Genomic DNA, 69,562 nt, shown 5'->3' with positions numbered 1-69,562 from the left:
AAGACCACAACACCATAGTATTGTCACAAATACCACAAACACAAAATCGGATGAAATCATGCGTTTTTTCCAGAAACTACGTTAACTGAGACTACAGCAAAGTATTTCGGATTAACATTTTGGGGGGCAAGAGGACGGACGGCTGCAGGGAGCATGCTCCCTGTGAGACCTGGGCGTCCCCCCAATATAAGCAATATAAGCTCAGCGCCTGGCAGCAGCGTCTCTTCCTCCTCCTTAATGCAGGCAGTTTTTCTGTTCCTAGGAAAGGAAGGCACGGGAGAACCTACACCCAAGACTCAACGGGGCAAACTTTCACATTCTAAATGAAGGGAAAGTTTCTCTAAATGGAGCCTGGTGCTTAGCACTACCATTATTGTCCACAAGGATTAAGAAGAACACACCCCATGACCAATATTAGCTATAAAAGAAGCAATGTGTTAAATTATTACTATCACTTCCTTACTTAATCCTCAACATGCCATTTTACTTGCCCCAAGTGAGCATTCCTTATTGATGAGCCTTGTATGCAGGCCCCACTCACCCATATGTGTCTACCTTTCAGGAAGTTCTACGTGAAGTATGGGACGGGTCCTCGGCCTTTGGACTTGTCCAAGTCCAACTTTGTTTCAACATGTCAGAGGTATATTTACCCGTCTGGTTAAAATAATGGCATCATTATGCTTTTGCAGTGATTTATGTGAAAATAAAATATGCAAGCACGACAGAATGGGTCAAATGTCAGATGTGATCTGAACATTTTGGCTGTGTATTATTTTTTATTTGTATGACAGAATCTGTAGTATTTGCCAATGAGTGCATAAGATGCAAATAAGATGAAGTGAAATAAAACATTGACATTATCATTAACTGTTTCACTGCTCCCACAGGTTTGTAGACCAGTTCACAGAGTTGAAGAGCCACAGTGAGCTGCAGGACTCTGCTCTCTTTGAAGAGGCAGGGAAGGCATTGCTCAAAGAGGGCATCGTGCTGAGGCGCAAAGGAGCTCGACCTGTAAGCGTCTTCGTGTCCATCCGCACTAATAAGTCCTCGTTTCAAACTGCTTTTCTAGAACATACTGTCTCCGTTCACACAGGCTTGTAAATGAATATCACGTGATTATCATGTACACTGGGTTGAGTTGCTGGTTTAAAAAAGGAGTTGGATGGTTGCTTAGTTACAGTAAAATGTATAAGAGTATTGTAATATTCAGTGATAAATGGTAGTGCTTCATACTTGAGATCTTCTAATTTTCCTATTATCTCAAACATTTTGTGGGTTAGGGTTAAGATTCAGGTTCTACTTTTTCAAAAGTTGTTTCAACACAGCATGTTTTTCTTTCTCTCTGACACATCCAATGTATTTCACAATGACCAATTACAAAGTTAACTTGATTATGGATCAGTAAATGTGGTTATTACACGTGTCATTTGCTCTGTTTTTATTGTCTCTTTGTACACTGGAGGCTCTGCTGGTAGCTGAAGTCCATGCTGCAGTGAAGAGCATTTATGTTTTTATTCCTTTGAACTAGAATAAAGAATCACTTAGCAAATTTCAATTAAGGTGCAAACACAGGTACAAGGGTTAGCACGATGTTTTTTTCCACTTCAAAGGCACTATTAGGAGCTAGAGTCTTGTCCTGCTAGCACACACATTGAAGAATAATATTAAACATTCAGAGGAAATGTAATCGTGTTATTATTTGGCAATAGTCTGCAACGTTGTGTGACGTTGCAGCACATGATCACAGTACTGTCTTTGTCCTGCAGGTGGCAGCAGAATCCAGGGATCCAGTGCTTGAACTAAAGCTAACCGACATGTTGGCGGAGCAGCAGTCGGTCAGTGCTGACAGCGAGGAGAGCACAGACACAAACACACCATAGACCTCATCTGCGCAAGCCCCATTTGGTAGCCTGCCAATACTCCACACCAGATACACTCTTCAACTAAAACAGACAATTTTTTCCTGCTGCTCCTCTGGAAATGATGGTCTCTGCAGGAATACCTTAATTTTAACAACCAACTCAAGGCATGGCTGTCTGCAATCACACCGTCGGGTGTGTGTGTGTGTGTGTGTGTGTGCACGCGCGCGCGTGCACACACAGTCAGTACGAAAAGTATTCAGACCCCTTTACATTTTTCTTTGTTTCATTGCAGCCATTTGCTAAAATCAAAAAAGTTCATTTTTCAATGTACACTCAGCACCCCATCTTGACAGAAAAAAACTAATGTAGAAATTTTTGCAAATTAAAGAAAAACTGAAATATCACATGGTCACACACAGACGACAATGCATTCATGTTACTGGTTGCAATTCCAACAAAGCCAGACTACTATGTGAGGTTCCATAAGAGTCCATTCTTGGGTCATTGTTATTTCTCATTCATATATATGATGTGTGCCAACCCTAGGTCTTTCTCACTCATATTTCAATCAACTGATTATGGAAACGAATGCTTGTTTGTCTATGCTACAATACACTTTGAATATAGATGTCAATAGATATCAACAATAATTCCCAGGAATTTTATCATGAGAGTTCAGCAGTGATGCGAGGTTGTCCGACATTGTAGACAGAAAAAAAGGGTTCTTAAACGGTTCTTTAAAAGGGTGTGTGGTTCTACAAAGAACCATTTTATGTTTTTCATATGGGATATTAAATGGTTCTTTGAGATATTAAAGAGTTCTTGATTCACGTTTGAGTTGTTGAATGGTGGGGGATGGGGAAAAAAAACACATCTGTAGCCATTGACTGTGAGATATGTGTCCGCCCCACCTACTTCCAAGTGACAGTCGTCCCGCTCGACTGACCAATTTCCTTTCAAACCAGTAGCCCCCAACTAACAGCGGTCGGTTTAAGGTAGAAGCTGTTGGAAGCTATTGGTTATTACAAAGTATTGCTCTTTTTTGTCACAATCCTCTTATCTGAGTGTCTGAATATGCTAACTTAGTATAACGCTACATTCAATATCAAGCGCCATATTTCCCTTGTTTTGTGGATGCCACATATAACGTTGACGTTAACGGGGACTACATTTTTTGGGTATCTGGCATGTCTAACGACCCAAAACAAACTCCCACGATTTATTATGGTTCTTGTACAGTTGTGGTCAAAAGTTTACATACCGTACACTTAAACGTAAAGAACAATGTCATGGCTCTCTAGAGTTTCCCGTTATTTCTACAAGTCAGATTTTTCTCTGGTAGAGTGATTGGAACAGATACTTCGGTAACACTTTACTTGAATGGGTGTTCATAAGACTGACATAACATTGTCATAACCATGACATGACAGCTGTCATAAATATCAATGAATACTTATGACAGTTGTCGTTAAGTGTCATTCGGTAAGTTATGTCACTTTTGATGCAAAGGTGACATTGTTTGAGATGTCCTTGTTATGACAACTTGACATAAGCCAAGACAACAAAACCTGTCATAAACATGTCATAGCAGACCTAACTGTCAAACTTAAGAAAAACGTTTGGTTTCATATCTTAGAGCGACATTAAACCGTCCTATATGGATGATTTTGACACTCGCTGTCATAAAACCATTACAATTGTGTCATAAATGTTATCCCTTTCTTTAAGATGTCGTTAAGTGTAACTACACTGCCAAATGACTTTATAACAGTGTCACGACTGTTTTCTTTCAAGTAAACAACAAAAGTATTCAAGTGAAGTGAAACAATTAGATTCTTCAATTAAGATGTCATTATGTTATTACATAGTCAGACCAGTTTATAATAGTGTCATAACTGTTTTCTTTGAATTCAAGTAAAGTGGAACAATTCGATTCTTCAATTAATATGTCATTATATGTTATTACATAGTCAAACCAGTTTATAATTGTGTCATAACTGTTTTCTTTGAATTCAAGTAAAGTGGAACAATTTGAATGTTTCGTTAAAATGTCATTAAGTGTTATTACACTGTCAGATGATATAAATACCTTAACAAAAGCAACAAACAAGTCAAGAGGTAGTGTTTCCTTTATGTATTCCAACACAAAACATTTTGTTGTGATGTTTATTGTAAGTGACAGTTTGTAAAACACAAGCAAGTATCTGCTAAGGAGAGAACATATGAGTCTGACACAACATAGATGCATAAATACCAGCAGACATTGTAGAGTCAGATTTTATTTTTTACTTGTTTTTTCACATCATGGAAAAGTCTGCCCAACACACCATTGTAATGGCGTACACCCAACCAGTGGTGCCACTCTATCATCTTAAGATGAAGCTTGAGTGATTCAGGAGTACGATTCCCTCTGTGGCGCCATACTTCCAGCTTGTAGCTTTGCCATGCACGCTCAATATGCTGAGTATGAGCACCAGTCTCTCGGTCCACAAAGTTGTTTTTATGGCAGACGGAATAATGATCATACCCATACTGGGAAAGTTGCCCTTTGTAGGCACGCCATTCGTCACTGAGGATGGATGTTCTGGGTCTGACATGGCGTCTAATATGACCTATAAGTGTCTTCCTTCTGCGATCCCTGACGAGTCTCAGAATGGGTCTTCTGGAATTCCTGTCGACCTCCAACATCCCAAAGACCCACTGCCGTTCACGGCGCCAAGTGTTGCCACATCGACCACGATGGTACTAAAAGTAAATGAGAAAACACAATATTTAATAAGGTTTGGACTGTATTACATCTTAACGTGTGTCCTTCCCACGTGCACTGACGGATAAAGTATAAAATATTACACCTTATAATATCTTAATCTAAAATGTGTACAGATGCATAGAAATATATAGCCCACCTTTCGTTTGTGGGCAAATTTGCTCTCATCAATAACAACAAATCGATGACGACCACCAATCCTCATCGATCTTTTCCTCAGTCGCTTGACAGCAGCAATGCACACCTTCAAATGTGAAAATAAAATATCAGCATCTTGAGCTATAACTATGCCTTAGTATGGAATTTGATAAATATGTATGCACACGTTTAGGAATTAAGTTGCATTGCATGTGTCACTGAGTGTACCAAATAATTCTCCAGCAATGTAGAATCCAATTGACTAGAGTGGTGACTTATGTATCTGTTATATACCTAATTATAGTTAGAGACTAGTCTGGTATGTAATGTGACAACCTTTCGGAGTACTTTTGCCATTCTTGTCAAAGTCCTGGAGCTTGCTGCTATCCTGTCAGTGATCATGGCAAGTTGCTTCAACTGCAAACCTTGGGCAAATCTGAAGAAAGGAAAAAGTAAGAAACATAATTGATAAATTGGGCTAAGATGAAACTAAGATTTATTATTTAAGACATAAATAGCTTGAATAAAAGTAGAGGGCCTGGTGGAACGGAATTCCTAATAAAATGATTCTACATGAATTACACATAAATAAATCACTGCTAAATATGTTATTTAGATATATAATGAAAAAAAGCTACATTTGATATATTAATATTGTACCTGTTCATGAACTCAAGCCATTTTGTCAGAGGGATGTGAGACTTGGCGAATATTGAGCCATTACGTACAGACTTTGGGAAACTTTTATGATGCTTACACACCCTGAGGAAAAAGAAGGAAAAAAGTCAAAAAGGCTGACACGTAGACAAGGTTGTCCATGCTTTTATCTCTTCAAGACTAGCCTACTGCAATGCTCTGTACTCTGGGATTAGTAAGGGAAACATCCGTAGACTGCAACTTATCTAAGATACTGCCATATATTTTCCTACTGTGTAACAAATATGAATCTAAAAATTCAATAATTAATTCAAATTAATAATAAGTGCAGCCACAGAGGGTGTTTGGTGTATATAGTGATGCATGGTCAGCATGTTTGTTTTCACTCTGGTCCACACACAGCACAACTGGCAGAGCTAAAGCGTGAAGTTTCCATGAGGACTGACCGGAAGAAAGCGCGCATGACGTCATGTTTACGTGACCCCCCGATTGTAAAAATTAGTTTCTAAAGCAGGGCTCTCAAGTCTTACGCTGAAAAAATGTATAATATCAATTTCTCTGACGCGCCACTATCGCTATAAAAACGGCAGGAATCTAGCAGAGCATTTATTAATAACAACAATTAATGATAATATTATTACCCAGTAATATTATTAAGTCCCCAAGACCCCGTCCAACCGTGCGCGGTGATCTCAGGCACGCACGCTCAGCTCAGTGCCTTCTTTTACATAGTTCCCGTTTAAATTAACAAAGTAGAATTAACGTTGGCTTCTGCTTACCACCACAGCCCATCCTTGACATGGCATTTCACCAGATGCATGCTACGGTTGCATTTTGCGCACTTCATCGTCCTCATCATGATACCACGTTTCTGCATCCATTTCACAATTTTCCTTCTACTCTTAACTGTATTTGAACGCCTAATATGTTTTAAAAGTTCTTCCACCATTGCCATTGCATCAACAACTGGTCACCCGTCTCCGAGCTAATCCGCGGCCGCGCCTTTTTTTGAAGTCGGTACGTCAGACTTCTTCTCGTCGCTCAATGCTCGATTAACTAGACAGAACAGCGCCCCCACGTGTGTCTACAGGGGAATTGCGTAACGTTTACTTTACGTGACTACAAATAAGTAGATCCCAACGTGACAGAGACGGACATCCCAGGAGTGCAACACACACTAATCAAGAGTCTGGAAGTATCCTCAAAGTTTACTAGTTCAGGTAAGCAAAAGCGTATGTAATTTGGATTTTAAAAGAACATTTTTTTTGAAGAGGACATTATAACTGTGACGGTAGTCTTTTGTTTACAGTTTATGGTCTTTGCCGTTTTAGGTGAAGTTAGTCAGCAACTAATGCTAGTTAGCCTTTAGGTACTTATAAGCAAAGGCCTTACGTCTCTGTTACAAGGCAGCCAACAGGCTATAACGGTAGTAGCATAGAGGTTAGTAGTATTTCCTCCAGTTTTCTTGTCGCTATTTCTAAACAACTAAGATGTCACGGTTGGCTATTTTATCTTAACCAATGTAACCTTATGTGACCGGATGAGGGTTTTCCCCTCCCTCTTTCCTGCACACAGGGGTGGACCAGCACACCTGGGGCTAATTGTGATTGATTGGGAGAGGCAGGGATATTACTTAAGCCTCTGGTGTGTGTGGACTCGTCCTGTGGTCTTCTCCTGCTGGGTGTCTGTGGAGACTGTCCGGGAGGCGCGCTTTATGTTTTGGCCGCTGCCCTAGGTCAACATTCTGCTGTGGTGTGGTAAGGGAAATTTTTCCATCTTTTGTGCCTTTTTAGTCTCCTGTGTCGCCGTGTATGCGGCACTAATGTGCATCCTTCCATATAGTGACCCTGTCTGGGTCATGGATGTCCCCACGTGGGTGGATGAATGCCTGGACTGCTGGTGTTCGGTGTCTCGGTACGATGCACGCCTCCCTTTTTTTCAACACATTTGGGCGTCATTATAAAAATCTAAATGGTCTTAATTGTTATAGTGTGGGCCGCCGTCTGTGAGTGTGTGCGAGGTGGGTGCTGCCGCCGGGGTCTGTGGGCAGCGTGACCTGTAATTTGCATAGCTGGACCGGGCTGCAGCCTTGGACATGCTGTTGTGGTGCTATCCTGGTGCCGCGACCAATTAATGGGCCAATCCTCCCCGGCGCGCTCTCTCCCCCCCCCTCACTGAGACTGTTCTTGATACCGGTTAAAAACCTTTCGGAAGAACAGTACAAATGTGGCTCTCTATTGGGTGAACTGTTGGACATATTATATGTTGGTTTTTTTTTCTTTTTTTTGTTTGCATTTTCTTTATTATGCATGCTGGTTTATGGATTTGAATTGTTTGATTTGAATTTGTTTTCTTTATTATGCATGCTGGTTTATGGGTTTGAATTGTTTGATTTGAATTTGTTTACATCTTTATCATGCATGCTGGTTTATTGATTTGAATTGTTTATTGTTTTCTTTATAGTCCTCAAACGCCCTATCGCAGAACATATTGCCATTTTAGAAAAAGAGTATTAAACAAATAAAACTATATTTTTATAATTATCTTATGGTCTCTGACCCCTGATTTGGTGAACGGCTCTGCGTGCCTTAATGAGAGTGGTCTTGGGCTTATCCCAAGTGGCGTTGCTGGAGATTATTCTTCCTGGAGTGTCATAGGGCGCTCGTATTGCCACATGTGGCGTTGCTGGCAGGATCAATCAAAACATTAAAGGGGCAGAGACCATAGATGTATGTATATATAAATTTGTTTTGTTGTTCAAGCGGTTTAATTATTGTGTTGTGTTTGTGATCAAGAACAGTTTCAGTGGTGTTGGGACCTTACATTCCATAATTCTCATCTCTGTGGGGCTTTTGGTTCAACTTCCTCCGCTGTCATGGAAGAGGAGGTACAGCAGCTAAAAGAACTTGTGTTGCAGCTTCAGGCGGACAACGGGCGACTCCGTCGGGAGTGCGCTGCTTCTTCAGACCCCGGTGGCAGTGCATCCGGTTCGACGGCTTCCGGCAGCGGGACCCCACCCCTTGCCCCCACTGTAACGGAGCGGTTAGTGGTCATTCCGAGGGACCGCAGGTGTCCAATGTTTAATGGTAGGACAGGTTTGGGAATAACTGAATGGGTCGAGGAAGTGGAGGCGTGCATGCGTGCTCGACACTTAGCTGCTGCTGAACAGGCTCTTTTCATCTTCGATCACTTGGAAGGAGAGGCAAAGGAAGAAATTAAGTTCTGCTCGAGTGCTGATCGAAGGGACCCTGCTAAAATCTTGGCCATCTTGAATAAGCTTTATGAGTGTGATCAGTCCTACATCGCCCTACAACAGGTTTTCTTCTCCCGGCGACAGCTCGAGGGTGAAACGTTACAAGAGTTTTCTTTAGCGCTCATGTCTTTAATGGGCCGTGTTAGACAACAAGCCCCAGATGGTATGCCCAATGCTGATGTGCTGCTCCGGGACCAATTTATCGAACATGTCCTTGACTGCTCTCTTCGCCGTGAGCTTAAACAACTTGTTCGTCGTGATCCGACCATGGTTATGATGGAACTTCGCGCTGAAGCCATGCGCTGGGAACGTGAAGGTTTGCCAGGTGGTGTGCGAGGTCGTAGCTATTCACTGCCTTCAGCTCTTGGTCTTCAGTGTGGTGTGCAGGGTCGTGTTCAATCTAGCCCTCGGGTCTCTCCAACAGAACCCACTTTAGGTGAACTGATGGATCTGATGAAGCGCCAGCAAGAGCAGTTGAACCAACTTACCCAGACTGTAGCTTCACTCCGGGCTCTGCCCCCACCGGGATTAAGGTCCCATGCTGGCCCTGTCATTTGTCGGCGGTGTCAGCTGCCTGGCCACTTTGCGAGAGACTGCACTGGGGAAAGGGTTTACCGCCAGGGTCCAGATAGGTCCAGTGGTCAGCAGTCAGACAGTATTAGGCAGGTTCCGCCCAATTGGCAGCCGGAAAACTAGCACCCACTGAGCTATTGAGCCACAGCTCAGGTGGGGAGCCCTCAGGCTCACAGGAAGTTGCGACATGTGAATTGGTTGCCTCCTGCCCGAATATGGATGTTTCTATTGGGGGGGTGAGTGTTTCCTGCTTGGTGGACACTGGGTCCATGGTGTCCACCATCACAGAGTCTCTCTTCATGGCACAGTTCGCACCTTGGGGCCAGGATTGCCTTCGGTCTTGCAATTGGCTTCAGCTTCGAGCGGCAAATGGCCTGACGATCCCCTACATCGGCTATTTAGAATTGGATGTAGAGTTGTGCGGAAAGGTCATGCCCCGATGTGGAATCCTTGTAGTGAGGGATCCCCCTGGCGCTGAGTCTTCTTCCCCGGGAATCTTGGGGATGAATGTTATTCGTAGTTGCTATAGAGAACTTTTCGGTGCGCTGGGACCTTCTCTTTTTGAGTCACCTGTAGTTTCACAGGCACCGCGTCCGGTTGTTGTGGCACTACAGCAGTGCCATAAATCAGTTGGTCAAGAATCCGTCTCCGCTACTGGCACAGTCAGAGTTCGAGGTAGGGGAGCTGTGCGGGTACCAGGAGGCCACATGAAGTTGGTTGCCAGTACTTGTTCGGAGCAGCTGGCAGGTGAGACGGTTCTGCTGGAGCCTCCTGAGACTGGGCTACCCGCTGGGCTGCTTGTTTCATCTTGCCTGGTGAGGGTCGTCCGGGGCACGGTGTACGTCCCCGTGGTCAATGTGGGGACAACGGCTGTTCTGCTCTACCCACGGACTGGTCTGGGCAATCTAAGTACAGCACAGGTTGTCAGTCTGCCAGCTGGCGTGACTGAGGATAGGACCACTTGGGTGGCCGTTAACACTCAAACTGTTCCTTCCTCTGTGCCTGATAGGTTGGAGTCTGTGGCTCTGCCTGCGCTTGTTGATCCAGATAGGGAAAAAATACGGTCCTTGCTGAAAAAGTATGACTCGGTCTTTGCCACTCATGAAGGTGACTTGGGCTGTACCAATCTCCTTTCCCATGACATACCCTTGCTTGATGATATCCCAGTCAGGCAGAGATACCGCCGCTTACCGCCTTCTGAGTATGAGGCAGTGAAGACTCATATCAATCAGCTGCTTGAGTCCCAGGTCATACGAGAGAGCTGTAGTCCGTACGCTTCACCAATTGTGTTGGTGCGGAAAAAGGACGGAAGTCTGCGCTTATGCGTGGACTATCGGTTGCTAAACAGCAAGACTCGGAAGGATGCATTTCCTTTGCCGCGAATAGAGGAAAGTCTCGATGCGCTGTCAGGGGCCCGCTGGTTTTCAACTCTCGATCTTGCCAGCGGTTACAATCAGGTCCCTGTTGCAGAACAAGACAAGCCTAAAACAGCCTTTTGTACCCCCTTCGGTCTCTTTGAGTTCAATCGTATGCCATTCGGCTTGTGCAACGCGCCGGGCACCTTCCAGCGATTGATGCAGAGGATGTTTGGCGATCAGCAGGGTCAGTCTCTCTTGCTCTATCTCGATGACATCATTGTGTTTTCATCCTCAGTAGATCAACATCTGCAGCGTCTTGAGATGGTGCTCAGGCGCCTTCAGACTGAGGGCTTGAAGGCTAGGCTTGAGAAATGTTCCTTTTTCCAACAAGAAGTGTGAGGCTGTGGCTGAGTGGAGGCGACCACAGAACACATCTGAGCTGCGCTCATTTCTGGGGTTTGCCAGCTATTATCGTCGATTCGTCGAGGGGTTTGCCCAGCTGGCGGCACCATTGCATCGCTTGGTGGCTGAGACGTCAGGCAAGAGGTCCAAGAAGGGTGCCAGTAAGACTCTGGATGCTGTATGGACTCCGCAATGTGAGCAGAGTTTTGAGGGACTGAAAGATCGGCTTGTCTCCGCTCCTGTGTTGGCATTCGCAGACTTTTCGCGTCCTTTCATTTTAGAGGTAGACGCTAGCTATAGTGGCCTGGGCGCTGTTCTCTCCCAGGAGACTGACAGTGGGGTGAGACCAGTGGCTTACGCCAGCAGAGGACTTCGGCAGACTGAGCGTAATACGGCGACTTACAGCTCCATGAAGTTGGAGTTCTTGGCTCTTAAGTGGGCTATGACAGAAAAGTTTCGAGACTACCTGTTGGGTCACAAGTGCACGGTGTACACCGATAATAATCCGTTAAGCCATCTCCAGTCTGCTAAACTGGGGGCTACGGAACATCGGTGGGCGGCTCAGCTTGCAGTTTTTGATTTTGAGATAAAGTACAGATCCGGTCGTAGTAACCGGAATGCTGATGCCCTTTCAAGACAGTATTCTTCGGGTTTAGATTCTGCTGTCCCGTTGTTGCCGGGAGGCCAAGTCTTGCCTGACCTTCAGCCTGGCCAACCGTTGGAGCAGCCTGTAGTAGCCACTTTAGCCCTGGTCTCTGCGCTCCCAGCCCATTCAGCTTCTGATCTCCAGTTATTACAACAGAATGATCCCTTGTTGAAGGAGATTATGGTGTTCTGGCGACAAAAATCTCCACCTACCGCAGTTGAACGGCGGCATCTTTCTAAACCAGCTTTGAAGATGTTAACACAGTGGGGGCGCCTGGTGGAGCGGGATGGGGTCTTGTTCCGCCAGGTCCTTCGCTCAGATGGGGGGGAGGGATTCCTCCAACTGTTGCTGCCTGCAGTTCTCCAGCGGGAAACCCTGAATCTGCTTCATCAGCAACATGGCCATCAAGGTATTGAAAGGACCACAGAGTTGGTCCGGCAGCGTTGTTACTGGCCCGGGATGTCTACTGACATCCGCAATTGGGTGCGTGAGTGTGAGCGGTGTCAGGTCGCTAAGGACTCTGGACCGGTGCCACATAGTTTTATGGGCCATCTGCTTGCCTCCCGACCAAATGAAATACTGGCCATTGATTTTACACTGTTGGAGCCTTCTCGAAATGGGTTTGAAAATGTGTTGGTCATGACAGATGTTTTTAGTAAGTTCACGGTGGCTGTGCCTACACGTGACCAGACTGCCTCTACTGTGGCCCAGGTTCTTGTGGCAGAGTGGTTCTATAAGTTTGGTGTGCCAACTATGACACAGTGCTGTTTTCTTTGCTTACACAAGTGTAGCTGGATGGATACCCGTTTCAGCAAACGTGGCGGGAAGGCTGAGGAAAATAATGAAGCTAACCCTAAGCTGCTACAAGCTGTGGAGGAGGACCTGGCACAAGAATTTGAAGAGGTCCCTATTCAGCCAAAGAAAAGAAAGCCAATCAAATATTCCCCAAGGAAAACAAGTAAGTCTAGTTTATTCATGTTTTTTTTTTTACCAGTATGGCTAGAAATATACTTTTTTATTTTTAGTAGTTGGCTGATTGAGGCACATATGTCCATTTTTGCCTAACTTCTCAATAAACAATATGCACAAAAGTACTGGGAATTTGGTTGGTGTACTGCAGTGCAATGAATTAATGTATGTTAATGAATTAGACACAGATCAAAATATTGCACTGGAGTACACCACCACCATCCACTAACCTCAATCATCCACTTAAAGTACTTCCTCTGTTCCAGTGGCTCCAACAGGGGCATTGGAGTTGGCCAAACTGAAGGAACAAACCAAGATGGATCGACAGAAGATTGAACACCTTGAGGAGCGCATTAATTACCTGGAGGAGGCCAACAAGGACCTGAAAGCCGACAAGGACTTCCTACTCGCCCAAATTAAGGAAGCCCCCAGCACACTCGCATCTTCTGGGAAAGGTACAAATGCACTACAATTAACATTCATGCAGTACTAGTTGTTCAAGGAACCAGAAATATAAATAGGCTGGGCACAGAGTGTAAGGATATAGTATTATATACAATTGCATTGTTGTTACAACTGAGATGTCCATTTGAGTGGAAATACTATTTTCCCAAGCCCTTCCAAAACATTTCCTATATGACCTGATAAGTCTCTGGTGATTGCATTGCTACACAGAACATTATTTAAACTTTTGCCCAAGCTAGTAATGTTAGCCACTGAGATAGAGTAGAGCCATCACTGTATGCTACAGCTAATGCTCTACTAACATGTTAACAGACACACACACACACACACACACACACACACAAACTGTTTCACTCACTGTTACTGCTGCTGCTAAAAAAATAACTGAGCTTTCCTGCCAGTAAATTGCTCTGAGAGTATAACCAGAGTGCAATCGCTTTTTGCTCCAAACAAACTCTGTGTGTTAATTAATCAACTACAGTGCAATAGAAAAAATGAGAGAGAAAAAAATTTATAAGAAAATAATAATTAATAATAATGTAATTATAACCCTCTTCTTGTACATGTGCAGTTGTCTGCTCTCAAAAAAGTGACTCTGCATACAAAAGTATATTCTTAGTTTTTTGGTGTGTTTACTTATAAACATCTTTGCTTCTCCACCTACCCCCACTTTGCTTCCCCCAGGCAGAAAGACTGCTCCAGAACCTTCTTCATCTTCGACTTCAACATCGACATCTCCCTCCTCAGACTCAAGCTTCTTATCATCCTCAGAAGAAGAGGAGAAGAAAAAGTCCAAGAAGAAGAAGTCCAAGAAAAAGACCAAGAAGTCAAAAAAACACCCTGAATCATACAGTCGTTCAAGAAGTAAGCAGAGATATTATATAGATATGATAATATAACAGACTTTATAATCACCTTTATAACAAAGTTAAAGTTGACCGCTGCTTAACCTTTTATGGATTACATTTGTATGAAAAGCAACTACTTCCATGGGCTTTGTTAATAATAATTAGATGGAACTAAAGATGATATATTGATGTCTCGCTAATGGTATATTTTAGTAATCATTCTGAAAATCAGTGATTGAGATCTCTACAGCCTTGTATAGCTCTCTTGATCTCCTCAAGTTATTCTATGATCTTTTTTTTGTTAGATATTTAACGTCTGAAACAGAAAAATGTAAGAAAAAAATCTACTTACTGTACCATCCTAGTTCACTGTGCATCCTCTATCCATTATAGGGTTATGTTTGGTACAGGCAGGTAAAAAAGGACATTACTTCCTGGGCATCCTCTTTCTAGGCTGGTGAAGGCAGATATTGCTAGCCACAGAGTCGGGTAGGAAAGTAATCTAACCAGCCTAGAAGAAGGATGCAAAAGTAAGAAGGATCCTTTCTCATCTGCTAGTACTACAAAACCTATAGGGTGCCAAATCAACAATGCCAGTATAAGTCTTAAAAAGTGACCTATTTTGTTTGTTTTTCTGTTGTGTTCTTAAGTAACCACAACAGATGGAGTGATCCGTCGCTATAAGGATGTCCTTCGGATCTTCAAAAAGTGTGGATCCATGAAGAAAGCCTTCGCGAAAATGAATGTTGATCGAAACACGATTGCACGCACAGCTATAATTGCTGAGCTCGCAATTACTTTTCGGGACGCATTCCAAGGTCTGCTGACAGGTGACGAAGATCAAATGAAGATTTGTGTGCTTGCAGAGCGTTGCCGCGGGGCCATAAACGAGGAGATGGCCGAAACCATCACAGCATGCAAAAAAAATGGAAAGCTCCTCCCAATAACGTATAAGTATACTTAATAATTTTCATTTTGTTCACAAATGTTTAAATTTTGTTAAACAGTTTAAACCTGCTATTGAACTTTAAAAAAAGTTAATGTGTTTATACATACACAATATATGTAGAAATTGAAATTGTGTTTTGTGTTATGTTTTGTGTTGGAATACATAAAGGAAACACTACCTCTTGACTTGTTTGTTGCTTTTGTTAAGGTATTTATATCATCTGACAGTGTAATAACACTTAATGACATTTTAACGAAACATTCAAATTGTTCCACTTTACTTGAATTCAAAGAAAACAGGTATGACACAATTATAAACTGGTTTGACTATGTAATAACATATAATGACATATTAATTGAAGAATCTAATTGTTCCACTTTACTTGAATTCAAAGAAAACAGTTATGACACTATTATAAACTGGTCTGACTATGTAATGACATCTTAATTGAAGAATCTAATTGTTTCACTTTACTTGAATTCAAAGAAAACAGTCGTGACACTGTTATAAAGTCATTTGGCAGTGTAGTTACACTTAACGACATCTTAAAGAAAGGGACAACATTTATGACACAATTGTAATGGTTTTATGACAGCGAGTGTCAAAATCATCCATATAGGACGGTTTAATGTCGCTCTAAGATATGAAACCAAACGTTTTTCTTAAGTTTGACAGTTAGGTCTGCTATGACATGTTTATGACAGGTTTTGTTGTCTTGGCTTATGTCAAGTTGTCATAACAAGGACATCTCAAACAATGTCACCTTGGCATCAAAAGTGACATAACTTACCGAATGACACTTAACGACAACTGTCATAAGTATTCATTGATATTTATGACAGCTGTCATGTCATGGTTATGACAATGTTATGTCAGTCTTATGAACACCCATTCAAGTAAAGTGTTACCCAAACCTATTTTTGACTTTGTTCCTGTAAGATTAAGTCTACGCATAAGAGCTTCAGAGCAGAATGTGGATGTCAAGCCATTGTCCAGAGAAGCATAAGTCTGAATGACCTTGTTGCCCTTTTGTGCTTTTACCTGAACTGGCAGGATGGAGAGCATTCCACTACCACCGGCCTCGGTCTGGCTCCCAAATGTCTGAGCTCACACAAGCGTATGGTTTACAGCTGGTTTAGGTTCCTTGGAATAGATGCCACTGCTGTTAATCGATTTGTCCACTTGTTTGACGTGAATGTGTAAAGCTGTTGGATGGCTCTGTTTGCATTTTTCACAGATTTTCCACTTATCGCAATTTTTGCTCAAATGCCCAGTGTTGAGACACCCAAAACATACTCCTTTTTCCTTTAAGAAGTTGATCTTTTCACGTTGTTTGCTTTTCGCAAGTTGTTGACATTCATCCAGACTGTGATCTTGCAAACAGAATAAACAATTGATGCCGATGTTGCTGTCCCTGTGTTGCACTTTGCTAACAGCACAGACATTTGTAGCAAAGTTACCTTGCTTCAAACTAGACTTGGCTGTATACACATCCCTTTTAACCTGCCTTTCTCTTTCAGTAGTTTGAATATCACCAAAAATTGGATCAGACAAGATTTTTACTTCATATTCCACAAAGTGTACAACGTCTTTAAAGTTAGGTTTGCGGAGTTGTCTCTCCCGAATACTGCACGCAGAACTTCTAAATTTTTCCCTCAATTTAAAAGGAAGTTTTGAAACAATAATTTTGAGGTTAGCCGGCAAGTCGAGCTGTTTCATGTCCTCCAAATCTGACATTGCATTATAGCATCCACGTAGAAATAATGCATAGTCCTGTCCTAACTACAGACCCATCTCTAACTACAGACCCATCTCTAATCTTCCCTTCCTCACTAAGATCCTGGAGAAATCTGTCGCGAATCAATTATGTGACTTTCTACAAAACAATGCTTTGTTCGAGGATTTCCAGTCAGGATTTCGAATGCATCACAGCACAGAAACGGCACTGGTGAAAATTACAAATGATCTTCTACTTGCATCGGACCAAGGACTTGTATCTTTTCTTGTATTGCTGGACCTCAGTGCTGCATTTGACACCATCGATCACCGTATCCTGGTGCAGAGACTGGAACACTTGATTGGCATCAAAGGAACTGCACTCAGCTGGTTTAAATCTTATTTATCGGATCGATCCCAGTTTGTGTTTGTGAACGGTGAATCATCGAGGACCACGAATGTTGGTCACGGAGTCTCACAAGGTTCTGTGCTTGGACCAATTCTATTTACCCTGTACATGCTTCCTTTGGGCGACGTTATCAGAAAACACCGCATAAACTTCCATTGTTATGCAGACGATACTCAACTGTATCTATCGATCAAGCCAGAAGACACCAACCAACTTGTTAGACTTCAGGACTGTCTTGGAGACATCAAAACTTGGATGACCTGCAACTTCCTGATGTTAAACTCGGAAAAAACGGAAGTTATCATGATAGGCCCAGAGCGCCTTCGAAGTCAGCTGTCACGTGATACAGTCTCTATGGATGGAATTGCTCTGGTATCCAACAGCACCGTCAGAAATCTTGGAGTTCTCTTCGACCAGGATATGTCCTTCAACTCTCATATAAAGAAGACTTCAAGGACTGCCTTTTTTCATCTACGGAATATATCGAAAATTAGGAACTTCCTGTCTCAAAGTGATTCAGAAAAACTAGTTCATGCATTTGTTACTTCTAGACTGGATTACTGTAATTCTTTGTTATCAGGCTGCTCTTGTAAATCGCTTAAACCTCTCCAACTGATTCAGAATGCTGCAGCACGTGTATTAACAAGAACTAAGAAATGGGATCATATAACTCCTGTATTAACTTCTCTGCACTGGCTTCCTGTTAAATCAAGAATAGAATTTAAGGTACTTCTCCTCACCTACAAGGCACTTTCTGTTGAGGCACCGTCTTATCTTAAAGAGCTTGTTACACCGTATTGCCCTACAAGGCATCTACGCTCCGTAGATGCTGGGCTACTTGTGGTTCCTAGAGTTTTAAAAAGTAGGATGGGGGCCAGAGCCTTCAGTTATCAAGCTCCTCTTTTGTGGAACCAGCTTCCACTTTCAGTCCGAGGGGCAGACTCGGTCAGTTCATTTAAGATAAAGCTTAAAACGTTCCTCTTTGATATTGCTTATAGTTAGGGCTGGCTCAGGTTAGCCTGGACCAGCCCTTAGTTAAGCTGCTCTAGGCTTAGACTGCCGGGGGACTTCTTAGGACACACCGAGCCCCTCTCTCACGCTCACACTCTCACTCTCTCCTCCCACAATCATCCATGTTTTATTAATGTACATCACTAATTAAGCTTCTTTCCGGGAGTTTTTTGTGCTTTCTCGCCTAGCAGGTCTCCGTGGATTATAGTTTCGTGCGGACCCCGGTTCTGACTCCTGGCTCATGGCTCTGCTGACACCTGCTGCTGCCATCATCATTACTTTAAATATGATTCATATTACTGTCATCAAAAACCAACATCTTTCTGCTCTCCCTCCCCACAGAAGCCTCTGTGGATGGTGGTTCTATCTGATGGAGGTTGTCCCTGCAGTGGTCCTGCCGTACACCTGTTCTGCTACTTGCAATTACTTGTATAATTTCAGTTAGAGGATTTGAGTGTATTGTACATCTTTTACATTGTTGATTCTGTACACATGGCATCCATTGCAGTCTGTCCATCCCGGGAGAGGGATCCCTCCTCTGACGTTCTCCCTAAGGTTTCTTCCCTTTTCCCCCATTGAAGGGTTTTTTCATATTTTGGGGAGTTTTTCCTGTGCCGATGTGAGGGTTTCGGGACAGAGGATGTTGCATGTGTACAGACTGTAAAGCCCTCTGAGGCAAATTTGTAATTTGCGATTTTGGGCTATACAAAATAAAATGAATTGAATTGAATTGAATCCTGTAGAAACAAAACACCTTCAGGCTTCACCACAGGCCAGTTGAGAACCTTTTCCATATAAGCTGCTGTAATCTTTGTTTCATTGCCGAAGTGTTCCCGTAGGAGAGCTTTAGCTGTTTCAAAACCTCTCTCCGCACTCATATGTAAACAGCTTTGCACAAGGTCGTGAGGACGCCCCCTGGTGTACCTTTCCAAAAAATACATGCAATCACCTTTAGATGCAGCTTTCTTCTCCACACAATGCTTAAAAGCTTGCATGAACATTTTGAACTTCAATGAGTCACCTTCGAAAACAGGTAGTTCTCTTGGCGGCAGTTGGCTTGCTTTGTGTTGTTGTAGTAAGAGCAGCTCGGATATTTCATTTTGCCTTTGCAGAATCTGTCGTGTAGAATTGTCATCAACTGCATGTGCAACATTAGCAGTAGATAAACTTTTATTACTCATCAATCTTAGATTTTCGAACTTCGCCTCAGAAATGTCAGGGCTTTCTTTTGATTTTTGCTTCTCAAAGTACGACTCCATACCATCCTGATCTGAAAATGTTTGCAGAACTGCCAATTCTGCATCCGAGGCTTCAATCTCAGCATCCATTTCCACCTCTTCCAGTTTTTTCCGTATTGATTCCACCTCCTTTTCCAATTCATGTTTCTTTTTTAACGCTGCTGCACGTGCTACGAGTGTAGCTTTCCTTGCTTTTGCTTGTGCAACTTCCAATGCAGCTTTGCTTGATCGACTTGATCTTTCACTGGTACGGCTTTTAGTGCATGATGATGTACCAACATTTGATACACTATCCGTTGGCTTTATATCATCCTCAAGGGCAACAGTTTCAGTAGTGCTATTATTTGCACTCTTACAACGATTTTCTACGCAATGGCAAAATTCGTTCACACTTAACAGCTTTGCTTTGAACCAGGTTTCATGCCTTTCCTTTTCATCTGCGGGTAGCAACTCAAGCAGTTGGTTATGTGCAACTTTTGCGTCTTTAATAAAGGCTTGATATTTGCTGAAGCTACCCTTTATTTCAGCTTCATAACCAGACTGACACATTAACCCTTGAACAGTTTGTTTTTTATTGGCAGCTTTACTTAACTTGGATTTTCTTAGTGTCTCTAAGCCACTTAGTTTGGAAAGCAGTACTTTTGGTGTCAATTTTATAGACCTTTTTTTCACAGAGGCTTCATCCTCATTAACCTTTTGTAAGTCAGCTGACACCACATTTGTTACCTCAGTACCTTGATGATCTTCATCCATTTTACCTTGTTTTCCAGTCAACCACCCAGAAAACAGCAATATTTCACAATATCATGAAAACGAGCATCAGAATAAAAACAAACCATTAACACTTTCATTTTCTTGCAAACCCAAATGTCTCTTATTTCAAGTCCTCGTTGGAAAATGTCAATGTCGATAAACCAAATGTCCATCCATTGTGTTCTCGTCACTTTTGCCATTTACACTTTAATAACTGCAGGCAGCTCTGCTTCATTCCTTCTTACGTATGTGTTAACTGCTCATACCTCGCGGCTAGTTCCAGGTCCAACCAACTTTTCTTCACTTGGTGACGTAGTGTCCAATCCTCACTGACCAATGTGAGAACGCATTCAGATTGGCTCCAACAGAGTTCTTACCTTGGCGAGAGAGAGGTTCTATTGGCCGTTTATGAAAAGAGACATTGAGGCTCATATGACCAGAAGATGTCCCTGCATCAAAAAGTCGTTCACATCAGAGCACCAATGGGAAGTATCACCAGCACTTCACCACTGGAACTGGTCTCCATCAACTACATGCATTTAGAGACAAGCAAGGGTGGTTATGAATATATCTTGGTTGTAATAGACCCTTTCACCAGATTTGCCCAAGCGTATCCAACGAGAAACAAGTCTGGAAGAACAGCTGCAGAAAGAATTTTCAACGACTTTATTCCCCGTTTTGGATACCCAGCTAAGCTTCATCATGACCATGGCAGAGAGTTTGAAAATGAACTATTCAAAACTCTCCAACAACTAACGGGGTAAGCCACTCCAGGACAACACCATACCATCCTCAAGGTAATCCAGTGGAACGTTTAAATCAAACCCTGCTTCAGATGCTGAGAACCCTTGAAGAGAAAGAGAAGAGCAGTTGGAAAGAACACCTACCACAGATTGTACATGCGTATAATTGCACCAAACATGAAGCCACAGGGTTTTCACCACACTACTATTGTATGGACGTCATCCGCGCCTACCTGTTGACTTATTATTTGGGCTGTCCACAGAAGAGGAAATGGATTCACCCAGAGGTTATGCAGAGAAATGGGCAAAACGGATGAGAGAAGCCTATCGAGTTGCCTCCCAGAATAGTCAACAATCCCCCGAGTCTATTCTCGCGGGAACGCGAGTCCGTTCTCGCCGTCTTAGGTATTGAGAAACGGCCACAGACTCGGGAGTCCTGACTCGCAGGTTCGGGAGAACGGAGAACGGACATTTCCGCAATTGGAACAGCAGCTGACTTGATGACGTCACCACGTCAGCTGGTCTTGCTAATACGTTTTAATTTAGTTTTTGACTTAAATATTTTACTATTAACAAGCTTTTGTCTCATTTTCATTTAAAATTAGAAATGGTATGTATAATATTGAGCACCATATATATATATACGTATATATATATATATATATATAATCAGTCATTAATAATTAGCTTTATCATTTTAGGAGAAGGAGGTTGGATACAGCAATAAAAAATAAACTATTATACTAAAATATTTTAATGCACACACACCTACCGTTTGTCTTGTTACTCAAACATCAAGAGGCTGATAATCTGTGTAGTGGTCCTCGTACAGCAAGCTGCTGACCACACATCAAAGGTCTTACAGAGAACTATACAATAATTCATATGTGGAATTTTTTATTCATTATTATTATAATTCCGAGCTTCAGAGTTTCTTTGAAGCTGAAGTTCTGCTGCCGATTTAGAGTCTCGATTACGGCCCCTCTTGTCCTTTAATTAAAACATCGTTAGTTTTAATGCACAATGATGGACAATAAACAAGCTGCACTCTTAAAGTTACATTTAACCATGAAGTCATGAATCTAAACTCTGTCCTCAAACACGTTACCGGTGAACAACATCGGTCTCTGACACCACATTAAAACTTATGAAGACTCGTTATAGTACAGTTAAATCTCATGTATAACCGCTACGGAGACGTGAAAACCAGCGGAGCATTTCACAGAAGACTCGCCGAAAACAGGCTGCTTTCTGCAGGCTGAGATGAGCTGACCGCCCGGTGCTGGAAGGTCTGACGGTCCGTTAACTACACCTCACATCATCCACGGAGCACATTGTTACGAAGGCTGAATGTTGACAAACCAACTGCAGAAAAGTTGCTTTAACAACTAACTTCAGTCATAAAATTACATTAGGTTACTTAAATAAAGTAGTATTTATAAACTTTGACATAAAGTTGTGTTTATTTTTCTCTGTTCATTGCTGCCTGTTGCTGAGGTGCAATGCATTCTGGGATATTTGGCCCTCACAAGAACAGACGAGCCTGCTCCGATGCATGCCCGGTAAAATGGGCGGGGCGAGTCACATCCGGGTATTATGACCGTTCTCGGCCAGATGCGGACTTTAGAATTGGAACAGTACTCGGGCTGCGACTGATGACGTTTCACGAGTCCACGAGAACAAAAGTCCACACAAGAATGCATATTGAGAAAGGGCCTGTATTTGCGCGTGCAGCGTCTCATTGCTTGAGGAGACGCTGACAGAAGAAGCCACACGTCTGCTTGTGTCATTGATTTCTACTTTTCTCAGTTCGTCTCAGGCACAGGTCTGTCATCAGGCTCTCTCATCCTGAGACCTGTAACACTAGCTTGTGAGGACAGGGGGTGATCCAAGAGGAATGCAAGGTCATCAGCACCACGGTCCACTTACTCCTCTTGGTCTTCAGGCCAGTTGTCATATTTAAAGATGTTGAAGTGTTTGACAGCCTTGGTTGTGGCAGATTTGGCATTATCCTCTCCTATTGGAAGGATACAGACATTTTAATAAATGAGTAATAGAATTTCTGATCTATCAATGTGTTCATAAGACACTTGATTAGGAAGCTACAGGATCTTGCTTTCAAAAACAGATATTTATTCATGGATAAGGTGAGGAGTGAAGCAGCCAGCTGGTCTGGACCAGAGAGTGGTGGTAATCCTGTGGGCAGAACGAAAAGGAGTCAGGAACAAGGTAAATGCAACAGTCGGGTCAGAAAACGGTATAGGCCGGTATTCCATCGACGCACAGATGTGACCTAACAATCCTGCGGGGATGTCAGGTCCTCCTCTTTATCCTGTTGTTGATTGTGATCAAGAGCAGATGTGTTGGCCAGAGCCACTGCAATTCCTCTCACCAGCAGGACTCACAATGAGGGGTTTGTGACAGGATTAGATTGTTGCCTCAATATTCGGCTTATTTGGAGAGTGATTGAAATGGCGCGGTAGGAGACTGGCCCGCCAGCCGGAGATCTACGAGGGTTCAATACATAGTAAAATAACGGCAGCTGGTAATGTTACGGGTCCCAGGAATAGTCCCACAGCAACAAAAATGAATTATCCCTGTTAGACAGATAAAACATCAGCAGCAAAAATGACACGAGGCATTCATTTACGCTTGCAGGTTGTTTCTGCCTTTAATTCGCATAACACAAGGTTCACTCTCAACTTTCTGCAAATAACATTGGTAATATTACTAACTACAACTTCTAACAGGAATCTTGCCTGTAAAAGAAAACAGTATTGGCGGTATCCCTGCAAGACACCGCTCAGGGCACGCCCCCGTTGTACCGTGGAATAGCGGCTAGCTTGCCTGCTAAGGCTAAGCTCGTAGCTAAGGTTGGTTATTTAAACAATCATCATCTACACCCTTAAAACCATGTGTCAAAACACCCACAACATGTTCAAGTCCTAACCAATAGTTAGCATGGGCCGTTTTCATGAGCACGTACCTTAGATAGTTAGACAGATAAAACATCAGCAGCAAAAATGACAGGAGGCATTCATTTACGCTTGCAGGTTGTTTCTGCGGAGCAAGCTGGAGTCACGCCCTAAAACAGCCTGTGCGCAACTGCTCCCGTGTCAATAGTTCCCCCTGATGGTTGCTCGCCTGTCACTACATACGGCCCATGCTAAAATAATTACAAAATGTACATATTAAATTGAACCATACATTTACTTCAATAAGGGTACATTTTTGGGTGTGCCACAGTAACAATGAAATGAGTGTGGAGGCAGCCAGGGCGCCAACCTACCTTTAGCACAGCAGAAAGGATGACGCACTTCTGTCACCAACGGGCAAAAGAGGGCGGAGGGGGAAACTAGCAGTTTTTATACAGGGCCCTACAGCCGTGATTGCCCCAGGAAGCGCCCGGTAATTAGTCCAACTCCTACTGCTACATTAAGAAGAGGTTTAATTACAGATGCCTTGAAGGACTGTGGTACATGTCCTGTCAGCAAAGACAGATTCATAATTTCCAGTAAAGACGTGCGAATTAAAGGAAAAACGTCCTTAAGCAGCTTAGTCGGAATCGTATTCCAAGACACAAGTAGAAGAGTTAGATTTTGACTTTACCAGGGAGGCTGAGTAGTGTGATACCCCTGTAATTGGCACACACTCTCTGGTCCCCCTTTTTGAAGAGAGGTACCACCACCCCAGTCTGCCACTCTTTTGGCACTGTCCCAGACTTCCACGCAATGTTGAAGAGGCGTGTCATCCAAGACAACCACCCAACACCCATTGCTTTTAGCATCTCTGGGTGATTCTCATCAATCCCCGGGGCTTTGCCACTGCGGAGTTGTTTGACTACCTCAGTGACCTCCACCAGGAAAATTGACGAAAATTCCTCCTCCGCCTCCAGCTCCGCCGTAGTAGTTGGATTCAGGAGTTCCTCAATGTGTTCCTTCCACCGCCCGATAACCTCCTCAGTCGCGGTGAACAGGGTCCCATCCTTACTATACACAGCTTGAATGGTTCCCTGTTTCCCCCTTCTGAGGTGCTAGATGGTCTTCCAGAAGCACTTTGGTGCCGACCGAAAGTCCTTCTCCATAGTTACCCCAAACTCCTCCCACACTCGCTGCTTTGCGGCCCACCTTGAGGCCACAACTCACTGCCGCAGCTTCAGCAATGGAAGTTTTGAACATGCACCACTCTGGTTCAATGTCCCCTACCTCCACAGTAATGTGAGCAAAGCTCCGTCAGAGGTGTGAGTTAAAAATCTTTTGGGTTTAACAGGTCTGTCCTGAGTCTTCCCCAATCCTTCCCCAATCCTCTGACCCAGCTCACTACCAGATGGTGATCAGTTGACAGCTCTGCCCCTCTCTTTACTCGAGTGTCGGCCACGTGCGCATTGAAGTCTACCAATAGGACTATGGAGTCCCCTACTGGAGCCCAATGCAGGACTCTATTCAGGGTCTCCAAAAAGGCCGAATACTCTGTGAATAACATAGTATTTAATATCTAAGATGCAGAGATCAATGGCAGAGACACAGAAGAGGTTCAAATACATCACCAATTTAATTAATAGTGATGTTTGTGCATTTAACTGTACGATAACCACTACACTGATTATCAGCCTCTTTATGTTTGAGTAACAAGAAGACAAACGCCAGGTGTGTGTTTTATGTGTTATTACTCAGTAAAATATTTACTGTTTAACTGTTGTTACTGTACCCAACGTGCTCCTTTATGAAACCATAAAAAAATAAAGCTAATGCAGTGTGATGTAATACAACAGCCCTAATTTAAACGTTCACCTAAGTAACGTTTTTGTTTCTTCCATCCAATATGATTATATATTAGATATACATCTGTCATTGCAATCCGTCATGTAAAGTTCTGGACAAGGAGAGCATAAGGCACCATCATTGTCAAATTCTAAGAAAATATAAGATTTTAAGTTTTGTTAATTTTATTTCACAGCATCTGGTTGAATTGGTTTTCAAATGCTTAAATGATGCTGCTCCACTACCACGCTGCAAAATAATAACAAGACACCAAAGTACTAGATCTACCCGATCAGCTTCAAAAGGCAATTGTAAAATCCATTTCCGTAGAACAACATTTGCCCAGGCTGCCGTTTCAGTGAAAGGGGCAAAATTATGGAATTCCCTGCCAGACCATCTTAAAAGTATCCCGACATTAGCCACCTTAAAAAAAACACCAAACTGTGGTTAATTCAGGAACAACGTTGTTCTCATATTTAGTCTATACACTATCCTCTCTGTGTATAATTCTAGAACTCATCTATCTTCTCCCACTGTATCTCTTTTTTTTTTTAAATGTTAATGTTAAAACTGTATTTTTATTTATTTTTTAATCAAAAAGCCCTACTAGGGACAAGTGTCGTAAATTAGCTTTAGCTAAAAACACTATGATACTCACATCAGATGACTGTTAAAGTTTTATCTATGTTATTTGTATCTGTCCCTGTCTAAATAAACTTGATAATAATAATAATAATAATCCAGTAAAGTTCAGAACTACAGCTGCTCCTCTTCATCTGCTTTAAAAAGATGTTGGACTGTATAACAACTCTGATCTGATCCATTGAGATATTTTGCCTAATTTTATGACTGATTATATATATTTAATGATCAATATAATATATACCATTTATCTGAGTCAACCTACTCCAAGTTGATTGAACCAACTCTAAACAGCTGTTCTGAAACCGAAAACTCAGAGTTTCCCATCTCAGGGTAAATCAACTCAGAGTTTAAGTTTTAACTCAGAGTTTGTTAAACCTCCTACTTGAAACAGATGCCAGATGATTATTAAGCACTAATTACACAAGCAGTACTACATGCAGCGACTTTCGAGATGTTCTCTTCATCGCAAGACTGTACAAACACGTACAGTATAAGAGAAAGTTTGAGAGACAGTGTGCAAGACAGTCTGCGGGACAGTCGATGATGTGCTGAGGCGTTTGGTGTTCACCGCATTATGGCTTGAGAAGATCTTCTTGTAAATAAATTACTCCTGTCTGCAGCATCGATAGCGCTCGTACAGGAAGTCGTGATATCCTAACAGATCTTAGATTTTCAGTTCTGTCCAACTGTCACATTGTTGAGCGTTTGGGGGCTTGATGACGGATATTTGGAGCATTTTATGTGCTTATTTCTGTTGCCCAAGGGAATTACACACAAGTTATTGCGATGTAACGTTTGACATCCGGTGGAAGCATGGTGTATGTAAGGAAAATAGAAGAAAACAGAACAGCACATGTGTTTAGCCTGGAATACTACATTTACTCAGAAACAGTAAGGAAGATGGAACATCAAAAAAACGGAAATCTGATATTTACTAATTTATTCAGTGGCGGATAGTGAAAATGTTCTCTAAGGCAAGATCATTTGTTTCTCAAGAAATATTTAAACTTCTATTTTAATACACAAATATGTAAGCTACCTAATATGACTTTATGTTATCTATACACCTGTTCCTCGACAGGATACCAGGAGTTTGCTTTTGTTAGAAGTTGAAACCTTTATTTATTTTAGTTTATTAATTTCCCACAAAATAGACAGCCTATTAAAAAATTCTTACCTAATTAACATTAAGTATTATTATAACTCTTACCATATTAAATAACACGATTCTTAAAAAAGTTGTTTATGAATGTCAGTTTCACGCATTACGAATGTTTACGTCAATCATTAAGTTAATCTGCATTGCATTACGTTAATTATTGTGAAACCGTCATTTTTGTCTAATATGTGTGTCTCTACAAAGTGGTTGATAATGGAATTGGAAACTGCACTGACGTTAACGTCGAGACGTCCAGGGGATGTGCCGTGGACAAGGTTCAGCCCTGGGGGTTACAGGAAGTTGTAGCTGCCATGTTTAGCTGCTTTGTTGTAGAGCCCCTGTAGGTTTCCTGCAGATGTTAGCATACGTGTTGCAATGGAACCAAGCTGGAGTACGTTTTTATTCCAAGTAAGTAGCACGATATGATAGTAATCTCAGAAGTTGCACGCACGTTTTCGAAATGCCGTACATGTTTTTGGGAGATATTTTACAGTCAAGCGTTTGAAATGTAGCCGAGGATAACAAAGGTGTTCGCCTGTTAGCTAGCGTCGGTGTGGTATGTGGGTTGCTGTAGGAAACTGCTAACAAGCTTTATCAGAACCAAGACCATCGACTGTATCATATTCACTGAGAATATCCGAGGCATCGGTGGTTTCGGTTAAAGGTTCTCAATTGCATATCACAGCATACTGCGATGTTTGTCTCTTGGGTGAAAATGTATGTGAACATTCTTGTGTCTGGTTGTGCGCGCGCGTTAGCAAATTTAGCTAACGCGAGCTACTGTTGTTGCATTGCGGTTTGCTACGCTAAATGGCTAACTTGGGCATTGCTCTTCTAGTCTGCATTAGTGCAATCGTTGCTCGAAAGGCAGTAACCTATTGTGAGTCCCAAATTGAATTCTGAAGATGAAGTAAGGCACCTGTAGGCCTTTTAATGGCGTTCAATTTTAACCGTTGAAGTAGCGTTCCACCAGTCTGCTCACCAGAACCGGAGCGTTTCTAGCACGCGGACACTAGCGACTAAGCACCACAATGAAGTGCTAACTTGTGGCCACGCAATAGCTTTAATGCTTAAGTCATCATTGAGTCACCACCAACTTCTTTATGTCAGCCACAATTTGAACTTAAAAATGTATTATATCCTCTTGATTTCTGATATGGGATGTGCATCTTGTCTTAATCGTGGGAAGTCCCTCGTTTGTTGCAAACTAACATCTTCCACACCAACGTAATTAGATGTTGTATTTATATATTTTAATTTTAAGATTGGTGTGATAGTAATGAAACGCTGTATAAAGTATTCAAGGAGTGCAGGCTTTCAAAAAACGAATAGCTGCGAAGTATCTAGTTCAATTTAAACTAAGTATATTTCTGTATTTGGAGAGTAAATGGATGCTACTATGGTTGTGTGCATGTATGTTCTTAAGCAAATTGCTTTTGTTTAAAACAAGATTATCTATCACCAACTGACTGGGAAAGGTATTTGCAATTTTGATTTGCAGTTTTTGACAAAGGCGTTATTTAATTTAATCCTTTTTTTTGGCACTTCATAATATTTAGTCAGAGAGTATGACACTGGTTTACAACCCATCAACATTCCCAATGCTTGACATAAGGATGCTTCAGTTGCCATGGTATATGTGTTTCTAACAATGCTAACCATATGTGTAGGTTGCTACTTTGCTCCACTGCTAAAGCAGGGCTGTTGGTAGTGGTTAATGTTTGTGATCATTTAACAGCAGACATGGCCAGTGTACCTGTAGTTGCTTTTTAAAAAGACACAGATTATTCAGAGGTTTATTACCAGGTTTCACTTTATGAAGCATGAAATGAGGCAGCATTGTAACCAGTGTTAATTTCGTTGACGAAAAATATTCGTTAACAACCTTTTTCCCATGACTATGACGAGATGAAAAGCTACCGAAAAAAAACCATTCCAACTTCTAACTTTTGTTGATGGGATGAGAATAAAATGTTGGTGGTGACGACGTCACGATACTTTTTTTTTAAATTCACATGCACCTAACAGACATTGGCAGCATACGGACCCCGTACGGCGGTTATTAACGTGTCATGATGACATCATCCACGGACCCAGAACGCTCGGTCACTGGGGGCAGCGGTGGTTCTTGTGCACCGATACGGACCGCGACGACTATTTTACGCTTCGGTGAGTGTGAGTGTGCGCTTCCTTGGTTTAGCTCAGCTGTCTCAGTTTAGCTAACTGTTAGCGGGCTAAAGCCGCGGAACTCCAGAGACCAATGTGCGTGGAGATGAAGACCCGTTTAACAGCTCGGGGCTGGGCGGCCAGCAGAGTTGTTAATGCGGACCTGGCTGCTCCGTTTTCTGGGGACGGTAGACAACGTTTCGAGACACGCGCACTTTAACCAGGTCACACGCCAAATCTCGAGAAGACGGTGTTAAACCGTCTCGGCCATTGTGCGTTTGTTACAAATTTGTTAAATATCCTTGCAAATAAATGCTTTGCTACTTGTTAAAAGTCAAATCCTTTCATGTAATGATTTTTCACATGCCATTTATAGTAGCTCACACAAACGCTTCATCCATTTGTTCCAGGCCCCTCTGTCAAATTTTAGAACCCATTGTAGCCCACGAGTCAAAAAGTTTGCCCACCCCTGCTATAGACATATCCTAGAAGGGATATCTAATGGACAACCTAAGTACTGTACTGTACTGACACAACACAGGGGGGCCCTGGGCCTGAGAAGAAGGGAAGAAAAGAAAAGGAGTTTAATATGACCATTAATTGTGACTAAAATGTAATTAGTTTTCGTCGACTAAAACGGATTAAAATGACTAAATGTAACTAAAACTAAAGCATTTTGGTCTAAAAGACAAAGACTAAATTTAAAATAGCTGCCAAAATAAAACACTGATTGTAAAAAAAAAAAAAATGCTAAGCATTGAAATGTTTTTGGTGGTTTGAGTTCCTGTCCTGCTGTGATACTCTGTGGAAGGCCCAGTTTACATCCAAACCTGTGCCCTATTCCAAAATTCAGTTTTGTTTACTTACTGAAAAACAAATCAAATTGAGTTTTTAATTAAGACGTTGTATTATCTGAGGCTTATATGGACACATTTAAAAGGCAGTAAAATATGGCATCACTCAAAAAGTGAGTTGCAGATAAAGCAGCATTATATTAAATGGCCGTCTGTCATGGTAACACCGCACCCTCGGACGGGACCTTACCCGTCAAAACAGATTTGTATCAAAATCATCAGGGCAGTGTGGTGGAACAGCAAGTTGCTCTTGCTGAGAGAGAGTGTTTGCCTGTCTTTAATTTGCATACACACATGGTAGGAGAAATGCTAATTGCACTGATGTTTTTGTGCTTCTACAGTGTGGCAGATATAAAAGCAAATCAACACACTGTGACGGCCCTCAGCTCTCAGACACACTAAAACACAGCATGGCCGACCTCATTAAATGGGGACTGGACATGCATCAGCCCCCCCAAAATGCACCAGTGCTTTGGTGGGTCATTCATATAAGAACGCAGTGGGGGGGGGAGCAGTGCTCGGTTTACTGGGCACCACAAACCCCCCATTCCCCGCCTGCTCCTGGCTGACCCGGAGCGGGAGGCTTGGCTGAACCTGAAAAGCCACGGGTCAGGTCTTTAACCCGGCCCAAATGTGGCAAAATAATAGAACATGGCTGTCTCATCACCACATCTCTAGCTTGACCTGTTGTAAAGTTGGTGGTTGGTTGGTGTGAAACTCTTCTTTCCCCCTACCAAAATATTCATAGAAGCCCCCACTTTCTGTTCGTCCCATCCCATTGAGGATCTGCCATGACAAATTGGACAATGCCTGCAAGCAGCTGCAGACTTAAGATGTCCTCGTAATAGATTTTTGGTGTCAATATTAAACTAGCTGCTAAAAAAGCCATAATGCCAATCTCCAGATTTTTTATTGAATATTCTGCAGCAAAAATCTTTTCCACACTGACTCTTAAATTCATTATTCACATGACTCCTGGCTATTTCACTGCTCATTAAAGGCACGTTAAGGCTGGTGCGTGTTCAATCCTTTTTCACAGGTCTAAAACAATAGACCTGATCTTTCCTTTAAAAGGTGGCAAGTCCAACAGAGGTACTGTCTCTGCAGAAGTCAAGTCAATATGCACTAAATATTTGCACCAGTTTAAAAACCCTAGATAGTTTGTTTATTTCTCTGCATTATTTATTGTTAATTTCATCTATCGGTTTGCCTAATTTATTACCAGGTCAGGCCATAAGCCACCTTCTGTATAGCACTCTATTTTTTATCTGTATGTACTGTTATTTATTATACTTTATGTTGCACTTCTGGTTGTATGCCAAACTGCATTTCGTTGCTCTGGTACATGTGTAATGGCAATAAAGTTGAATCTAATCTAAAAAAAAAGAAAAGTGGCAACAAAACCTGTTAATGCATTTCGGTGTTTCCCCGTGATTTACAACCTTGGGGTGCAACGTGGGGGGGGGGGATTACTATTTATTATAATCGATTAATCAATCTATTTATTTATTTTTTATAAAATAAACAGCCTTTAAAAAAACATGATTTCCAACCCTTTAATCCGTCATAATGATATTAAAAATGTAACTTTCACTACAATGATCTGGTAATGTATTTCAATTTAAACACTGGTTAAGATGACCAAGTGCCTTGAAATCAGGAATCACGAAACGTTTATTGCCATAATATGTCAGACATGCATGGAATTTGACTTGGTGGATGACAGCAGACACTACGACAATGGACCACAAACAACGTAGTGCAGGAATAAGATAGAAATATAAAATATAATGAAATATATGCTATGGGTTAGTTAAGTAAAAAATTAAAATAAAGTGCACCAGCCAACAGAAAGTGACATGTGCATTTACATGTAGAGTGTGAAGAGTCAAGTCAGTGGGGACCCGGGCTCTGTTGATGAGCCCGACTGTCGACGGGAAGAAACTGTTAGTGTGGCGCGAGGTCTTAGTCCTGATGGACCTCAGCCTCCTACCGGAGGGGGGGTCGGCAACAATCTTTCCAGCTCGCTTCAGAGTCCTGGACGTGGGGTGACTGACCGCTAGCTCCTTGTTGGAGAAGGGGGGTCAGCACTCTGTTTGTTTCTGCACTTGAACTCGGAGCTGGAGAGGCTCGCCGAGTTGTAGCAGAAGAGCAACTTTTCCCGTAGTCCTCACCGGGGGAGCGTTTAAAAACGCACATATATTTGTTTGCTTGTCATGGGTTATATTTTTCGCCGCTCTCTACCGGTTGGTGGAAGTCTCTGTGCGCGAGCGATACCGAGCGCAAAGGAGAGTTGTAAACGCGACCATGTAGAGACAGAAATGTACGTCTGTCCGCTGGTACGTGTGTGAGCATATACAGACGTATCGACATATGCACACACGTGTTGTAGCGGACGGCAATGAAAAAAAAATTCAAACTTTTTTTTTTATTCCACACTTTTTCAGGGGGGCAGGGGATAATTTCAGTAAGGGGAGTGCGCCCTGCTGCTATAATGGTAGGGAAAACGCATTAATCTGATAGAATAACGCGTTAAATTTGACAGGCCTGTTTTTTAACACTTAAAAGTAGAAACAGTCCAACTTTCCCACTCAATTTGTGCTTGTCTCTTATATGTGGATTTACGATGTGTAATTAACTAAATGTACATCTGCCTTTCTTTTTACAGCAGGCCAGTGAGGCTCTGCATCACCAGCACCAAGTAACCGGGAACGGCCTCTTGCCATTGCTCAGTTCTGGGACTGAACCGCCTGATCAGAAACCAGTGCTGCCCATTTCCCTGGACCAGAAACCCCCAGTCAGCGCTGCAGAGCTTCTTAAAGACAATGTGGCTAGTGGGACTGGTGGTGGTGGGGGACCTCCAGTTGCTGTCAAGAAGGAGCCAAAGTCAAAGACACCCTTTATTTGTGGCTACTGCAATAAAGCCTTCCGAGACAGCTACCACCTCCGGCGGCACGAGTCCTGCCACACTGGGATTAAAATGGTGTCAAGGCCTAAGAAGACACAGTCGTCCCCTACCATGGTGCCGCTCATATCCACTGTACCACGTGAGAATAGTGGAAACCCTTCATACATTACTACTGTAGCTGGTATCCTGACTACAGCCACCACGTCGACGTCCACCAGCATTATGACCCCAATGCAGCACCAACACCAACACCAGCAGCACAGCATCCCCAAAAAAAACCCCAAGCCAGTGAAGAAGAACCATGGGTGCGACATGTGTGGGAAGGCTTTTAGAGACGTGTACCACCTCAACCGCCACAAGCTGTCGCACTCCGACGAGAAGCCCTTTGAGTGTCCCATCTGCCATCAGAGGTTTAAGAGAAAGGATCGCATGACATACCACGTCCGCTCCCACGACGGGGGAGTTCACAAGCCTTACATCTGCTCTGTCTGTGGGAAGGGCTTCTCCAGGTATGTGTGCTTCTCATTTTTTCTGACTGCAGTAACTGGGTTGGCATGCAGTGGCATGGTTCTGGCATTAGTACTTTTTAAATTCATTATCACGTTTCAGCCTCCACCTGTGAGCCAGCAAACATCAGAGCAACGACCACAATAAAGTCAAAGTAAAGATGGCTATGACAACTCTACTTGTTACTGGAAGTGGCCTGAGAGTTGGTACTTGCATGAGCAGAGTGTGAACATGAAGGGCCAGACAAGATATTGTCTCTGAAAGCTAAACGGCGCTCTAGTGTTTTGCGTTTTTTGACGATGGACGAGATTGTTGGTTTTTGAGAACTTTTGAAGGTTTTACTAAGGGCAGCAATATTGACACACTACCTGGAAAGAATTCTCTTGTTAGCCATAGAATTGGCTCTGTTCGTTAACAGACTCCACTTCTTTTAGATAATAACTTTAAAAATAAACATTACTGTTGCCGCTCTAGAAACATTTCCTTCTATTTCATATGTAAAGACATCCTAATCCTATTCTCAATAATCAATTCTCAACTGAAGATGGGCTGCTGTTCTCCTTTTAAATGACAAGCTGCCCTCTTGAGTATTTTTCATTTTATTTGATTATATTTATATATATATATATACACACACACCTACCTGTTGACTGTTTAACTGATTGCTGTTTAACTGCTAATAAGTAATGTTATGGTTCCCCAGTTGTGGTCTAAAGGGGTCTGATTACAGGGTGACAACATGTGTATTTCTTCTTAGATTTGTCCTGAGCCGGGAAATGGCTGTGGACATTAGGGCTGATTTTGAAATAATAGATGGCGTTTTCCCTAGCTGTTTTCCACCATGGCATACCGTTTTATATTAATCTGTTAAGCACTGTCAATATAAGTGCAGTTTAGCGTCTAGTCTTTAAACATCCCTTCCTGTTAACGTTGTTCAAAAACAATGTATTGAAAAGATTAATTAAAGCTACCAGCTGTATTCTGAGAGTTGATAGATCAGAAGATTGGCGGATTGTCTCAACATTATGACGAAACCGAAGATTTCCCTAATCTCTTATGTCAATGAAATTATTCTACGGGTAAAGGATTTTCAACGTTTTCTTTGTCTCCACCTTATCCTGCAGACCGGATCACCTAAGCTGTCATGTCAAGCATGTCCATTCCTCAGAGAGGCCATTTAAGTGCCAAGTAACGGTAAGAGTCATTGCTCCGAATCCTCCCTGCAGAAAGCAGCCATGTGTGGTCCCGCTTTAGATTTGTGTCATTATTAATACATGATGATCAACATGAGTGATCCCATCTGGCCTTTAGAGATCTCCGACTGCCTACTCAGTCGGAGATCTCTTAGGTGTTCACCTTTACAATGCATTACAGTTTACAAAACACACTCTTCATGCTTGCACGTCAGAATTGTCCATACAATGCCAATGTCCTGCCGTGGCCAAGTTGGTCCAGAATTTTTAGCTGATCATAAATTACTGATTACTTATGTTGAACATGGCCGTTTGAAGGGCAAACAGACCTGCAAATGTAGTAGTAGTCACTTTGGTGCTCTCTTCCCTGCTGCTGCGAGCGCCACATGGACATATATGCAACATATTCATGTCAGTTTTGAACTGCCGTGAGCTAATAATGGTAGGGGAAACACTGGTCCACATAGAACCATGATCCATTGAAACCTGTAAGGCGAGAAAGTACAAATACTACAAATACTCCGTGGAAGAAACAAAGTTAGTGATGCGCATTAATGTTTACAGTAACAGAAATTTAAAAAATAGGTTATTCATGTGTATCGTGTAGATCCAAAAAGTGGGGGGCGGGGTCAACTGGCCAGCCAGCATTTTCTGAGATTGCAGTGAGACAAGGAGAAACAGTGATGTCGTGATCTTCGCAATAAAACATCTTTGATGTGACGTTACATCCCAACAGCGTCTTCATTTCCCCTCCAACTTTTCATCCTTTCACTCCAAATCAGTGTTTTCTTTTAAAAGCGACTAATGACAAATCAAGCAACTTCTACTAGTGTTATTGGAGACTTTTCTGGTGTCTGGCATGAAAGCACGTATCATTCTGCAGTTGGTGAGTCAGTCACACAGGAGCCTCGCGGCTTGCACAAAAGTCCCAGCTGCAGTCAGAGAAGAAGGAATACCCACAAGTTTAGGGGTCCAGACTGAAAATGAATTGCTCAATAACAAGACATTCTGATGTACCAGTCCAAAATTAAAGCCTCTCAGAATACCATACATGAGCCAGTTTCCTTAAAAATCTTCGACGAGACTCCTGGTCAATTTCAGATTAGATTTAAAAGGACACTATCGATAGTTACATGATAATTACATTTCAGATTTATAGTACACATCCCCAGGGTGTTACTTGGTGATAACCAGGTATGGAAGTAAATCTGTGTCATCAGGTGTTGAAATAAAAAGGTGATTGAATTTCTAGCACTGAATATTTATGCATTGAAATAATGTATCTGAATGTTTTTCAACATTGAAATACTGCAAAAAATTCAACCTAAAAGAAAACACTGTTAAAATATTCAGCCGCAAAAAAAATCATGGTTACAATATTCAGCCCAAAAAATTCAGCCGTGAGACACCAACATCCGGGACACTAAGGAAGACACAGATTTACTTCCATAACCAGGACATTCTGATGTACCATTCAAAAGTTAAAGCCTCTCAAAATACCGTACATGACCCAACTTCCCTCAAAATCTTTCAAATGGTATTTTTTTTAATTGCTCCCTACACACATAGTAATATTTCTTCTGGCAAAATGCCCAAGGTGTCAAGATCCCACTGCGCAAATTTGAAAAGAATCGTGTTTAAACCCTGGGACAAGATTGGTCTTTTACAACTGTAAGAAATCATGAAAATAGGACAAAAACAGGTAAAAAGGGCAGATTTTCAAACAATTGCAGCACCCCCTATTCTTCAAATATTATGAAAAAATTATTCATAGCGAGTACCCTAATTATGCAAATATGACGTAATTTAGCGGCTCAGCCTTTTCATCCCTTATTAATTAGCAGGTCTGAACAAAAACAGTCACTTTAGAATTTTGCTGTCTTTGCTTTTGTCTGTCAGAAAATATTAATACATATGACTTGAGTGTGCAAGCAAGGTTCTTTCATACGTCTGTTGATGAAAGCGTTCTAGTCACATGGTTGGGCTCCACGTGTGATGTGAGGGGGGGGGGGGAAATGTGGTTTCTGTCCTAGGCTTGTACCTCTGCCTTCGCTACCAAAGACCGTCTGCGATCCCACATGATCAGGCACGAAGGGAAAGTGACCTGCAACATCTGTGGCAAGATGCTAAGCGCCGCTTACATCACAAGTCACCTCAAGACGCATGGCCAGGCCAGCTTCAGCAACCCATGTAACAATAAAGGTAGGCATCTCGTAAAGCTCCTGAATGCTTTGGCCACATTAATCTGTTCCTTGTCACCTTTTTCACTCCTATTGAGTTTGCAGGTACTGCCTCAATGGCTGTTAGTTTTTGGAAGCTTCTTTTGTTTGCAGTTTGTGTAATGGAACTGCAGTCTTCTCAAAAAGAGAGCTCAAGGGAATATTGAAATAATGAAACACTAGTTCTGCCTTAAGTTCTAAGAGCAGCAGATCTTTCATATACTGTACAGCTGTTGGATAAAAGGGTTCTTTTAAGTGGTTTAAGCGGTTCAGATTTCGGTGACCCTGTTCAAACAAAGAAGGGAAATGACGACAGCACAAGCTGTCCAACTTTCTTAAATCTTAACTTTGCTAATCTGAGATTTGGACTAAAATTTGACTTCAGGAAACCGCCACAAATGAGCAATAATTATATCAAACACATTCCTGTAATTGGCCAAAAAACAAACCGGTTCATCTATGTCAGCACCAGACAAACAACATATCCATTTCAATTGGCCAATGAAGAGCTAATGTTGTTTTTTTTAAATGCTAACTATAAATCGTTCACTTCACCCATACTTGCTGCTTAGTGTAATCCCTGTGACTGGCCTATAATGTCACTAAGAGCTAATGTATAAAGGGTTCGTCCACGTTGCAGTGCATTCAAGCTCCAGAAAGTATGAACCAGCATTAGGCCATGGTTCTTGCCTTATTATGATGTCTTTAATTTGATTTTTTATATATTAGATATTTGTTAAATAAGAAATTCAACAGTAACTTTGACCGGTTTATCACCAAACATGCAGTGGAAATAAATGGCTTCTGAATTTGACATTGGTTCTAAGATGCTTATAATAATTAATCTAATAATGCCCCATAAAATGCTTAATCAAAGCAAATATTTCAAGAAAAATGTCATTTGTATGTTATGCAAATAACCAGCATTTGTGCTACTACTACCACTAGGGGGTCTTGCCTCGCCAAGTCGCCCCACCACCAGAAAGTCCGGTTCATTTTGTATGATTTTATTTTCTATATAGCGCCAGATCATAACTGAAGTCATTTAAGGTTGCCTTTTTTCAGGTCTATAGCTTGTTCTTTTATTACAACTAAATAGCCTTATGCTATTTATCTTATCTACATAATGTTATATAACCCCAATATCGCGCTCAGCGGAGTTCTGCCCCTAAAAAGGTGAGCACACTCTGACCAGTACGCAGAGAGGTGGAAACACTGTAGATCATAGTAACAAAATGTGGTTTGCCACTTAAACTTGGATTTTTTGCGGTCAAATAACCTAAATTGCTGTTGAGTTTTTACAATCTATTTTCTATGCCTACATTGGGCTTTTTCTATTGTACAAGTAGTGTCTGGGCTGTGGTATTACCTGGTGGTGTAGAATCTTAATGGTATGGATGTGAAAGACCTTGCCCATGCCACATTTTACAGCTGACTACCACATGATGGCCCTGCTGCCCTGTGCTCTTGTAACCCAATATGTGTGTGTATTTCTGAATAGGCATAAGTGACTGGCAGTGGAACCACTCAGGGCCACGAAAAGGTAATCCACTAGATAGTAATATAAACCCCCAAGTACTGAATTTTAGACTCTGCAAAAAAGTGGCCAGTTTTTCTTTTCTCTAAGGACTGTTGTAATTAGGGTTCTTGTTTTGTCAATATAAGGTTAAATTTCATGAAGCAGGATCAGTAGAAAATTTAAATGGACCGCATACTGGGTCTTAACACTTCTGCTAGATGCATACTACCTGACCGTTTCATCAGAGGTACATCTTGCATTACCATACTGCCATTTCTGTCCTGACTTTGACCGGCTTTTTTTATTTACCTACTCTTCAAAATGACCAATTCTTCTAATAATGATGTCCCAGTTAAGATCGGGTCTTAACTTGATCTGTGAGCTCGCCGCCTCACAGCTTAGGTGAGGCACATTATTCATGACCCTATAATGTATTGGCCCTGAACTCAGCTGGGACGGTCAAACGGGCAGTCCTACAGTGTAGTGTGTATCTAGCCTTCAGCATACACAAAGCCTAAGTTGTCCTTCATAATATGTTACTGTTTCAAATGTCAAACTCCTGGGCAGTTAGCTGGTTAGTCTATTGATCCTGCTTTTTGAATTTACCCCTCAGGTGAGTTGACGGTAGGAGAGATTTTAAATAACTCCTTCCAGGTCCTAATTGACAACTCTCACAAAGGTAGGTTTCTTCAACAATATTACCACAGTTGATGCATTAATGGTGTATTGACCTTTTCAGTGACCCAGCTATACATCCAAGAAACTGGTTGACTTTCCCTGTTTTCAGAGGGGTAGTATATTTCCTCGAGGTTGACCAGCTCGAACTCTTATGTCTTTTTCTTTTCTTTTTTCAAACAGATGCCAACAGTGTGCACAACAACTCGACTGCGACAACGCCGGTCTCCAACACGGCAGCAATAACCTCGGCCTTGAACCGCAGCGGCATCAGCAGCAATCCCGTCACCATTGCTGCTCAGATGAACATCGGCACCAGTACTGTCAACATCACGTCACAGGTCAACCTTCAGCACCCGGTCACTATCACAGGCCCGGTGAACCTGGTCAATATCCCGACGACTGCACACATGAATATCGCCCACCCGGTGGCCATCACTTCTCCCATGTCCATGAATATCACCGGGCCACTCAACATCGCCATGAGGTCCATGGATAGCATGTCTTTTCTATCCCAAGTTCTGCCTTCCTCCCCTCCTTGGTAGAGCTTCTATTAGTCCATGTAGGAGCCGATAGTGTTTTAACTGCCTAATAATAGAGCCGCTGAGGTCTTATAACTGCCATTTGACAGTACGTTATTTGTATGTTATAATTGAAATGCTAATAACTAAAGTAATCTAGTAATCCATAGATGGTAACCTATGATTGTTATTTGCAGGAGTGATTACTGCAATTGTACATTTTTATTTTTGTTTGTATTTATAGGAGAAAAAAAAATATTTCAAATATTCGTAATGAATGAAACATAATAGTTTTGAGTGCTTAGTCACTCATCGGCAAGTAGTAGCCAACCTGTCCATCATAGGATGAGTTTTAATCTACTTTTAGATATTTTGTTATAGCATATTTTTAGAAAGGTTTTATTGATACCACATGGGACCTCAGTTCTTAGCTAACCCTGCAAATGTATTACTAGGCAAATCAAGGTACTTCATCACATTGATGCAGAAATTCTGTGAATTAAATTTGACTATAAAGCAGTCCTGCTCATAACCATATTCGACATTGCCCACACTTGCCTAATATACCAAAATGGAGAGATCCCTCAATGGAGAGATCCCTCAGTATAAACAGTGAAGCAATCTTTCTGACCAGTATCTAGTTATTTTTTGGGCCGGTCACTTGACCGTACTTCCTCACTGCCGTAGTTTTTTTGCGTTGGTCAAGTCCTTCTCATTCCTATTGGTTGGTTTTCTGAGGACCATGTCCCTTTCAAGTATAAGCAGTTAACTGGTTGGACACATTTCAGTGTTTATCAGGTCAATGCATGATCCAAGCGTGGAACTCCAGTCATCAGGAGAACAATGGTCTCAACCAACTGAGAAACAATATAGTTGAAAGCACAGAAATATAGCCAGCAAATGGCCCTGTGGTCCAGATTACTTATTTAATGTGGAGAATTATCCCGCTCAGATTAACGTAATTTTGTGCAGATATTCAGTGTACATAATAATTTATGCCAAAGATTTTCTAAATATTGTGTTTTCCCCTGCTATATTTTAACACATAAGGGGTAAACCTTTTAATGGCATTTAGACCATCATGACACTTCAATTCTCTTTTCTGAAACCCTGAGTAAAGATTCTGTTCAATGACCATTTTTTATCAGAATCTAAAAACAATACCCATAACATTATAGCAATAATAATTTTCCTATTTGTATTATGTGAAATGTATACAATGTCAAATTGTTGTCATTACTAGTGGTAAACAAAAGAGTACTCCCTTCCATTTGAGTGTAAAATTATTAGGCAGTTAACACAACACCAGCTGCTGCATTGTCTGTTTTTTATTTATTCCTTGCCCCCGCCCTTTCTTGAGGGATAGTTGAGTTGAGCTCTACTCCAGAATTCTCTCTCTTTAGCTGCTGAAAGACTGAGTTGGCCTTTTTGAAGATTTCTTATATTGGACATCTGACTAGGTAATATGTGAGACCTCACTAGAGCTTTAGGCATTGTTAAAACCGCTCCTTGAATTGAATTGTATTGTCAGTTATTTTTAGATGCTTCCTGTTTTTTTGTTCTGTCATTTTAGTGGACTTATCAGTGTTTAATAGTTTATGTATTTTAAAGTTTAATGGCAAAACACCAAGCTGCCATCAGGAGGGAGTGAGTTTATCATGTGCTTTATCCGCTCCCAACGTTTATGTTATAAAATTGCTGAATACCAGTCAGTCAACACTGCTGGATGCTCTACACAAGGTTGTTTGTTTTATATATATCTCATGACAGTTGAAGATACAGCTAAAAGGAAATGTCTATTACTGAAGTCTGTCCCTTGCCATTTGCTGTTAAAATTGCAGTATTATCAAAGGTCAAATAATCGGAAATTTAGATAACTGAGCACGTTCTAAATGTAGAGGTCAAGAGAACTACCCGGTGGCTAGAATCTACTAAATGAGTCTCCAAGTGAACCTGTTGTATTGTTTATTTTTGACCAGTATAGGAACCCCATCAACTGTCAGGCCTACTCAAGAAGTTTACTGAGCTTAGTCTTATAACGCATGTTCATTTATTCACACACTGCAAATATCAAAACACTATTTTACTTCCTTTTACCTGTGGGAGAGGGAACATCTTTACCATGGGCTAACAATATCATAACTATATCACCACTAATGTGGCTGTCCATCCATCGAGAGAGGACAAATAAGTCTTGTTTAAAGTGTTGCTTTAAGTCATTCACAAAACTCATAGATGGTGATGATCCTAACAACAAATATTCAAGTAGCTACAGCATGACGCACCATAGCACTGTTATCCAAAAACACACAATGGGTTCTGTTGCTGAACTTTTTCACTGACATGAACTGAGTGTTTTTTGTAGTGTCACCGGGGCAGAGAATTCTGAGCGCTGTCGATCCTTAGAGTCCTTGTGATGTCACCAAGCAGAGCACCATGGCTCTTGCTTGTATTGTTATTAGCTTTTGGATATGTTTCCTACAGTTTAGTTGGAAATATGCGATGACAAGCCGAGGTTCCCTGTAGGGTGTAAACACTACAGAAGAGCGGTACTTAGAGGGTCATTTTGATTTAATGGGAGGGGTCAATGATTGGTGCGTGTTTTAACACTCCATTTAGCTAACCCAGATGTTTGGCCCCATAGTTTCACTGTACACATGCCAACACTGTCCACCTAGGGAAATGTTTGCATGTAGTAGCATTATGACCTTGGAATTTGATACGTTTCTCATCCTCATTTTTTTTTTTCAATGTTACATGTGGATGAATAAGTGTAGGTTTGAGTTCAAAAACCATTATTAGAAGGCTAGTGACATTTTTTATGAATACGAAACACTAAAGAAATATAGGATGAAAGGAAGTGTGTGATGTCATTTGTCCTTCTCTGGTTGCCGTAAACAACTGCCTGAAATATTTTTGCAAGCCTTTTCCACATGTTGACACTTCCTCCGCTAGATGTGCCGATGGGAGAGTTTGTAAGGAAAGCCTTCAATAGTACTTCAGGAACAACCATTTACCTGAATTTAGGTTTTTCATTTCGGTCAGGGTTGTATAGACATTTAACCTTTTGGTTTCATTTATTTTTTATATTTGACTGCAAGCCAATGTGAAAAACATTATTTGGCCAAATAATGATTTGGAAGATTATTTTTGTTTTATATGAAGTTTGCATGATGAAATTGGCAGATGTGAAGGCGAATGAATGTATATCTTTGTACAAACTATGTAGTTCTGAGAACAAGTTAGTTAGGACACAAGAAAAAAATAATCTTTTTATAAATCTTTTTGTATTAGAACATTAACAATGGTAATTTTTGTATATAAGAAGGCTAGGCTTTCTGATTAGCAGAAAGGTAAAACATTCCTAAAAATGTTTTTTTTTTTTTTAATGTATGTCCATTGAGAATAACTGTAAAGATATGCGCAATGTTTTATGTGCCTTTTTGGGGGGTTTGTCTAAATTAAAGAATACGATAAAGCTTGATTTTTGGCCGTTCATGCCGAGTCAAAGAGGAAAGGCGATCATCCATCATCTGAATCTCTGGACTCACTCCCCAGCCCTCAAGAGACTCCCTTCTATCAGGAGAGATGTGCTCCTTTCTGCTTTCAATAGCTTTTTTCTGGCTATAGTTGCTGTGTTCTGAGAGGCTGAGATTGTGGCTGAAGTCTTTATTGATGATTCTCATCTTCAGATTCTTCGGTGTCTTCACTTGCTCACAGCGCCTGCTAATGATTAAAGTGCCTCTGTGACTTTGTTTATTGGAGTAAATTGTGGGGGATTTTGTGCCAAACCTCTACGTGACGCCGAAAACATTTTAGTGTTTTTCCCGATTCTTTAACTATTAAACTTGGAAAATGTGATGACTGTGTGAAGTGTCTTTGTTTTTGACATTCGATTGTTCAATGAAACCGGAAAGAACAAAGATTTGATGCTAAACAATATAAAGATATTTTTTGTAGTCACTATACTACACAGTGTGTGTGCACTTAATTTTCCACTTCCTTGTGTCTGGCCTTGAGCTATTTGCGTTAGTTCCCTAATTTCCAGGGCTGGAAAGCTCCAGCATCACATTCTAATTAAGCAGTAGTGTGTCTGCAAGGCGGGAGTGATCTCTGCGCATTAGACCTGCTCTATGAAGAAAGGATTTCACTGATTAGAGTAGAAGAAGTTGATCTTCTAGGAATCCCGACTTCGATTCTACCCCCCCCTCTCCTGTGGGATTACAGACTGGGCTGGATCTGATCAAATAGCTATGGCAATGTAGTGGCTGCTTTTGGCGGCTCAAAGCTGCATCAAACCCATCTTAAAGAATTCCACTGTAATGTCTCTTTACTGATTTCAACATAATCTACATTATTTCATTTAGATTAATTTATAAACAGGTTGAAAAGGAAAAAGGAGGCAAACCCTTTTTTACAGATGTACAAAAAGATTCTATAATAATTGAGGTATTTATCTGCAATTTTTTAGGATCACTGTTTTTGAAACCTTTATTTCAAATGTCAGGGAAAGTGCTAAATGTTAGAATTAGATTGAGGTATAGCCAACATTCCAAATTTTTCAGCTTTTGGGGATTGGATGCTTTTGATCAGATCGTGCTTTTAAGAAAGCCTCTAGAGGGTTTCGGTTGTCTATAGGTCATTTTATTAGAAGGGACTTTGACAGCATTCACAGTAAAGTGATCAAAATCCTACAGTCTGAATACTGATTCAGAAGTTTTCTTATGCACTACTACTGCATTATTTCAGATACGGAAATCATGAACATGTCAAAATTACTTTCCTCAAAAGTTTCCCAAGTTTCACTTATCTTACACAGTTGATGGAATAAAACATGTTTGAAAAATTAAATCCTGAGGTATGTGGAGGAACATTAAAGGAAATGTACTTCCTCTTTATTCTCACTTTTTTCGCTTTCGGATTCTCACACATTCTCACTTCTTTTTATTCCCTCGCTTTGATTCCCTCAAACGGTACAACGCTGCATACCGTCAGCGCAAATGTTTATTAATCTTGCTTTATATTTGGATGTTTTTATGTGTAGCACTTTTCTTTGTTGTTGAAATGTGCTATACAAATAAAATTGCATTGCCTTGCCAATCAGCTTCAGGTGAGGCTTAAACTTCACATAATCTCTTTTAATAGTTAATAGTAGCCTTTCTAGCCTGTGGACCTACATGGTCACATTAGCTACTCAACATGCTAAAACTAATACGTTTCAAGCTTGAAGTCACAGTCTGTACCAATCTCTTGTCTTTCTCAGTTTTGTGGTAAATCCTACAGTGTAGGCTACTGATCCTTGTGTTAAGTGATAAAGCGCCGCTTGACTTTGTGTGACCAGCTCGTTGCGGCTTTATCGGTTGCACAATTACCGAGCCGGGTTGATAAGGGGGAGCTAAGTAATTCAGGTGTACATAGTACAATATTTTTAGTATTTTAGTATTTCAACATATCTGTATTTCTTCATTTATTTAAGCCTGTATTTCTGTGTCCGTATGTAAATGAGCTCAGGTGGGCCGAACCTCATTCTTGAGCAGGATTGGTCAAATAGAGGAGCGAGACAGAAGCAATCGATCCCTGCAGTCTTCCCTCATCGCCGTGAAGAGTTGAAGAGTGATCTATTATACATCGGGGGCGTCAGATCACCATCATCATCATTTCCTCTGCAACGTCCTTATTGTCTTTACTGATTACAGCTTCTCCTCTTCATATATATATATTTTATTTTTTATTTTTATTTATATAAATATATTAGGGCCGGGACTTTAGAGCGTTAATTACGATTAATTAATTACAATTTGAATTAAGATTAATGAATTACACAAAAAATAACACATTAAACATTTTTTACGCATTTTTACACTTATTTTTTGCACCGCGGAACGTTTCTCACTGGATGAGTTTCGGAGGACCGATTATACTGGAGCACCAACTTGCGTTCATGACTTCAGACAACAACAAACCACAGTGAACATGAACGAAGAAGCTGACGAGACCGTGTCGGGTGGCCCCGTGAATGGGAAATCTTATTATAATAAACACACGGATGGAAGCGTCGATAAGAGCATGGTTGTGTGCAAGCTGTGCAACAAGGAATTCGCATCGAGCCTCAAGTATCACCTCAACGCAAAACAATTAGCAGCTAGCGTGGACGTTAGCCCGACCCGAGTACAAGGACCCACACCCAACCCACACTGCACCAGATGACTGCTTTAAGGACCAGGGTAACCGTCACAAGTCTGAAAAAATAACCAATGTTCTGAATGTACTTGAAAGTATTGGTCTACTTAAAAAAACCTAGTTTACAGAAGGTCTACTTACCTAAAGGCTACCTGAATTTCTGAAAGTACTATATTTCTAAATATGCTATTTCTACACTTGTCTGCTGGAATTGGTTGAACAAAAATAAAAATCCATGTGAAAAAAATTACTTCTCACTGTTCTCAGGTCAAATATTTATGCAATTAAAATGCGATCAATTTCGATTAATTAATTACAAAGCGTCTAATTAATTAGATTAATATTTTTAATCGAGTCCCGGCCCTAAAATATATATATATATATATATATATATATATATATATATATATATATATATATATATATATATATTTCATCACTCATCGCAATTCCTTGACTAGCATTGTTTCATAATTTTCATCGTCTTGAGATTTCTGTTGGTTCACATTGATTAGACATGGTAGCATCCACCCGACACTGCTGTAGTCCTCCAATACCAAGTATGAGAGTCACCCAAACTCACAAGGAGCGGTACAGCCACTGAAAATAAACTCACTCAAAATAAACAGTGTTAACCCAAATCCTTTCCCGTGCCGAACTGTGATTCCAACATTTTACTTAAAGGATGTGTGCACATTTATTTGTTTAATTTGTAAATGATACTCTAAAGTTAACTCACCCAATGGGGTGTGGTTTGTGATGTTTGTGCTGATCTGTCACTGAGGTCCACCTCGCCCCTCTGCTGCTCCTCCCCTCCTCCACCGCTGATGTGAACCCCCCCTTTCTCGGCTCCAATGTCCATGTTGCCATGGTGGTCACACACAATGTTCTCTGGTGTGTTTCAAAAGTCTTTGCCCATCAATGTTTCTTCTTCTTTCTTCGTACCTGGTACAGATCCTTTTCTCTGCTCTCGTCAGGGCTCTTTGTCAGCTTGGAATCATTTGTGGATCGGTTAAGATGGGGGTAACAGAGTTCCTTTGTTCAAGCATTTGTGTGAGAGAGTTTACTTGCCCTCCCTTCTTCAGACACAGCTGCATATGGCAACCTTGAATCTTTCTTCCTTTTCACATCACTTCACTACAGACAGAAATCACTATTTTGATTATTCTATAATCACGATAATATGTTTTTGTTCGACCAAGTCTGAGGTTGTTTCAAATATAGAAGACCAGGAATGAACACAGAAACTATACAAAAATAAAAAAACTAAATAAACAAAATGTCGAAATGAGTTCCCTCTAGCCTCCTGGGGGGTTCCATGGGCATTGTCGCTCCATTATATGAGAGAACAACTCTTTAAGTAGCTGACTACAAAATAACAAATCAAAACTTTGATAAAATGTTTATACTAAGTATAGCGAGTAATTATAAGTAGAATATAAAAATGTCCAACCAAACTAATTTAATGTTTTTTATAGGTCTTTTTGTTATGCCCTTGTATTTGAGTGAAGTGCATAATCCAATTTGCATTCAGAATTCATTTCATTTAACACTAGGGTTGGGTATCGAGAATCGATTGGAATCGGAACTAGCTTTGCGATTTACCCGGTATCGTTCAAAAGTTTAAAATTCGATTCCTAGTTTCGATTCTCAGTCCGCCGGCGCCGACCGGAAATAGAAACCGCTGAACACCAACGAAGAAGCGTCCACCGGAAGTGTTGGCGTAACAGCGCGATCCAACATGGATTGCGTGCGTCGGCGGTCCAAAGTGTGGTTACACTTTTCGAAACAAACCGAAAACTCGGCAAAAAACTCCCGGTTGTTGTGAATTTGTGACGCATCAGACCAGTGCGTGCGCAGTCCCCCGTCAGCGAAAGTGTCCCTGATTTGAGGTTGGGAGAGTTGCGCGCCCCCCCCTACGTGTGCCCCGTGTTTGACGCGCTGCCTCTTCCTCTGATTCCAAGGGTTCGTCCATCAGTGGGAGCAAGGTAACGTTTAAGTACCTGCAGTATCATACACTCACGTGTAAATGTGATTTTGTGAGGTTTCAAAAATAAAGCTCTCTGGAGCTAATGCTTATACAATATTCAAGTTCATAGTTTGATATTTATATTGTAGTTCATAGTAAAGTTAATAAAAAGTTCATAGAATTAACATTGGAGAAGGTCAGACTATTTCCTTCAGAAAGACCCTTGGTTAGCTAGCTCATTTAAAATATCTTAAACTTAAACTTTTTTGACCCTGCCTCTTAAAAGAATCGGAATCGAAAATCGCTGGGAACCGGAATCGAAACTCGGAATCGGAATCGTTCAAATTCAAACCATACCCAACCCTATTTAACACTGTGTGTTCTTGAATCTGCTTGCTCCAAAAGAGGAGAAATATCCTTTAGGGTGCCCTGTTGGCCCCCACCGTTTTCCCCGCATTCATACAGTCACCCTCCACATCTGTCCACCGCTCAGTGACACCTTAGTTTCTCAAAACCCTTCTTTGTTTAAACAAGGATTTGTTTTAGTCTTCTCTCATATTTGTTTTAAAGAATGCTTGTGCATCTCTTATCTCTGACCTTGAGTCTCTGTAGAAACATTTCACTGGACATTACCAATTCTTATTTTTGTAATGATTTTCCTGAAAACTTTGCACATGTGTGTTTGAGTGAAAGCTTTTGTTGTGCTTCCAATTGCTGTACTATGTCCACGAGAGCCTTTTGCTGCTCAGATGTGTGTGTGAGTTTGCATGCGTGCAGTTAGTGCAGAAAGTGTTCTTCATTGCAGGCGGTGGTGTGTGTGTTCCATCTCTCTTATTATGTGAGATCTCTGCATGGATTAATACCGTCTCCCCTTCACATGCAGCCTCCTTCTGTGCCGACGAAGAACCCCTCTTTTTCCAATTTCCCCGAGGTCTGGCGATTCCCCATATGTCAATAGTGTTGTTTCCCCCGTTCTTCTGCCCCGACCAAATACTTTCCCTTCTCTACTTTAATTTTTATCCAACACGAAAACCACGCGGAACAATGTTCCTCCAGGTCTTTGGTTTGTTTACGGATTTTATGCTTCCCCAATCAACCGGCCTTTTATTTAAATTTAGCTTCTAGATCTTTCTTCTCCTTTCTCAATATCTGTGTCAGCGACACTCTGTCTGTTAAACAAAGCCTTTCTACTCCAACATGTTTCTTCTTCTCGGTGGCATCTCCCCTCACCGCTAACAACAATTGGTCATTCATCATTTTCCGTCATCTGTTTCCCAGTCAAATTCACCTTCCATTTTAATACAGTCACCCAGGTCATTAATCGTCTCTCGGTTACGTATGTAACCTTCGTTCCCTGAAGGGAACGAGATACTGCGTAAAGACGCTGTGGGAACGCCCCTGCGTGACCGCGTCATGAAACGTGTGAAATCTTCACACATGGAACGGGAACGGGGGAAGACAGAAAGCCTGCAGCACAAAAGGCCCGACCGTAGCGGACGGGATCTTAGGAATGTACCCGGGGGAAGGAAGAAGAACGCCTTCACCATACCGGGTGCAAATTCCAAGCACGATGGGGCCACCGAGAGGGCTTGCATATCTCTAAGTCTCTTGAGGGAAGAAATAGCGAGCAGGAAGAGGGTCTTAAGAGCCACAACCTTCACTGCAACCTCCGGCATGGGCTCGAAGGGAGCACAGGAGAGACCCTCTAGTACGATGGCCAAGTCCCACGGGACTCTAGTGCTGGCTGCTGGCCTTAGCCTCAGGGTGCCACAAAAACGCTCCTGCAGGAACTCCAGTACTGAACCGACTGGGCAGTTAACTGGGTCCAGCTGTCGTTGCCCACACCAAGTGGCAAAGCAGCTTCCATCTACCGGCGTACGCCTTCCTCGTGGCGGGGGCTCTGGAGTGGCGGATGGTCTCCACGACTTCGGTCAAGAGACCGGCTCCTAGGAAGCGGGTCCCCTCGAGGGCCACGCTGACGGTTTCCATAGCTTGAGGCGAGGGTAAACAATGGACCCCGACGCCTGAGACAGCAGGTCCACCCCGATGGGGGTCTCCAACGGAGGGCCTGCGAGGAGCGACAAAAGGTCCGCGAACCATCTAGGGCCGGACAGAGTGGGGCTACAAGCAGTAGGCCACCGTCCTGACGGACCCTCACCAGAATTCCCCGGGAGCAGAGCAACCGGGGAAAAGGCGTACAAACATGACCTCGGCCATGCCTGCACCTGCACTGCATCCTGCCCCGCGGCAGGATGCGCAAGGGAGAAACACAGAGGACAGTGAGTAGTCTCTCTGAAGGCAAACAGGTCTACCTCGGTAAGACCGCCTTTCCACAGGAGCTCCACCACATCGGGGTGGAGTCCAGTCCCCGGGCCTCGGCCCCTGTCTCGACAGGGCGTCTTCCCCCCCCATATGGCCAGAGCCTGCAGGCAACGCCGAGTGACCTTGATCAGACGGCGCTGGTTTCCCCTCTGGGAGAACCCCTTGGCCCTGAGCCACCACTGCAACGGTCTCAAGTGTAAGGGGCCGCAAAGGATCACGTAGGATGCTGCTGCCAGGAGACCTAACAGTCTCTAAAACTGTTTCACAGTGAGTGGCTGGCCTAGCTTGTCTTGCTTGAAGTAGCCGCTGTAGTAGCCCGACTCTCTGTCTGGAGGGAGAACTCGTTCCGAGGCTCCCATCTGCAGCAGGGTCTGTATTTCTTGCTCCGATATCCGCGCCTGCTGGGGGTCTACCAAAGTGGTACCAAAATTGAGGGGGCCGCCACCTGAACTGTGTGGCGTAGCCTCCGTCGATTGTGCGCAGGACCCATTGAGATACATACCTCGTATGCAGGTAGGAAGCCGCCTGCACTGCCGCCGAGCCAGGGCCGCTACCGCGGCCGGCATGCTAGCATAGCCATGTCACTTAGCCTCCGCCACTGACGAATACAAAGCTGCACGTGGGTTGTAAACGCGAGCGGAGACCGGCTTTCCTAGGACGCCGACACCTCAGCGTGGACGTCCGGGAAGAAAGGCAAGCATCGGCGCGGAGGTACTCTACGGGAAGGCAGAAACCGTTCATGCAGCTTACCGGAAGCAGCAGGCTGTTGTTTTTAGTGCCGGATCCTGGATCCCTTGGACTTAGCCGATTCCCACCTAACATCCAGTACTCCGGAGTACTTTCCATGAACCGTATTCAATTTACAGTTTTTCTCGATTGCTTACACACATTTTCTACAAGCATGCCTCAAACTCTCAGAACTCTACACACAAATCAAAAAACACACACACAATGGGGAAAACCCCCCAATACTCCTGCAAAATGAAACTTTACATTCAAAACAATGTAATTTCTTCTCAAAATTGTATTTTGTTTTCAAATGACACACACAAACCATCAAATGAATAGACTTTTATAAGAACCAGTTGAACACTGATGTGCTCAATGTAAAACACTATGATGAATGGAAAACAATTCTCCATTCATCATAATGACTTTGACCGTTTTTTTGTTCAGTGTTACACTTACTACAGACAGTACATACATACGTGTGTTGTAAAATATTTTAGAATATTGTTTTTATACTCAGAACACACAAATAGATGGTAACAAATATATTTTATTTTCCCCGCGAAAACAATGCACACAGTGTACATCCCAACCAACACAAAGTTGTAAAAATCTATGCTGCATCCTTCTGTTCCGGTCTGTTCTACAGCGCCTCATCCACATCACAAGCAATGTTTTCCCTGGCCAAGCAGTGAGGGAAATATATCGCTTAGCATGTCGAATCCAGCCATGAAAAGCATCAACTGCTATATCTCCACATGTGTCTTCAATAGCTTAGAGAAGGGGGATATGCGTTTGTGGATTTCGGTCACACACTTTCCATCTCCAGGCAGAAAAGAATTCCTCCATAGCTTTGGTCAACCAAAGTGGCTTGGATCTCATCAGAGTTTACGGTCCTTGGCCTTCCTCCCCCCGTCCCCCTCCTCTTACTCTCACTCCTCTGGCTCTATTTCTAATGTTGGCATCCATTGCTCTAAAACAGAAGAGCTCACCTGTTGCCCTTTTATGCTAAAGCTCTGATCCCTAATTGTAACACAGTGTGACAGGTGTTTTCTCATGTGACGAGTCAGTGTGCATAGTAGGGCAATTGACTTTAGAAGACTGCACAGAATTGTGTGTAGTGTTTTGAAAAAAGTGTGTTTTAGAACTGCATTTTGAGTGTAAAGCAAGAATTGTGCTTGTTCTTTAGCAGAATTGGTTCAGGGGGTTGGTGGATGAGTTACATGTTGTGGTCATTGTGTGTCAAGTACCAGTATTTGTGTGTAAACAATCGAGAAAAACTGTAATAAGCCAAACATCCAGTATTCAGAAGTACCTTCCGTAAACCATATGCAATTTAATTTATTAAGCCAAACATCCAGTGCTAAAAGACACCTTCCATAAACCGCACTAAATTCGTGCCTGATTTCGTGCAAGTCCAAGCTAAATTCCTCCAGGATAACCTGAATAACCTGAATAAGGCCTAATCCCTTATCCTGGTTTCGTGCAATACCCCGTAGGTTTCTAAACATTACCAATCTCATGTTGTCAACAAACTGAAGAGGTATTGAAAATGACAACCAGTGAACAGCTGTGATGATCTGTTAGGACGGATTCTTCTCTGAATTGATGACATTTGACATTGTGCATAAGAACCTTTTAATTTTCTGCACTGATTGGGAAAACAACTGTAAAAACATAACCCACTTCTGCAGATAGGGACATAATTTTGAGAAGAAATGTACAAAAAGATTCCTTTACTACCAAAATAATGTTTAAACACAAGAAAATAAAACCTTTTGTTGGATGTAAATATTGGATTTAATATTGATTTAAATGTGGCTTTATTAGAAATGGCATTCAGTCAGTCAGTTGCAGAGGAGGAATTGATGCTCAATAAAACTCAAAGGAAGTTCAGATGGAAAGAAAATATAAAGAAAAGAAAATATAAGGTTTATGCATGAGTGGATCTGCAGATAATAGTATAATAAAGGGACTAAACAGTGATCTGAAGCAGTCACAATGGCAGTCTCTCATGTAGGCCAGATTCCATTTGTTACCTGGATTTGGGTTAGACTTGTCTGCAGTATATAGAAAATAACAGGATACAACTAAAAGTGTGTCTGTACCACATGGCTTTCTCCAGAATATTGGTGTCATATTTACCAGACCAGAAACAATGGCAGCAAACGAAATCAAAAGTGGAAAGCCGCTGCTTGTTAATTATTTTGCTAAAGTGGTAGACAAAATTACGGATGCTAATATATATGTTTAAGACTTACATTACACCAACTATAAACTATCCTGTGATCTGAAGACATATTTTCTCCTGATCAAGTCTTATTAATGGCATTGGTCACTATGTTCACAATGTTTAGATCAATGTCCACCACTGCTGTTAACAGAAGCTGATCAAATTTAGTAACAAAAAAAAGACCACAGTCTTATTATTTGGATTAAACTTCCACTTAAATTTGATCCTATTTAGATAATTGGCCACCTGACCACCTCAAAACATTTTGGGTATCATAGTTAAAATGTTCCACACACAAAAATGAAGGTCAATGACACATTGAACAGGGCTAATGAAATATGATTGATTTCATGATGGGAAAGGAACCAGTGCATTCCACATTAAAACAAATAGTTGCCTTTTAAGAAACGTGGCAAGAAGATTTCATACGTATTCACCAGTATACATAATATTTTACAAAATCTGTAGAGGCTTGGAGCATTACAAAGCTTAAAAAGCCAAGGACAACAATAGGGAAATGGGGATTCGTGTCCTTTTTTTGTCATATGAAAAAAGTGGTCCATTGGGCTTAGTATGGAACCAAACCACCACGCAAACCATCACTTGCTTGTCCCTTCTCTTTGTTCAAATGTTTTTACTACCGTATCTTTACATTTCAATCTTTTTTGGATTAGTATTTCTTTTCACATTTCTAAGTCCATTCTATTCACATTACAAATTACTGCCTTTTTGTACAGGAAGATATTTTCATTTGTCTTCACAGAAGGGACTGGACTGACAACACAAAGAGAGTTCGTTGATCATGCTAAAACAGTCCCTCGAGTTTGGTGTGGACTGTGGGAAATGTGTTTTAAAATGTACGCTTTTAAGACCATTGTTAACATCTAACGTTGTAGACGATAGCAATACATTACTGTTCCTAGACACATCACTCATTCCTGTGATAACATAAACTTGTCTATCTTCTTCCATCTGCTCCAATGTCAGGCTCCTTCTCGTCAACGATCATAGGGTTCACTGTGCTGGTTAATCAAACCTCTGTCTGCTGTTGTGAGTCAGTTATGATGGTCACGCCTCGACAAAGCTCATCCATACCATCAAAGTTACTGCCACGTTTTGAATCATCCAGGCTGCAGTGGGCAAACATGTCAGAGGCTGAAGATGCACCAACAGACAGTTGCACATCAGTGTCCCCATTTCCTGGGGTGATACCATTTATTGAAGAACTGAAGTCCCTGTGGGGGGCCTCTCCAACAGGGAGCTGATGGGGAGGCAGGTATTGGCTGGGGTGGAAGTGTGGCAGGGCATGCTGATGCCCGGTGCTGCCAGAGCCCACGGTGCTTTCTTTGGAGGCGGGTGTGTTGGTGGGAAGTGGCATGTAGAGTTCAGCATAGTCCTCACCTGTGGGCAGTGGAGATGACAGCTGGTCTTGGCTCAAGAACTCTTCTTCATGTGAAGGGGGGTAATCACTGTCAATGTCATAGCCTCCCAGGTAGTAATCTGACTCTAGTTCACGTGAGCTTCCTCCAAGTCGGGGGGCTGTGCCTGCGACATCTATGCCGGGACCTGCCTCGTAGCCTGGCACCTCTTCAATGTCCGACAGCCTGGTGCTTGGCATCCAGTCTGATGTGTCCCAGTGATATGCTGGACAGTATAAGGGGGGTGGTTAATAACAATTCAGACAGTGAAATAATAAGACAAAACACATTGGTCCCCTACATTCTAGAGCTTTGCAGCAATACAAATATCAACAATTCAAAAGATTTAAAGGTCAGGTGTATGGCACAACATGTTCAGAAAAACATCTTTGGTCTTCAAAAGGGTGTGTCATGCACAATAGCAGCCTGTGTAGGTGTCACAACATGCTGAGGTTCGTGAAGACAGCACAAAAGCCATGTCGATGGGCACAAAAAACACAGCAACATGGGTGTTAACGGGATATATATATATATATATATATATATATATGTAATAGCTAAAACATTATCCTATTGGTGAATTTAGAAAAGTGATTTAAAAAAACATGTCAATGGATTGATGGTTCCATTTTTGGAAGGCATAAAATAACAGTGAGGACTTTCTGCCATGGGGAGTCAGATGAGAAGATGGTCAAAGGGTTCATTTGAAAGAAAAACAACCTAGGTACAACTAATGCATGTCAAATTTACCATCACGAGGTTCCACTCAAATGAATCTTGTAACGTTTTTTATACCATAAAGAATATGCAACTGAAAAACTTATGTTCAGACTTCAAAAAAACAACCAATTATAATTGGTTAAAATTGCTTACATTTAATTGTCCCACTTTTGCAAAGACTCTTTGGACGATAAACAACCAACAGATTGCCAAAAACAAATAAATACAGAGTTGCAAATGGTTTTCTGGCGTTGATGAAAACTAACATTATGTTAGAAAGGCCAGAAAGTAATTTCTGGAGTTTGAAGTCGTACATTGCAAACATTGGATGTCTCCACCAAGAACAACATTGTACTATTTTGTATTGATCTGCAATGGGCCTCTGTTGCCAAAAGTGCTCAACACCTTAGAAAAATACCAACTATCCATTGACATACATTCACAGCAAAATTCTTAGAGTTCATTTTCCAGCAAAAGTGTTGAAGTGCAGAGTTTTGAAATCACACTGCAAACTCTTACAGAGTCAATTGTACGAAGGAGTTGGAGTCATTATCCAGTGTCAAGATCAGATTCATTTGCAACAGTAGAGTTAAACTAACTGTTTGATATGTTTGAAATGTAACTGTACAGTATCACACTTCTTGGTATAGAGCTTAACTCTATATACTGAGGTGCATGGATTGGAGAGGGTGTGCTGGGAACCACGAGGTTGGTGGTTCGAACCCTGGCTGCTCCATGTCCCATGTCAAAGTGTCCCTGAGCAATAATCCTATGCCCGAATTGCTCCCTTGGCTAAAATGTAAACACCATGCGTTAAAAATGCAATGTATGTTACTTTAGCTAAATGACGTTGTATTTAACAAAGAGCAGATTTATTTTTGACTCTTATTTCAAGTTCAATTGTTAACACTTTGTTGAGTGTTGATTTAACACTGACAAGATTAGGACAATATAAACACCATCTCAGAGTTGAAATTGAATCTCACAGTCAATTTAACTCTGAAATGTGCTGTGTACATGCAGTGTCCCATTGCAAAGATCTTCTGACCAAAAGGACAGTGTACCAACAACTTTGAAGCTTAATTTAACTCGAGGTAGGTATATACAGTACCAGTCGAAGGTTTGGACACATCTTCTCATACAATTCAATGAGAACGTGTGTCCAAACTTGACTTGTACTGTATAAGGGCAAACGGTGAGTGAAGCAATGATTAATTAAACAAAAAGACATATGCATGAAAGCAGAACACAAACCATGGTAACACTGAGCCTGTGAAAACTTCATCACGCAACAACTGGTACAGTACCATCACTGAGCTGAAAATAAAAATCCAAAGTGAGATGATAGGATGCAGCAAGGGTGGGATCAGAGTGACAGCCTTCGGACTACTAATGAGGGGCAAACAAGCTGTTGGAGGTGTGGTAAATCACATTAAATCAACCATATGCATGTAACCCTCCAATCCAGACACGGATGAGCCGCGGAATAATTTAATGACGAAGAACAGTGCACAGATGGGTACACACAGAAAAAGAAAGATACAGGGAGTAGACAAAATAGTGTCGGTCAGGATAGTCTAATACTGAGATGAAAAGTTCTGAATCCAGATTTAATTTTTACGCTGACTATTCATTAAAAATGTCTGACTGTTTTCATGCTACCGGTGGTAGGGCAGGGTGGATCCATTGATCTGGGTTTCTGTTTACTTGGAGTAGTTGCAGGTGCAGCTAATGTGAAAATTGGGGGCGGTCATTTTCATTGCAGAATGGTGGGTGGAATGATTAAAGATGCCCTGCAGAGTTTTCAGTAAAACTCAAAGACGTGTTTATTATTTAGGTCAAAGAAATCTTTAGAAACAATTTTTCTTTCTCATAGGAGGAACGTCTCCGGTTACGTATGTAACCCTGGTTCCCTGAGGGGAACGAGACGCTGCGTGAAAACGCTGTGGGAACGCTCCTGCGTGACCGCTCCTGCGTGACCGCCCCTGCGTGACCGCGTCATGAAGCACGTGTGAAATCCATCCAATGGTGAGCTGGTACGTCATAGGCAGGCGACGTCAGGACCAGAAAGCTATAAACAGCCCCGAAACACAAGCCCATTCATCTCTGAACGGCCGTATCAAGTGCCACGGGCATGCTGGGAGAATGGCATAAACACGCAGCGTCCGACGTCAGGAAAGGGGGAGGACAGAAGGCCTGCAGCACGATAGGCCCGACCGAACTGGACGGAGCCTTAGGAATATAGCCGGGGGAAGGCAGTAGAAACGCCTTTACCATACCGGGTGCAAATTCCAAGCACGAAGGTGCCACCGGGAGGGCTTGCAGATCTCCAATTCTTTTGAGGGAAGAAATGGCAAGCAGGAAGATGGTCTTAAGAGCCACATATTTCACTGCGACCTGGGCAGTGGGCTCGAACGGAGCACCGGAGAGACCCTCTAGCACGATGGCCAGGTCCCAAGACGGTACTCTTGTGCGGGCTGCTGGCCTCAGCCTCAGAGTGCCACGAAGGAAGCGAGATACCAGTGGGTGTCTCCCCAAAGAACGCCCATTCAGTGGGGCATGGGTCGCCGACAAGGCCGCCACGTATACTTTGATCGTGGACGGGGATAAACCTGTGGAGAATCGTTCCTGCAGGAACTCCAGTACTGAAACCACGGGGAAGTTAACTGGGTCTAGCTTCCGTTTTCCACACCAAGTGGAAAAGAGCCTCCACCTACCGGCGTACAACTTCCTTATAGCAGGGGCTCTTGAGTGGAGGATGGTCTCAACGACCTCGGTCGAGAGACCAGATTCTAAGAGGCGGGCCCCCTCAGAGGCCACGCCCATATTCTCCATAGCTCCGGGCGGGGGTGAATGATGGACGTTATCCCTAAGGTTTCTTCCCTTTTTTTCCCCATTGAAGGGTTTTTTTCATATTTTGGGGAGTTTTTCCTGGGCCGATGTGAGGGTTTCGGGACAGAGGATGTTACATGTGTACAGACTGTAAAGCCCTCTGAGGCAAATTTGTAATATGCGATTTTGGGCTATACAAAATAAAATGAATTGAATTGAACTGGTGATGATGTTGCCACAGCCCCCAGGCAGAGCGACCACTCATGATCGCTCCCCAGCCCGTGAGGGAAGCGCCTGTCGTGAGTAGGGTTGGGTATCGTTTGAATTTGAACGATTCCGATTCCGATTCCTTGTTTCGATTCCGGTTCCCAGCGATTCTCGATCAAACTATGAACTTGAATATTGTATAAACATGATAAATTATGAATATATTTTAACAGGGGTACACTTTCCTCCAGAGAGCTTTATTTTTGAAACCTCACAAAAACACATTTACACGTGAGGGTATGATACTGCAGGTACTTAAACGTTACCTTGCTCCCACTGATGGACGAACCCTTGGAATCAGAGGAATAGGCAGCGCGTCAAACACGGGGCACACGTAGGGGGCGCGCAACTCTCCCAACCTCAAATCAGGGACACTTTCGCTGACGGGGGACTGCTGGCGGTCGACGCGGGGAGTGCTAGCACAATCTTTTTTTTTTCTTTGCAGCGCCAGCCTCACTGCTCATTTTAACAGATAGGACAGCTCCGCTCGGGCCACCCGGCACCCGCGCGCGCACTGGTCTGATGCGTCACAAATTCACAACAACCGGGAGTTTTTTGCAGAGTTTTCGGTTTGTTTCGAAAAAAGTGTAACCACACTTTGGACCGCCGACGCACGCTATCCATGTTGGATCGCGCTGTTACGCCAACACTTCCGGTGGACGCTTCTTCGTTGGTGTTCAGCGGTTTCTATTTCTGGTCGGCGCCGGCGGACTGAGAATCGGAACTAGGAATCGAATCGAACATTTGAACGATATCGGGTAAATCGCAAAGCTAGTTCCGATTCCAATCGATTCTCGATACCCAACCCTAGTCGTGAGTGTGACTCGACGACAGATCGCTCCTACCACCGGCTCCTAGGATAGAAACCAAGGGTCCCTCCATATAGCCAGAGCCCGCAGGCACCTCCGTGTGACCTTGATCGGACGCCATTGGTTTCCCCTCTGGGAGAACCCTTTGGTTCTGAGCCACCACTGGAAAGGTCTCAAATACAGCGGGCCGCACGGGATCACGCTGGATGCCGCTGCCAGCAGACCCAACAGTCTCTGAAACTGCTTGACAGTGAGTGACTGGCCTAGCTTGGCCTGCTTGTTTGCAGAGAGGATCGAAGCTACTGGAGCGGGAGACAAGCGTCTCCGCATCGTGGTCGAATCCCAGATCACGGCCTGGAAGGTGGTCCTTTGCAGCGGATACAGTACACTTTTCTTGGCGTTGAGTCTCAGCCCCAGACAGTTGATGGGCAAGCACAACATCTCGATGTTGAACCGCCAGTTGCTCGAACGGAGCTAAAATCAAACAGTCGCTCGAACGGAGCTAAAGTCAACCAGTCGTCGATGTAGTTTAGAATGCGGATGCCCTGGAGATGCAATGGCGCCAGAGCTGCGTCCATGCATTTGGTAAACGTACGGGGCGAGAGGGCTAGGCCGAACGGAAGAACCCGGTACTCAACTTCGCGACTGCGCGATTCAGCCGGCGTAGATCCAGTGTCGGTCACAAACCCCCATCCTTCTTTGGAGTACCGGCTGTAATAGCCTGACTCCCTGCAGGGAGCTAGAACTCGTTCTATAGCTCCCCTTTGCAGCAGAGCCCGCACCTCCTGCTCCATTAGCAAAGCCTGCTGGGGGTCTACCACTGTGGGTAGAACCCCTCTGGATCGAGGCGGCCGCATCTTGAACTGCATGGCGTAGCCCCTGTCGATCATACGCAGGACCCATTGAGATACATTGGGGAGGGCTCGCCACTCTCCCAGAAACTCTCTTAAGGGTACCAGCCTCTCGAGACTGGTCTCTGGAACTCTCGGGTCTGCAGACACAGTGCCCTGTAATAGCACACTGGCAGGGAAACACTGGTCTAGTAGCGCCGGGACCCTCCTCGGAGGGAGCGAGCGGCCCTCGCGCTCGCTGGGGCCGTGCCCCGAGATGATGGCGGGGAAACCAACCTGACCCCTGGAGAGTACCGGGAGGATGCGGGCACCGGGTAGTGCAGTGCAGCCCCGTCCCTCCTGGTGGGGATCACCCTCCGGGCCCTGGTGACCATGGCGCCAGGGCCGCTTCGACGATGCCTTCTTGGCGGCAGCGTCCGTCCTCAGACCAGCCCTACCGCGTGAAGACACAGTCTGAGACGCTTGGACTAGCGCCATCGTATGCAGGCATGAGGCCGCCTGCCCTGCCGCCGAATAAGCTTTCTTATTTTCTAGTCCTCAAAGGCTTGGTGGGCAATGCCGACGACTTAAACGGCGCAGCCGCGGGAGATAAATGGCTCGCCAGTACCTCTTCCGCGACCGGCATGCTCGAGCATGGGCGTGTGTTTCGGGGCTGTTTATAGCTTCCTGGTCCTGGCGTCGTCCGCCTATGACGTACCAGCTCGCCATTGGATGGATTTCACACGTGCTTCATGACGCGGCCACGCAGGCGCATTCCCATAGCGTTTTCACGCAGCTCGAGTTCCCTGATAGGATAGAGAAGCACATTATTTCACTGTTTACGTCAATGTTTAGCAGCTACAGGAGTAGTTCTTTCCCCTGATTTCTCAACTTATTACTGCCACCTGTAGACAGTGAAATAATATGAAACCAAATGTTTTAAGGGGAAATGCTGTCATTAGAAGACATCTCCACAAAAAGCTCAGCAGCAATACACTGAAAATTGGATTGATACATCTTGTTCTAACATGCACTGATCTACCAACGTCTTGATCATTAGGCCCTTGTGACGGCTGGGTTAAACAATGCGTTTAACACATGCACAGATAAAAATAGATAAAAACAGATAAAAACAGTATAAACCAACACAAACTATGCAAAACTATATTTAGGCGTTGAATGCAAGTAATTGATCCATCTTTTTAAGCAGTATTTAAAACGTTAATTCTGTTCATTGGTGAAGTTATTTTCATGGGTGATTGGTATTTTGTCTACTCGCTGCAGATAGAAAAAGAGAAAAAGATTTGGTGAGTTGGAGGAAATTTAGGGAGGTAGGTAGGTGGGTGGATAGGTAGGGGGTGTTGTGGTAGTCACCTCTGTTGTTGGTTTGACCGTAGTCCATAACAGACACTGTCAGACGGAAGAAATACATAAAACAGAGCTCTTTAGTATGGAGGTCCTGTGGGAATTTGGGTGAGTGTGTTAATTGATTTTGTTTTGTTAATGTCTGCCATCATAGCTCACCTTTCCTCCCTACCAAATGAAAACTGACACAGAAGTAAAAGTTCTGACTACAACCCTCCTGATCTCGTGGGCACTGTAGTTATCATAAAGATTGGAAATCTGTGTGTGCAACAGCCACCTCTAGAATCTCAATTTTTTCAATTATGTTCCCATGGATTTTGTCGCTCAAATGGACCTACAGCCAATCTGTGTATGTTTGTGTCCAACATATGAGAATGAGAATAATACATGAAAACCTTTCTGTGCCATGGATGGTTAACCATGTGCCACCATGTGGAGCTTAGCGTCAGCAGGCTTTAATAAAGACCACTCACCTGAGGGAATGGAGTAAAACTTGTCAGTGAAATAAACTAAAAAGGTCATCAGTATACAGTATGTCATGATCCTGGCGTCCCTCATCCTTCCATCCCCTGTCTCCCTCTTGTGGTAACCTTCAGGCAAACACTTTCTGTCCATTCTTTTCTCCCCTCATTATCCCTCACAGCTGATTCCCCTTTCGTCCTTATCATTGTCTCACCTGAAACCTTTTCCACCTGATTTTGTCAGCTTCTTATTCCCTCCTTCTAGCCTAGTCTTGTTGTCAGATTATTCCATGAGCTCTCATGCGAGACGTCAGCACTCTTGCCTTGCCTTGCCTTGCCTTGCCCTGTCCTGTCCTGTCCTGCATGTTAGTTGACTGTGCCTGTCCGCAGAGTTCCGGATCGGCGCGTGCCTCCGGCAGCTCGCCTTCTTCGTTTCCTTCGCTGGACCCGGCTGGTAGTGAGCACCCCGGGATCCCTGACCACTGTCCTCGTCGGAGTTATCGTTACGTCCTTAAGATCCAGGTTTTCTGACTGTTTCTGTTGTGGCTCTGTTTTACGCCCGTGGACTTTGAGTTATATTATTATTGAGGACTAATTTCCTTTGTTTATTATTATAGAGACTCTTGATTGCATCTTGCTCCTGGTCCTCCATCATTCACAACCTAACAGTATATGCTTAGAGCTAATGGAGTTAACGGTTAACTAACTACTGACTTTGGGAAAGGGAAAAAAATAAATGATTTGTTAAAATAAATTTTGGTGATCTTTGTGCCCAGGAGGGTTCACTTTTTTAAATAAACAGTATGTTACAAACAGTAAGTGTTTTTTGTTTTAGCATATAACTGCAGACACCTCTGATGACCAGACTGAGACAAGAGAAGAGTGAAGGGAAAGACACAAAGGGGATAAGACATGGTACCTTCACTTTCGATTGTGTCGACTGCATCATTGACCAGTCGAATGACGGTCACTATGGAGGCTTGCGGGTGGAGAAAAGGAGATAAGTTTTGAATTACAGTCATTCAAAGTGAGAAATCCTCTCCATGGAGTTAGTTCGCCCACACCTGTGGCACTGGTTGTAACTGTCCACTACTTATCCTGTCTGCGTAAGGGATACCTGATGATTTTGAAGTCTGGGGCCAGTTTGCATATGTATGGAGATACTTGAGGTTGAAATAAATCATCAAACAATATGGCCAAACGAAAAAAGGACCTTCACAAAAAAACAACCAAGAAGAAAACAATACACTAAAAACCAAGAACACAACTTTTTGTCATTTAGAGTGAAGACACTAGTGACACCAGTTAGACTTCAACAAGCCAGTGTTTCCACAATGTTTATAACTTAAGGGGGGGTGGTGCTGGGCTGGTGTGAGTGCAACATGCGCAGACATATTTACGCTGTTAATTGCGCAAGTAATCATAGTAGGAAAGTGTGTATTTTAGACAATTTTTTTTCTAAAACCCACAAATTGTATTTTTTAGAACCCCAAGGGGTGCAACATGTTGTGCAACAAGTAGTAGCGCAACAACTAGTGACTCTTCCTGCTGTCCTTGTGCACTTTGCTGAGCTCTCAACACTCCATCATTTGACGACCGTGTTTGAAGTGCCAGCAATCCTGGCGTCCTGGCGAAATGTCAGCCGATTGGCTGACATTTCGCCAGGACGCTTTCCAGTGACACAGTGGTGGTACTCTTCCAACTGTATGCTGCACATGGTAGATGTATTACTGTATTATAAGTATTGCATTATTATATACTGTCTAGTGTATTAGATGTTGAAATGGAAGTAGCCTACCAGCCAGTTTGGCCTAGAAGTGCGTAAAGTAGTCTGTTTGCCACTCTCCATCCTTCTGTTTGACACGTGGAGGATGTTGCACCACTGTTTGTTTTACTTTAATTTAAAAAACTCTCTCGATATTCAGTTACTGTCTTGCTCTCTCCTGTCTAACTGAGTGCATCTAGCAGCGGGTTTTTTTCCGGGGTCAACTTCGTTTACTTCCAGCATACCGGAAGACCGGAAGTAAACAAAGTTGCGTTAACTGCGTTAAAATACGTTACAGCATTAATCTCAGCCATATTAACTGCATAAATTAATGTGTTAGCTTTGACAGCCATCATTTTCATTTCATAATGATCATACTAAAATAATGAGTCAAATGGTTTGCAAATAAAAATCTACTGAAAACCGAATGATGCAGGGAAAATTAAACATAAAATCAAATCAGTTACAGGACATAAGACACGACCACTAGCACCACATTGTGAACAGGTCCACACCTCTTTTTTAACTAAACCCACGCGGAAAGGATTATAACGATGCTGTCGTGATTGGCAGGGTTTACATTTGTGGGAAAACCTTTCTGTGTTTGAGAATGCATTATTACATTAATTTGCAGCAATAACAGCAAGTCGATAATACATCAATGTGACATTGAATCATTCAATGTACTATGTGTCTTTCAGTCAGTCCTTAGCCAAGTATTATGCTGCTTTGTTCTGTTGAATAAAAATGTTATATTGTCCTCCAAATTTGGTTTTACCATATCTACCATTTAGATTATGAATGTGTGGTCAAGTAAGGAAGTAAATCTGTGTCATCAGGTTTTGAAAGCAAAAGGTGATGGAATTTCTAGCACTGAATATTTATGCCTTGAAATGATGTATATAAAGGTTTTTCAACATTAAAATACTTCAAAATATTCAACCGCAAAAAAATCAACCGCAAAAAATTCAACCACCACATCCGGGACCTCAAGGCAGAGCAATCAATTCCAGATTAAAGAGTGTGCGTCAGGCAAAAGGAGCGAGCACCCAATACAACTTTGGCTTGTCAGCAGCATGGTGACCGGATTTTAGCCATGTCCAATAATAACGGGGCTTTAACTCTGTACGCCATCAGTGTGGCAACGTATGAAGAAATACATAGAAGAACATATAATGTTCACCCTGAACCAAAACGTTTTCTTGCCACTGACGATATACCATTTTTTTACAAGTATATAAATCAGCAAACTATTCTACAAGCTTGGTTATTTTGCTCGACAGGGTTCGAATCCAGGTTGTGGCGAACTTTTAATAAATGTTGTCTTATGTATTTCTTTTGCAGTTGAATTATTTGCGGTTGAATTCTTTGCAATATTTTAACGTTGAAAAACATTCAGATATCGCAATTTCAATGTTTGCCTAAATATTTTCAGGGAACTTCTGGCATTGATCAGAAGTTGGAATTAAATCTAAGTTTAAGGGAGTCTCTGGATAAGGAAGAATTATATAAGAATTTAAAAGAAGCAATTAGAGCTGCAATCTCAATTACACAAGATATTAATTGTTTTTCTCACAAATGTATATCCACGCAGTCGGAAGGATGACACAGGTTTTGCATGCATACTAATGAGTGCAACTTTCAGACGGAAAAAAAGAGACACCCCGTGGAACCAAATAATTGACAAGCAAACAAATACTCTAAAAATAACCACATTCATGTGCAAACTGAGGTATTTTGGGAACCCTGAACCATTCTTGCTGCAGGTGCAAAGCGTGTGTCTTACCATTATCGTCACAAGCGTCAGACTGGAATGAGCTCAGTGATTGGACCTCAGAGTTACTGCTTTTGTTGCTCCCAGAGAAACACGTTACTTCCTCTGCCATGTGAACCATCTCACCTGATTGGAGAGGGAGAGGTCAGGGCGTAAGAGGCCAGACACCAACTACTTACTATTTTATTATTAGTTTATTCATTTTTTTTATTATGCTATTATTAGTGCCAATTAAATGAATTATTCATGTCACGTAGGTTGGCTATGTTTTAATGTTTGTCGTTCTATACACAGGACATCTATCATACTTCGGTCCACCCTGGGGTGGAGGGGGCATTTCCGATGCGGTGGTCCTGGAATGTATGCTACAGATTGTTGAGATTGTTGTTGATGAGGCAAATTTGTGATGTGTGATTATTACAAATAAAATTAAGTTGAAGTAAATTATTATAATTAAGCATTAATCTCAGGAAGTCTAAGGTGGTAAAGAAAATATATAAATTAACAAAAAACAAAACACTGAGAATTTACGGAAGGACTCAGGAAAAGTGTAAGAATCTCATTTATATCACACTATCCAATCTACAAAAAGAAGTCATTAAAACCTGAGTGTATATATATATATATATATATATATCAGCACAACGTTATTTTGGCATTCATATCTTGTAATAAATACAATTTATCATTGTTAATTGTACTAGAAATTATTACTCACAACAGAAAAGCACCGTGATATGGAAATCATTCAATATGGCTCAATACAGCCCCCTGCTCTGCTTTTGCTATTTGGAAAGCTACGGAATTCGTAAGTTTAAATGTTTTTTTGATTTATATAATTGTTATCACATTCATTCAAATGCATATGGCCAGAATATGTGCCACAGAAGACACAACAAACTGTCCCTACTGCATATTGACACAAACTTGAGATCAAAGTTTTTTGCCTCACAGGCACAAATGAAATTACTTAGTTAATTCTAACGTATTCTAAATGTAAATTCTCACTTAAGCAGTTAGTAGTAAGAAGCAAACACACAAACTCACCCTCAGCATCCCATGGACTCTTGCACACGGAGTCACAGTCTGAGCGACAAGGTGACACTGGCGGCAGGTTGGGGGCCACGCTACACACCACTACCCCCCTCCTTGTGGTTCCTGACAAGATCCTTGGTGACTCCGGGTGAAAAGTACTCATCTCGGTATGCTCCAGACGACGCCCATCCACCAACTTCTCCAGCGTGGACCGCGGGTCTCCTTGGAAACAGGGTGTGTATGCCATAGGCCTCACAGGGACCTGTGGAGGTCCCATCATCCCACCGCCTCCCACTACAATGGCCCCATGCCCTGGCTCGGTGTACAGGTTGAGAGGGTCACCTGGTGTGCAGTGTAGGGTCTTAAACTTAATGCCGTTGGCCTTGTTGAGGAGCGCTGCAGTGGCTGGGTCCTGGACCAGAGACAGGTTGTTGCGAGAGTAGTTCTTTTGGAAAACCTTCTTACGGAATGCGATGAAGAGGATGATGAGGGTGATGATGACCAAAAGCACAACAGCGATTCCGATCAGCTCCTCTTTACCAACCACAGTGTGACCGGCCTGCATGTCCGGGACGACAACAGGTCGCAGTCCGCAGCGTTGGCCTACAAAGCCCGCCGTGCAGTTACAGTAGAAGGAACCATAAGTGTTGACGCAGACGCCACTATTGTCACACTCGCCGTCTGAATTGCCTTGGTCACATTCGTTCACATCTTCCTCACAGCTGCAATATGGAGGAGCGAAAGAGAGAGGAGAAATACTATTAAGCTCACGCAGATGAACAGCCAGAGAGTGAGAGAATTAGTTAAGATCCATTGTAAAAGAAGAAGCCCCTGTGTGGGCTCACCATACAAGCCCATTTTATCTTGCACTGGAAGCTACTTCGTACAGTTTCAAGTGCCATCTAGTTTTAGATATTAGCTTTTAGCTTTTTTTTCAGTCAGTCCTTTTCTGTCAAATCTGATTATATGTCACTGGTGAAGACAGTTAGCAATATTTGAGACCACATACTTTCTTGATTTTGAATTTCTATGAGGGACCCAAAAATTCAAAGTTAACAAATCTGTAATTAGCAGAAATGCGAGTAGGTACTTGCAATCTACAAATCAAAGTGTCACCAAGCAACGTGTGAATTAATATGGCTGCTGATGAGAAGGTGGCACTTTGCATGGCATCCTCTGTCATCAACCTGTCAATGGGTGAATTCTGGTCACTAAGGATGGTAAATGTTTTAGAAATGCAGTGCATTTACCATTTCATGAGATTTTATGTCTTTTCACTAACATATATAAAGAGAATCAAGTCTACCTGTATCTCTGGATAATTTACAATTTAGAAAGTAGTTCAAGCTGCACATTCTAACTTTTCAGCCGTGTTGTATTGGAAAGGAGACAAAGGGACAGCTAGACAAATACATGCAAAACTATAATGCTATTGAACAAAATATATTTTACTCAGAATGTTGGTGAATCAACCTTTTAAGATCTTTAAATTCAGCTTTGTGTGTTTGGACTGGAACTCACATCAGACCCTTGAAGCCCCTCCTGCAGCTACAGAGGAAGGCGTTGCCAATTGGCCTACATGCACCACTGTTCTGACATGGGTTGGGAATACAAGCCGTTATTTCCATCTCACAGCGCCCTCCGGTGTACTGTGGCTTACAGCTGCATGAGAACCCTGGCAGACAGACAGAAGATCTTGTTCATTAAGAATCCAGAAAAATCTGTTCAGTTTACGAATTAAAAAAACAGTTCCATTAGAAATTACGAGCATACTTGAACACACATACATCCACATTTACACACACATACGGTCACAAGGGAATGGAATACTCTGAAAAAGGCATACCATGATAAAAAGTGGAACCTAAAGGGGAACCTCTATGAGTGTTGTGATGCGTAAAAATGAGATTATATGTTACTGGTGAAGACATTGAGCAATATTTGAGACAGAAAAATTCTTCATATATTGTAAATCGCCTAAATAATATCACAAACAGCCCATGAATTCTATTAACATGGAGATACCAAGCTAAAACCAAATTTACACATGTAAAGTTTAATGTTGATAGATTCACTATTACTACTCTTGAGGCTTTTGAGAAGGCCCCATACAGAAAAATGTCAGGAGTCAGAATCTGGAGTTTTTTTCCAAGTCTGGTGAATGCCTCTGGTGAAAGTCGAAATTATGACTTGATATGCGCAGGTCCTTGCAGCTGGTTGTTGACTATGCAGGACAAAAAATTACAGTAAAAAGTATGAATAAATAAATAAATCTATAAATAAATACAGGAATAAATAATTAAATTAATTAATGTGTTGATAAATAAATGTATGAATAAATAAGCTAGCATTAGGCTATATGGTATTTACAAACCATTTCAAATCAATTGCGATTGTTAGCAAACAATTCAGAGAAACAATTTAATTAAGGCATGCTTCAGTTTCTGCTGGATAAAGTGACGGAGGATTTGTCTCAGCTCAATGAAGACATGGATGTGGAAGTTGACCAAACAGTGGTTGATCCTCCTGGAAACATCATACATTTTATTCCCCTTTGGGGGTAATATGGCGCAGCTGTTTGGAGGATGCTGCAGTACGGAATAAAGTAATAATGTCAAGTGGGGTTTTCTGGTTGAAGTTATTATGTTTTAAAAGTAGCTTTATCTTGTTTTGCAAATGTACATAATATTTACTGATGGTAACTTTAACTAGAAAATTCATTTCCTGCTGAAATTGCATTGGAATGCTAAAAGCTGAAATTAATTTTGGAAAGTTGCTTTAAATACAGAAATGAAAAAAGCTTAAGTTAATTCTAAACATTGCTGAAAGAATAGAAATAGGAAAAGCTGAAATTAATTTTAAAGAATTGGAAAAAATACAGATATGGGAGAAGCTGATATGAATTTGATCAAACCGCCAACCCTCTGATTGGAAGACGGCCACGCTCCCCACTCACCCATTCACCCTAAG

The 69,562-nt window shown here is 42.2% G+C and overlaps 5 protein-coding genes across 6 annotated transcripts in view; 3 read left to right on the top strand and 2 right to left on the bottom strand.

Moving 5' to 3' along the window:
- The window catches only part of mrps23 (mitochondrial ribosomal protein S23), a 4,887-nt gene extending 2,195 nt beyond the window's left edge, over positions 1 to 2,692 (top strand). The window contains exons 3-5 of the mRNA XM_037460003.2: positions 563 to 640; positions 888 to 1,011; positions 1,767 to 2,692. Coding sequence (XP_037315900.2) covers positions 563 to 640; positions 888 to 1,011; positions 1,767 to 1,880 — 316 coding nt within the window. The 3' untranslated portion in view covers positions 1,881 to 2,692. The remainder of the gene's footprint in view (positions 1 to 562; positions 641 to 887; positions 1,012 to 1,766) is intronic.
- A 9,734-nt stretch (positions 2,693 to 12,426) lies between these two features.
- On the top strand, positions 12,427 to 15,035 carry LOC119194880 (coiled-coil domain-containing protein 106-like). The gene is made up of 4 exons (XM_037449349.2): positions 12,427 to 12,614; positions 12,892 to 13,080; positions 13,775 to 13,954; positions 14,589 to 15,035. Exons 1-4 carry the CDS (start codon positions 12,452 to 12,454, stop codon positions 14,900 to 14,902), a joined length of 846 nt encoding a protein of 281 aa, XP_037305246.2. The 5' UTR covers positions 12,427 to 12,451; the 3' UTR covers positions 14,903 to 15,035.
- A 3,601-nt stretch (positions 15,036 to 18,636) lies between these two features.
- Positions 18,637 to 21,378, bottom strand: LOC134126995 (uncharacterized). Its single transcript, XM_062561314.1, has 2 exons — positions 20,991 to 21,378; positions 18,637 to 20,861 (listed from the first exon to the last, which is right to left on the bottom strand). Exon 2 carries the CDS (start codon positions 20,012 to 20,014, stop codon positions 18,725 to 18,727), a length of 1,290 nt encoding a protein of 429 aa, XP_062417298.1. The 5' UTR covers positions 20,015 to 20,861; positions 20,991 to 21,378; the 3' UTR covers positions 18,637 to 18,724.
- A 6,197-nt stretch (positions 21,379 to 27,575) lies between these two features.
- Positions 27,576 to 43,744, top strand: LOC119209704 (vascular endothelial zinc finger 1-like). Of its 2 annotated transcripts, XM_037459245.2 has the most exons (7): positions 27,576 to 27,729; positions 33,010 to 33,758; positions 34,881 to 34,950; positions 36,983 to 37,151; positions 38,670 to 38,711; positions 39,301 to 39,366; positions 39,546 to 43,744. In XM_037459245.2, the coding sequence occupies exons 1-7, from the start codon at positions 27,697 to 27,699 to the stop codon at positions 39,905 to 39,907; spliced, it is 1,491 nt and encodes a 496-aa protein (XP_037315142.1). In that variant the 5' UTR covers positions 27,576 to 27,696; the 3' UTR covers positions 39,908 to 43,744. The 2 variants fall into 2 exon arrangements, with proteins under 2 accessions (XP_037315142.1, XP_037315302.1); XM_037459405.2 differs by lacking the exon at positions 39,301 to 39,366 and having other exon boundaries at positions 27,578 to 27,729.
- Positions 43,745 to 52,704: 8,960 nt separating this feature from the next.
- fat3a (FAT atypical cadherin 3a) overlaps positions 52,705 to 69,562 on the bottom strand; it is a 70,337-nt gene continuing 53,479 nt past the window's right edge. Inside the window, exons 22-27 of the mRNA XM_062561313.1 lie at positions 68,114 to 68,267; positions 66,605 to 67,314; positions 65,570 to 65,683; positions 62,938 to 62,997; positions 61,567 to 61,602; positions 52,705 to 54,960 (exon numbers count right to left, since the gene is read on the bottom strand). Coding sequence (XP_062417297.1) covers positions 54,347 to 54,960; positions 61,567 to 61,602; positions 62,938 to 62,997; positions 65,570 to 65,683; positions 66,605 to 67,314; positions 68,114 to 68,267 — 1,688 coding nt within the window. The 3' untranslated portion in view covers positions 52,705 to 54,346. The remainder of the gene's footprint in view (positions 54,961 to 61,566; positions 61,603 to 62,937; positions 62,998 to 65,569; positions 65,684 to 66,604; positions 67,315 to 68,113; positions 68,268 to 69,562) is intronic.

Source organism: Pungitius pungitius, chromosome 3 (assembly GCF_949316345.1).
Source record: "Pungitius pungitius chromosome 3, fPunPun2.1, whole genome shotgun sequence".
Classification (NCBI taxonomy): Eukaryota; Metazoa; Chordata; class Actinopteri; order Perciformes; family Gasterosteidae; genus Pungitius; species Pungitius pungitius.
This window is presented reverse-complemented; position numbering and strand designations above follow the sequence as displayed.

What these genes read in the sequence shown, in the direction of transcription:
- LOC119194880 (XM_037449349.2), top strand. Translation starts at nt 12,452, where the DNA reads ATGGATACCCGTTTCAGCAAACGTGGCGGGAAGGCTGAGGAAAATAAT. An exon ending in ATATTCCCCAAGGAAAACAA is followed by an intron (nt 12,615 to 12,891) that starts GTAAGTCTAGTT and finishes CCTCTGTTCCAG; the next exon opens with TGGCTCCAACAGGGGCATTG. An exon ending in ATCATACAGTCGTTCAAGAA is followed by an intron (nt 13,955 to 14,588) that starts GTAAGCAGAGAT and finishes TGTGTTCTTAAG; the next exon opens with TAACCACAACAGATGGAGTG.
- LOC134126995 (XM_062561314.1), bottom strand. Translation starts at nt 20,014, where the DNA reads ATGGATGAAGATCATCAAGGTACTGAGGTAACAAATGTGGTGTCAGCT.
- LOC119209704 (XM_037459245.2), top strand. Translation starts at nt 27,697, where the DNA reads ATGGAACCAAGCTGGAGTACGTTTTTATTCCAA. An exon ending in GGAGTACGTTTTTATTCCAA is followed by an intron (nt 27,730 to 33,009) that starts GTAAGTAGCACG and finishes TTCTTTTTACAG; the next exon opens with CAGGCCAGTGAGGCTCTGCA. An exon ending in CAACCCATGTAACAATAAAG is followed by an intron (nt 37,152 to 38,669) that starts GTAGGCATCTCG and finishes ATTTCTGAATAG; the next exon opens with GCATAAGTGACTGGCAGTGG.